The sequence below is a fragment of the Vigna radiata genome, unplaced genomic scaffold (assembly GCF_000741045.1).
Source record: "Vigna radiata var. radiata cultivar VC1973A unplaced genomic scaffold, Vradiata_ver6 scaffold_83, whole genome shotgun sequence".
Taxonomy (NCBI): Eukaryota; Viridiplantae; Streptophyta; class Magnoliopsida; order Fabales; family Fabaceae; genus Vigna; species Vigna radiata.
The window spans coordinates 110891-179010 of record NW_014543268.1 but is presented as its reverse complement, the minus strand read 5'-3'; the positions used below and the strand labels follow the sequence as shown (position 1 = coordinate 179010).

Below are 68120 nucleotides of genomic sequence, written 5' to 3'. Positions count from 1 at the left end.
GGGCAACAGTAGGGATGACAGAGAAAATGTTGGAATGAGAGAGATGACAGAGAAAATGTTGGAGTGAGAGAGATGAGAGAGAAAGGGTTGAGAGGAATGACGGAGGCGAGTAAGGGTTTGGGGTTTTTTTTTTTTGTTTTTAGTTTTGAGAATGAAAATTATTTAAATATCCTTGACCTTAAAACTTGAATCCATAATAAATGAGGGTACTTTTGTCTACTATAATCCGGTACACATTGTTAAAACGTACCAACTGAAACGCGTGTTGACAAACCCCTATATATATAAAGTTTATATCTTTAATCTAACATGTAATTTCAGAATCCTTCACTTAAAATTGTAAAGTGATTAATAATAATAATAATTTAAAACTGATAAATTTAGGCTTCCAAACATTAAAAGCAAAATCTCAGTCAATAAATATCAAATTGAGAGGGTGAATAAAATATAAATAATAATAATAATAATAATAATAATAATAATAATATAGTATGATTTTGGCTCCATCCAAATAGGTACCCATCTATCAGAAAATCGGATCACTGACAAGAACTGAAAAGAAAAATTCAATAGAATTGGATTTGTATTCGAATTCTTTAGAATCTATCCAATTTACAATTAGATAGCTTTTGTTTGTGCATCCATTTTCCAATCATGTTTCCTGAGAAAGACTTTATGTGGTGCTACATAACCTAAAACAAGCCTGCTCAATGACGCAAAGACAATGACATATTAGAAAATTAACTTTTTAAGTCTAATTTAACTCTACTAAATCAATTTTTAAATTAAGATTTACAATATATTATAATCTCATCATATTTGTAAATTCATATGTGAAATCTTTTACTCTAGGCATAATATGTGGGGACAGGAATGGCTTATCCACAACCTCTTTGTATTTTCTGAAGGAAAATTGTATTTTGACACTGATATTTTCTCTGACTCTTTTTATTTATTGTTTATGGAATTGCATCAAACTTGATATGAATATAGGGTTTTCTGAGACTCTTACCCAACCTAATGAGTCCAAGAAGTCATCCAAAACGTCATATCAGCATAACTTTGCATAAACGAGAAAAGAATTGGATTCTTTGCTTGCATCTATATATTTGGCTTCGATACGTAGCTAAAATCAAATTAAGAGAGAAGATCATAATGGCAGACTTCATGCAGAGAATCATGGAAATGATTCAGGCTGAACAAGCAGCCAAAGGCTACAACAGTGGTTCTTCAAACTCATTCAACAACCATGGCAGCGGTCCCCAGGATTTCGGCGGTGCAACCATCAACAGTGGCCAATATGCAGGTAACCGTAACAGGTTTACACACTCAGAGCACTACGACGAACAGATTCTGAATAACAGTGGTACTTTCAATGGTAATGGCAACGGAGGGACTATTCAGGGTGGTTTTAAGGCCGCATCAAGGAACTTCTACCGTCGACCTTACGATAATTAATTATGGCAGTTTATATAAACTGGGCATCATGATATACTGTGTGGTGTTCTGCTGTATTATACAGCCATAAATAATGTAGAGCACAGCTCTAGTGTTATGTAATAAATAATGGTTTTGTGTTATACACTCAACCTCAATATGCTTCTCATCCTGTTCCTTCTTCTTCTTTACATACTCAGCTCTGCTCGTTACTCTTTACCTCCAAATTCACACATGGTAGCAACCCACAACTTAAATGAGAGTTATATATCCTTCTGCTTCTCCAAGCCATGAATAGGCATAAGAAGTTGGCCAACATGCATGATTATCTTATGCTAACTACTTTTCATTTATTATTTTATCTGCTTTCGATCTTTTGGTATATTCTATCATGTGAACGTTAGAGATGCCACATAGTATTCCAACCTAATGTCTTTAGCTGACAGGTACATGTTTCCTCTAGTATAATTGGTAAACCCCAAATACTACAATAAAAAAGAAATTTGAAACAAAAACAAAATAAAACAAAAGCTCCTTTTGAAAATACCTATTTCCCTGTTTAACAAAATATTATGCTATGTTTTGTTTTGTTTTTTTTTTTCTTTTATCAATAATACATAATATATTAATCATAAAATAGTGTAATACGATGAAGGTGTGAGAGTAGTGCTTTAGTTGGTAATGGACGGGGAAGTGGAGAATTGATTTGTAGTCATTCCGAGGAAGAAGTAAAGGGAGCGTGAGAGTATTTAGTTTGATGAAAAGATGACGGATTTGATTAGAAATTTTATTGAAGTATATAATTCGTTTGGTTGAATTAATGAAAGAGGGTAAGTTATTTTCAGTATAATTTTAAAACTAATTTTAAGTGTATTCTCAAAATATAAAACATTTTTATTAGAAAAATATTAAAGAAAATAAAAGTAAATTATTTTTAAAAAATATTATTTATTAATTTATAATAATAGTTATTCAAAATTAAAAAATATAATCAAATATTGGATATATATGTAAATTGGTAATTATTAAAGCATTTCTATAAATTCATCATTTTTTCATTAATTTATTTTTCATTTTCTCTTCAAAAAATTTCTACAAATCATCACAATTGTTTTCAAATCACCTAAATCAAATTCTTAAAATTCTCAGAAATTATCTTAGATCAATCTCTTTAAATCTCCATAAATAATAAATATGTTTCCCAAAGCATTAGATTTTTACTAACAAATTAAATTATGGGTTGTTGACATAATGTATTTAGAACTCAAACACTTGAAAAATAAAATAAACAATACAAACACTGTATACTTTATTGTTATTTCTTTAAGATTATGATAAACAGTAATTTCTTAAAAAAAATTAAGTTGAACACTTTTGGTTTTTCTTAGGATTTCAGTTCCTGACTTGTTAAAGTTCTACAATTAAATGGTTAAATATACTGAAAATTCATAACGTAAACACTTTATAAGAAATAAAACTCTTAAATTTAAAATTTTAAATGGTTTTAGGTAGAAAGTAATAGTTTTAATAACATATTGATTATATTTTAAGTGATCTTTTTTAAATAGGTCCGTTATTTTTTATTTCTTGGATCTTTATTTTTGAAAATTAAAGTAATTATTGCGATTGGTTTCATACTAACACAGTTAAACGTGGTGTCACATGTTAGTTTGAGATTTTTTTAATATTTTAAATACTTTTTAACTATTTTTATTTATTTTTTAATTTTATTTTAAAATAAAAAATTGTCACGTGACAACGACAGTGTGACGTGACACCGATAGTGTCATGTGTCACTTTTAGGTTACGTGTCATTGTATTTATCTCAATTTGGACCCTATATTTTAATTTCGTTTCAATTTAATCCCTGTATTTTTATTTTGTCTCAATTTAGTCCTAATTTTTTTTAAGAATTAAACAATTTTGTTTCTTTCCAAATTCAAACAAAATTTAATCCACATATAAACTTTTACAATTTTTTTATACAAATTGATATTTTTTTATTAGAATAATAAAAAAATTACGAACTAAATATGCCACATTTTATTTATATAGTACTGAAGAAAATAACTTAATTTCATTAAATTTTTCAAACCATAAACTAACTTGAGACAAATAAAAATAAAGAAACTCATTTAATTTTTTTTTACAAAATTAAATAACAAATGAAATCTTTTTACCTAAAGTAAACTATAAAAATTAATATTTCAATGATAAACATTTTTGTGAAGGTGATCTACACAAAAATAGTTTTAGTACTTCTTCAATAATTCATAAAAAGATTCTGCAGTTAAACATTAAAACTTGGAATACATCATCACTAAAAATTCACTTAACAGAAACACATTTAAAGACAAGAATCAGGAAAACATATATACCATTATTTCATTTAGTTAAATCATCTAAAATATTTCGTGTGTCAACTTTCTCGAAACCCTTTCAAGCAAAAAATTATTTTTAATCATTTAATGCAATGACCAAATTTAAACAAAATAAAAATATAGGAACCAAATTAGAACAAAATTAAAATACAGAAACCAAATTGAGACAAATGCATTGACACATGACCTGACAGTGACATGTCACACTATTAGTATCACGTCACACTATCAATGTCACATGACACTATCATTGTCACGTGAGACAATGTCAACTTGACACGTGACAATTTGTTTTATTTAAAAAAACAAAAAAAAATAATTAAAAAATTAAAAAAAAAACATGAGTTGACTTGTAACACTTCTTTAATAGTGTTAGTACAAAACTAATGGCAAAGACCTAATTGTTTTAATTTTTAGAAAATAAAGACCCAATTGAAAAAAAAATGAAAAACCTAAAGTAGTATTAATCTTTCACATGGATTGTACTTATGTTTCATTGGTTTTTCTTATTTTTCAATCACTCTAAAAGAGTCGTTAATAATACAATGTGTTTTGTAATCAAATATATCAATCTTTGAACTTTTATTGATGTTTTGTTTCTTTTATAAATTTATTGGAAAGAGCGAACACAATCATAATTACTTTGATTCATTTATTAAACAATATTAATTGTGCTATTAAAAATTACATATATTAATAATGAAATTGTTCCGTAAAAATAATATAACTTACTTAAATTTACTTTAGTGTGTAAGTTAATTGTTTTCAAATAATACCAATTAATATATATATAGATATAGATTATACATTTTTTTAATTATGTTATATACATACATTTTTAGAGATCCAATACTTCCATGCACTACAATAGAGATTGAAGTAACTAGATTCAAGAATCCACCTTCTCCATTTTTAACAGAGTCCAAGTTTCTCCATCATGCCATTCAAGTCCCTCTAGTTAACCTAGTCAAATGATTTCTCAAAATCTAATAATTTGAAAATTATGCAATTCTTATTCTTACTGCAAGCATCATATGCTAGTTCACTGAGAATAAGAGCATCATCTAGGATTTGCCTACCCTTGTGAAAATCCTTTTGATTTTCAGAAATTATGGTCAATTAGCATTATAATAAGTATAAAAGTAATATATACAACTATTAGTTTTTTGTGTGTCCATTTTATGGTGGGCCTGGGCTGTCACACCAATAAAAATGGGCCAGTAATGAAGAAATGTCTTTCCACTGGACCATACCTAGACCAACTTTTCATCCGTATATACATATTTCTGATGCAAACTTTTATAGAAGGCAGTTTTTTCTTACTAAATTCTTCTTAACGATTGCCTGATAAGGTCGAGAATAAGCTCTTATATTCTTAACCGCAATCCTTCCCCTTTCTCTTTTTAAAAAACTTCCCTGGTAAAATTGAATTGCATGGGTGGTTCCATTTCGTAGTTTTACTCAAGATGATTCTTATAACTTCTTTGTCACTGGGTAATTTTCTATCTGAATTTTAAAATACTTAATAAATTTCCATCAATAGTTTTAAAAAGCTAACTATACAACTATTAACCTTGATCATAAAGAAACAAGCATGATTTGAACAGGCTCCAGCTATCTGATTTTTGTTTCCGGGTACTCTGAATGTGGCTCAAAATACTGATCTATCCATAAATCGCATCCCTGACGACAATTGAAAAGAAAAATTGTAATGGAATTGGATTCCAACTTCCTCCTTGGATTTATCTAAATTATTAAAGGTAGTTAGGTTTCGTTTGGTCCGTCCGTCTTGTCATGAGTGGGCATTGTAGCTTGCATGACGACAGTCATATTATGTAACGCAAAGAAGCTGAACACAAATTGCAAGGAGAACAACTTGTGTGGATAGGCAATGCAATGCCCTTGCAACACGTCACAACGTATATATATATATATATATATTCTCAAGTCAAAGACTTCAGGTTGAAGGAGAATTTGTGCTGATACAAAATATATGGCTAGGGATGATAATGGATTGGGCACACATAGTGTCTATCTACAATCTGATTCAATAAAAAAAAAATTCATCTACTACTTGATCTGTTACTTGCATGATACCTGCTTTTAAAATATATTTTTATAAATTATTAAAATTAAATTTAAATAGAATTACAAAAAAATATATAAAATATAATATAAATTAAAGTTTAATTTTTGTTTTCGAGGGAGGGTCGGTCCTCCCCGAGAATGCATCAACTTCGATGGGAACAGACATTCCGACGCTCAAGTTAGACATATTTCATAAAAGAGGTCTATATTTATTAGGATAGAAGAGGATGATTGTATCTAGACATACATCAATTGTATATTTATAGGCATGTGGCAGACAAATCCATTGATTAACCATTAATGCAGTATATTTTTAGGCAATCAAACCCAATAATCATAATCAATAATCAATACTGTATATTTGGCTGTAAAGCGTAAGACAATATGACCTATTAATACTTGTTAATTGTCCATAAATGACAATTAATTTTGATTCGTATACTTCATATAGTACAATTTTAATTAAATTTAACCTTATAAAATATAAATTAATGTTAATTTTAATTAAATTTAACTTAATAAAATATAAAGTGAATTTTTAGTTTTATTTTTTGCAGGTAGCGAATATCTGTGGGTATAGATAGTAAAATACCCGCTATCCATGAGTTTCGAATAGTAAATATTTGCAGGAATCAACTATCTGTCACGAATTTTATATGCAGATATCCACGAGACGAATTTTTTTGCCATCCCTATATATGGCTGGTATTGCATGCATTCAAATCCATATAATTTGGTGATCTTTATCACTTACCTTCTACTACTACTAGTACTCTCAATTGCATCATCTTGTTATCACTTAACTCACCCATCAATTTATAGATTCAATTCAACCTACACACTCACTTGTTATGGAATCTGGTGCTCTGCTTCTTCACCACGCTATAATATAATTAATAACGTGGTCGTGACAACGTTAGCGCAAGTTATAATTCAAAGACAGCATATAAAGTCTTCCATTTTTCTAACCTTATCCCTGTATATTTGGTTTAAAAGGAATTATTTAATTATTAATAACTTCATTTTTTTTATTTACTAAATGTACTTTTTACGTACGTTAAGTTTATTTATCAAGTAATTAATCCAATGAATTAGAAGAATAAGTTATCTTAATATTTATATTGCAATACAATTATTTGACGACAAATAGTTTTCTTAAATTTTGTTCATTTTATTTCCTTTATATATGTTTAAAACTAATAACTACATATTAAATTAACAATATGGTTGCCTGCTGTCATTTATAGGCCATAAATTACGTACTAAGTTCTTGAGATGGCGTAATTCAACATCAGATTTACACAAATAAGTAATTTCTTTTCAAAAAAATTATGATATAAGTAAAACATGTTTAAAAGCATGATTTTAAATTCAAGACATCATACTTTATTTATTTGTAAGCATTGACTTCTGTTTTATTTCTTTATATTTATTTATTTCTTTTTTTATTAGGTTAAGCTTTGTATTATTATTCTATATTTTTTTGCATCATTGGAAGCATGATTTTTTGTTTAAGAAAATGTGCTCTTTGAAATCTGTGCATACTTTTTTTATTGTTTTTAAATTTTTAAATTTTGAAATCATGCATAATTACAGGTTTTTAGGTTGAGCTGTGTATATCATTTCTATTATGATACTATCTTTTATATTTATTAATTATTATTGATTTATAATATCTTTATACATGTTCCATAAAGAAAATAATGATAATAATATCTAATTACAAATTCATATATTAATTACATCGTTACTATATTCATCTACATGTAATACATAGATTTAAAAGATAGCATTCTATTATCACTACCTTCTTCATATAACTCAATGTCATTACCACCACAGACAAAAAAGATATAAAAGACATGTAAGAAAAAACTACCTTATAACATCAGCTCCCACAAATAAATGTTTTTGTTGTTATTATTCAAATTTTATTTTCTTTTTAATTTATTGTATTACTATAAAGACTTCAGTTTAATGCTATTGTAATTTTTCCAAAACAACATTCAATTAACAAAAGTAATTTGGTTAATTTACAAAATCTTCTAAAATTATAAAAGTATTCCTATAAAAAAATAAATGAAAATACAAAATTACAACAATTCATTTTTAAAAATTTTCAAATAATAAAATTCGAAAAACCACACAAATAACAAAGTATTCATTCCCAAATAAATCTATTCATTATTTATGTAAATTTGATGTTAAATTGTATCATTTAGTAAAATTGTCCATGACGTGCATGTGAATTTTTCATTATTATTTTCCATTACAGAAGGTGACTGGACCATCTATAGCTGACGTGACCCTCTAATTATTTCTGAAGATCGAAAATGTATTGATACATGTAATGATATTTACGGCAAATTTACGAAGGTGTACATTTTATTTTTGATCAAATATCATAATAGACAATTGTTTTTATTACTCTTGATGGAAGTAATGAACAAGGGATTTCATTATGTTATTAAAGTAAAAGTTGAGGATTATGGTGATCATATATGCAGAAAAACAAAAATTGCCTGAAATCACGTTTTCCTTAACAAAGTCGTAGACACTGGATATGATTTTCATTTTTTTTTTCATCAGAAGTGGTGTTGTGAACACAACTTGTGAGATGAAATCATGATTAATGAGAACAATTTTTAATTGAAAATCGTGATTTGAGAACACATTTTTAGACATAGAGGTAATGATAAACATGATAATTATTATTTTTAATAAAATTAAATATAATAATTTAGATACTCATTAAGATAATATTGATAAAATATAACAATATTTTAATATTTATTTAAATTAATGTTAATAGTTGATATTATAATTTAATTTAATTGTAATATTAAATTATCTCGCTTTAAATTATTACTCTTTATCAAGCCCAAAGCCATCATGGCCCTTTCCGATCCCTCTACCATGGTTTTTGAAAATTTCAATTATTTATTTTAAATGAATTCAACTATAATAATTTCATTTTGTCTATTTATTTACTTCTTTGAAAATAGATATAATTATCTGTTTACTTAGAATTACGAATAGTTTTCTAAAGAAGTATCATATATAATTAGCATCGGCTTCATCAATGCAAATTTAAATTAATATTAAAATTAAATTTCATTTATCAGTGTCAAACCATTTTAATTAAAATCAACTTTTAGAATTTATTGACAAATTTTTGTCCCCTTAATGGACACGTCAATCTTCAAAAACTAATACTATTGAAGTTGTTAGATTTAGGATAGTTAGTAAATATTAAATATTTACTAATTATTTACAATTATTATTCATAAGTAAAATGAGGATCTCGATTAATTAATTTTATACATAAAAGTATACTTGTAAGAGGGTGATAACAATATTCAAGCAGAGGAAATTTGCGAAGCATGAGGATTATCCCTCTATGAAGTAATTATTAGGAATACTCTTCTTACAGCTGTTTATGTGATAATCTTTGAAGAATAAAAGTACTTTAAACACACGTATCCTTTAGAAAAAATATTCTTTTAACAACTTTTTTTTGATAATTTTTTTGACAATACATTAATTTATGATACATCTGTTTCAAATATTTTTTAAATATAAATTCAAACAAACAAATAAAATAATGACACATATTTTATTATAAAAAAATTATTAAAAAAAGTTCTCAAAATATCATTGTCCTAAAATTTTACAGCATTCTAAAACTTTATCCCATTATGATATTTTCTAAAAAGATATGATTTATAGGTGGAGTTTTCTTTTTAGAAGGGCAACAACCGAAATTATTGGTAATATAATAAAATTTTTTGACAACTTTTTTGACAATGGAACATGTGTCATCATTTTATTGGTCTATTTGAATTTTATGTTTAAAAAAATATGTAAAATAGACCAATCATAAGCTATCGCATATAGTTGTCAAAAAATTGTTAAAAAAGTGTTGTTAAAATGATTTTTTCCTATAATAAGTGTTACGATCACCTGATTTTACACCATTGTTGCTCTTTCTGCCACTGATGTTCTGAGAACCATCCCTATGGTTGGTGTAAGACTTTTGGGCTGCTTCCTCTGCCTCCAGATTTTCAAGCATCTCTCTAAATATAGCACTCCAATCCATGATTTTTTTATCTTATAATCACACACAAAACAAAATTCCTATCTTATACTACCACTACTCTTATTTGCTTCTTAACCATCAATTAACTCAGCCACCAATTTATAGATTCAACCTGGTGAATTCGGTGCTCTGCTTCCTCACCACGATATCATATAATTGAAAGGTGGCTACAGCGTTAGCATAACTTATAATTGGAGACAGTAATATATTCTATTATTCTAATCTAATCCATTCAATTATTCAAAACATAACTTTTATATCATTGGCTGTAGGATGTATTTAAATCTTAAAAAGGATTTGTGTGTGTGTGAATATAACAGTATTAAAGTTGTTAATAAGTTTAACTTCTTTATAAAAAGCATGATTCTATAGTAAAGTATGTGTAGATAGAAAAACTCATTTCCATTCACTAACAACACATGATAATTTACTTAACAGAGGAATCTTGTCGATAGTAAAAGATGTGTCATATATGAAATTTGTGATGAAAGGTGATTAGAATAGAAGGTTGAAAGTGATTAGTATACAAGTGTTGTGGATTGCTAAAAGTTGAGATGCATAGAACTTGTTCTTATTCTTATAAAGTTTTGTGCAAGGTTGAGAACTAATGCAGAAAAAACTATGAGGAGGTAAAATATTTACGAATGTGAATTTTCAAGCTTAAGAGGGGTTGGGATGTTTGATGAAAGATTGGATTTATCCACATGATATCTTTGCAACAAGGCTTGAAACATGGATGAACATCTTCCCTGTAGATCTAAAAGCTGGAACAAATATGTAGTGAAAAAGAAAGTTCAAAACTTTTTAAATTAATCGTTGAAGTGTAAACCAAAATAAAAGAACCGCTGGTGAAGGTTTCTCGGGTTCACTAAATACTAACTAAGCATACATTCCATGACAATATGTTATATCGCTCATATAAACCTATATAACCTATATAGGAGCTTTGAACTTAGTTTTATAGGTACAAATAATAGTCCAGTATCTGCAATTTTGTATAAGGGTTACAACATCTTAAATGTTCTGTTATATTTATTTAATTCTTTATTACTGATAAAAAATATTTTGGTAGAGATATTACTCTTTTAACTCACAATAAAAGTTTATTTATGTTTAGTTAAATTTAAAAAGAAAAATAACACAATCAAAATATTTTTTTTTTTCGAGTTAAATGTTGACTGGATGGACTTATGCAAAAGTTTTGAGATGCAAGGGTGAGAATGACAATTCACAAAATGAAGATTTAATTATATTTCTAGCTTTTGAGAATTGGAATAAATCATTTTAGTTTTTAAATTTACAAGAGGAAGACTTATTTCATTCTTTCTAATTTAGTAAATTCCCTAAAATACAAATTTTGGGAGACCAAAAAGAGCTTTTAAAAATTCAATTTTAATATTTAATATCTAGTATTCAGGGATTGAAATGATATTTTTCCACGTAGAGAAAATAAAATTATTTTCTTAATGATAAGCCAAAATTAGAATATGAAAAGTCTTTTGGATTTAATATTTGGAAAATCAAAAGTAATATTATATTAATTTTTAGAGACTAAAAGCGCAATTAAATTAAGAAATACCGTATGTTATATATATATATAACATGCGTACGCCTGTTCAGTTGGTACATTTTAACAATGTATACCGTATTATAGTAGTAAAAAATATTCTCATATATTATGAATTCTAAGTTTTAAAGTCAAAGATATTTAAATAATTTTTATTCTCAAAATTAAAAAAGAAAACACCCAAACTCTTACCCATGTCTCTCTCAATCCTTTCTCTTTCATCTATCTTACTTCAACATTTTTTCTATCATCCTATGGTAGATCCAACTGGAAAAAAAAAAAATTAGAATATAATTTATCTTTGTAAAGAGTTGAGTCATTAACATATTCATCTTCGGACAAAGGTTCATTCAAGATCTCTTCAATTTCATTATTTTCACTAACCTCTTTAATTTCATCATCTATCGATGTTGAATCGTCATCTCTTAAAAAGTCTTCAGACCAATTACCAATTTCTTCTGATTATGCTTGTGAAAATTAGATAAAAGATGAAGGACAAGTTGGACTTAAACAAGACAAAGAAATAACTAAAAGTAAATGAAAAAATAGAAATAACTAAAAGTAAATGAAGAAATTTACTGCAACATTAGAGGTCTTTATGATTAACCACAACAATTACAACATAGTATGGCTTAGGTATCACTGGGAAACCCTTACATTTATTGGTAATATTAAAGCATAACAGTAGACCATATTGCGCAGCAAATAGTAAATGTAGAAAAATATCAGTAATAGTTATTTGTGGAGGAGTTAAAGCCACCCTCGATGTAGCCTCCGTTTCCATTACCATTGAAAGTGCCACTGTTATGAATGACACGTTCACCGTAGTGGTTTGAGTTGTCATACCTGTTTCGATCGCCTGAATTAGCTCCACTGTTGATTTTTGCATTGGAGAAATTCTGGTATCCACTGCCAACGTTGTTGAATGAGTCTGAAGTGCCATTATTCTCAAACGGGAGCTTCCTCTGACGCCATCGGTATGCCATTCTGACCTCTTACACCAAATTGCTCTCTACCTTGTTTTGTTTTCGGACTGCCTTATCGTTAACAGCAACTCTAAGCCAACAATATATAGACGCAAGAAAGCGAATCCAATTCTTTTACTATGCCACGCATATATCTATACAAATAATTTTCTATCATTTGATCAACAACTTGTACACATAAGGTTGGATAACAGTTTTGAGCATATGTCCATTTTTGATGGGACATCACAGTCTTAAAGTTATTCCATGATATCGAACGTATGGAAGATATGAAGTATATAATTCAAAGTTTTATTCTTTTCTGAATGCTAACTTTTTTTTTTTTTTAAATTAATCTTCAAATAATTTACTTGTTGTGTATTTATTATTGTAGAGTGTATATTAAATTTTTTATGGAACACCATAGTCTTAAAGTTATTCCATGGAAACACGTATGAGAACAGAATTTAAAGTTATGTTTAAGCTTTCCAACTATTGATCTCTATTCCAAAAACATCCTTTAACAAACTATCTAAATAAGAAAAGGAACCATTCTTAGTAATTGAACAAGTTACATAAATTTCAAAATTACACCTACTCGATCTATATTTATAATATGTTATTATTATTTGACAAACTAAAAATATCTCAATAATCAAAGTATATAAATTTGAGATTTATACGATATATTAATCTTTCTAAAATAAGAGAAAGATAATTGTTTCTGCTGTACCGGTCTAGATTAATCCGCGTCGTTCCCCTTTACCGACCGTCCGTCTAAATTCTCCGGATGTTCGTCACTCGCCTTTTGTGTCGTCTCTTCCTGTGGTGTCCGGCCGAGTACCTGCTAAAGACACTCCGACGCTCAAGTCAATGTTCAATTTTATATATTAATGATAGTGATAGAGAGAGAGAGTGAAATAAATGTGCATTAAATGTGTCTGCCTACTTCTTACCTTTGACTCTTATTTATAGTTTTTCCCATGGGCCAATGATTAGTGGGAACTTAATCAGGGTCCAATTGCAGGCCTGTTGACGCTAATCTAGTCTTATCTTAATCTCGAGTTGCTTATGACACTTTGGTCTGTGAGCGTCGACGGCCGAACCTTCGACGGCCGTCCTTATGGTGTAACAAGAAAAGATTTGACGCTGGTCGTCTTAATGGTATGGTGAGTATGGAGGGTGTCGGACTACCTTTGTGGTGATGAACTCCATGTGAATTCTTCAAAGTTTTTCTTATGGGCCGATTTGTGCCCGACCATGACTATCAGTCATGCGGACACTCTTATGGGCTGATTTGTGCTCGACCATGACTATCAGTCGTGCGGACACGACGCCGCCAAACCGTACGTCGTTTTGGGTGCCTTGGTTATATCCAGTCGTTTCGTCAGGTTATTTAGAGAACATACGTTGGCGGGGCTTGATGAGAATTTTTCAAGGTTTTTCTTTCAGAGGTTACCCTGACCGCCGAGACGGGACTGCACCATGGTGTTTTCCCAGGATGAGGCATACCGCCCGTTCTGATTCTCCCTATGATCGTTTATTTGCCTCTTCTGTCAGAACGTGGATTCGTGGGCCGTGGCCGTCTGCCGGGCCGGGCCTTCTCGTGGCCGAGTAAGGTCCGACCGGTTATGTAGGGTACAATAATATTCAATAAATATATGGTATTACTGTTATATGATAAAAACAAAAGTCATTCCAATAACCAAACTCATTGATTAATTTGATTCTTAATCTTAAAAAGATTATAAATATATACTATCAGGAAATACATTCATCTCATAATTGCTTGTCCTCGTAACTAGTCATTGAAAATGTCTTACTGATTTAAGTATCCAAGAATGTTTGGAAGTAAACTTATACTGATTTAAAATTCCATCACACCTAAACAATTAGGTCTGTACACCTAGAAGACTATTTGACCTAATTCAATAACAACAAAAACTGACAAATTTATTATTTTTCTTATCTTACTCATCGATACTAAAATCTAACACTACAACAATAATAAAATTCTTCTATAAACTTAAGAAGAGTTCCTTGAATGTGGTTATAAAGAAATAAAATTTGAAATGAAATAAAAAAATTAATATCTAACTTTGACTTATAAATTTTTTATTTTTCAATTATTTAAACTTTATCTTTAAATGAACACAGGTGCTGTGTGATATTATCATGTATATTTGTATTTACATTTTTATTACATTAAAATATATATGTTTTTTTTTATTTTTATATTTTTATAAGTAATTAATTAAAAAGAGAAAGATGATATAATTTAAAATACATAGATATATAGTTTGTAAAAATAATATTTACAAATTTATGTAAAATGTGAGTGATTTTCTTACTTTAAAATAAAAAGAAGTTATTCAATTATGAATTTTATTAAATCAGTAAATACATTATTTTTGTATTTGTTAAAGAATAAAATTGTCTAATTAAAGAATGAAATCAAAACAAGTTAGAAACGTTGTGTCATTCATTCACAAAGATAATTACTTTTTTATTACAATTAATTAGTTTAATTTATATATATTATATAGATACATATTTCGAAAAGAATGAAGCTGTTCATATTCATTTTATAGAGATCAATTCATGGAATTCGGTTTATTTCATAGTTATTTCTTAATTTATGGGAACGACTTAAATAATAAAAAATCATTAAACCGAAAGTGTTGGAATATGTTCATTATCTAGTGCCATACCAAGGAATAGAATCAACACATTGTTCTTTGTCCTTACTCTTGTTGTGTTTGCCTCCGTCACGGCAGATACGTAAACTACTTAACGCCATTCAACCGACACAACATCCATGTGTAATTATTTTCGCTTTTAAAAATTCGTTATTCTTTCATGCACCTTCAACGTTTGGAAATATGATATCTCTTTATTGTTACTTACAATTAAAGTCCCACCAATAAAACAAGAGATAAATATGACTTTATATATACAGAATATATTTTTATTAATAAATTTTTTTTTAAAATAAAACTAAAAGTAAATCCGTCAAAATTTGATCAAAATGACCTTAACAGATGACCTAACATTGAATATTTTTATTTTAGTATTTTTAAATTAAATGTTTTCTAACATTAAATATTTTTATTTTAGTATTTTTAATTGATATAGTATACTGAGTGGTAAATCAATTCTCACAATTCAAAATGTAACGTGTATTTCGGTCAAGTTATTTATAATTTATTAACTTACTTTTTATGTTATAATTTAATTTATCTAAATAGATTTTATAGATTGTCTATACTCTTTTAAATACATTGAATAATTCTTCTTTAAAGAAACTAGCAATTTAACAAGTAGAGTCTTTAAATAAATTAAATTGAGATAGGTATTAACAATTTTATAAATATTTTGTGTAATTTTCTTTTTCTTACACTCTTTAAATCTTTTATGACGGTGTTAACAACATCATTATTTAGAACTTCCAACAACGATTCATGAGCCGTAGTAGAAAGCTTTTTTTAATCGTAGTGGATTTGTCTTTCTAGCGCCTTTGACATGTAAACTAAAAAAGCAAAATTAAAAATAAAGGTACAGATAAATATATGTAGTCTTTATGATACAAAAAGGAAAAACGAACCAAACCAAAGAGACACATACATGTAATATCAGCCAAAAAAGCATTGTATATAACTTTTGTAGCAACCAAATTTGAGATAAGACAAAAAACAAAAATAATGCATGTTAAATATAAGGTTTAGAGTTGTCATTATAATTTATTCAAAATAACCATTAAGATAAGAATATGATTTATGAAACCATATTTTAGGTTCAAGAGTTAGTTATGTGTAAAGAAGACATTAGCACCCTTATGCAAAATAATATAATTTATCAAATGTTTTTTTTTTCTATAATTAAAAAATATACCAAAGGATCAAAGAAAATATTTTTAATTTTGTTTAAATTCGATAAAGATTGACTTTATTTTTATGTATTTTCTTTCAAAATGAAAAATTGAAAAATTTCCTAGTTCTAATAAACTGTTTGATTTTTTTTTTTTGTTTGGGTAAAACCATCTTGTTTCGCTCCTATGTATTTCAATTAATAATTTAAAATCAGATATCACATACTCCTTGTATGAAAAACTATTTGAAAAAATGTTGATATTCGTTTTTTGAAAATCTTATATGTTTTTTAATATGATATTTTTTTATATTTTGTATTTTCTTTTACTATTTTGTATTTCATGCCATGCTATGAGTTAAGAAACGATAAAACAAAGTAACATGTAATGTGGAATAACGAGTTTTTATAATCTCCTCAAGAAAGGAGTTTTAATAGTACTGGAGGGTGTATAGATTGAGTTTAGTGGGAAATAAATTTTCTTCCTATAAATATACAGCTTTAAATTAAAAAATAATAATTAATTCGATAAAACTTCGTTAAAAGGCAAATGCATAGGTCAAATTTGGAAATATTTAACATTAGGATTTTATTTATGTGTACTTGGTGTTTATTGTCGACATCACTCAGTTTTTTAAGGATTTTTGTTTGTGATTGGAATTTTTGGTTGTTGTTTTAACTTGAGGTAAAACATACATACATATATATATATATATATATATATATATATATATATATATATATATANATATATATATATATATATATATATATATATATATATATATATATATATATATATATATATATATATATATATATATGAGTTTGTTAACGCGTGTACGTTTGTTTTTTAGTTGGTACATTTTAAGAATGTGTGCCAGATTATAGTAGACAAAAATATCCTCATATATTATGGATTCTAAGTTTTAAAATCAAGGATATTTAGATAATTTTCATTCTCAAAACTAAAAAAAACCAAACCTTTACTCACCACTCTCATTCCTCTCAATTTTTTCTCTTTGATCTCTGTCACTCCAACCTTTTGTCTGTCATCTCTACTGTAGCCCCAATAAAAAAATATCTGAAACACTCGCTTTTAAGCAATTTCTTACAAAAAAATGATTTTATAATGAGTTTTCATTTTATAATTTTTGTCTTATCTAATTTTATCTAATTTTCACAATTATAATGACATATGAAGGAATTGGTAATTCGTCTGGAAAAAAATCAGAAACACACGCTATTTAACAATTTCTTACAAAAAAAAGATTTTATAATGAGTTTTCATTTTTTAATTTTTGTCTTATCTAATTTTATCTAATTTTCACAAGCATAATGACATCAAAAGAAATTGATAATTGGCCTGAAGGTTTTTTAAGAGATGACGGTTCAAAATTTGTAGATGATGAAATTAGAGAGGTTAGTGAAGATGATGATAGAGAAAGGTTACTCTTTACAAAGGTAAATTGTTTAACTACGAGTATTTCTAATTTTTTTTTTTCAGTTGGATTTACCATAGGATGATAGAGAAAATGTTGGAGTGAGAGAGATGAAAGAGAAAGGATTGAGAAGAATGAGAGAGGTGAGTAAGGGTTTGGGGGTTTCTTTCCTTTTTTTTAGTTTTGAGAATGAAAATTATTTAAATATCCTTGACTTTAAAACTTTGAATCCATAATATATGAAGGTATTTTTGTCTAATATAATCCGGTACACATTGTTAAAATGTACCAACTGAAATACAGGCATACGCGCGTTAACAAACCCCATATATATATATATATATATATATATATATATATATATATATATATATATATTCATAATTCTATTAGTTATCTTTTAATAATTGAAGTTAAAATGAATTGTTTTGTTGAGTTATAAAAGAAATTGAGACTTATTTCTTCTGTACTTTCAAAGACTAGGATTTTAGACAAAATTGATTTCGATAATAATATTAAAAGCCAAAGTATATATTAATTGGGTATCATAAGAGATATGTTAAGTCTAACTCCAATAAATTTACTTTTGGACAAACTCTCAACTTGATAGTATTACCTATTCATTTTATTTTATTATAATTCAACTTTATATATTAATTTTATAATTCGACTAGTTTAAATAGTAAAAAGTTGTATACTTGATTAATATCACACAAATGTTGAGAAATCGATATTTATACTTTTCATACTTGTGTTTAATACACTTCTCCAGAATGTAACAATCTTTGATTAAATTGAAAAAAAAAAAAATTAATTCAATGATTTATCTTTTGTAATTAAATGTTAACCTGAGGGCGAATATAAAAGTTGAGTTGTTAAGAGTGAGAACAAGAACCCTTGATAAAGTTTTGCAGGAATCGGGGAAGATTTCTCAGCTTTCATCTTCAGATTATAGCCTTGGAGGGTCTGCTCTTTGTTTGGTTATATATATTGTAATACACAAGAGAAAGATGAAACTACAAGTTGGGCTCAAAGAGAGAAACAAAACAACATGGAGAAATTTACTGCAACGTCATAGGTCTTTATTATTATTATTATCATTATTATCCAGCACCATTACAATATAGTAAGGCTTAGGCATCACTAAGAAACCTTTACATTTATTGGTAATATTACAGCATAACAGTAGACCATATTGCGCAGCAAATAGTAATTGCAGAAAAATATTAGTAGTAGTTATTTGTGGAGGAGTTAAAGCCACCATCGATGTAGCCTCCGTTGCCATTACCATTGAAAGTGCCACTGTTATGAGTAACACGTTCACCGTAGTGGTTTGAGTTATCATACCTGTTTCGATCGCCTGAATTAGCTCCACTGTTGATTTTTGCATTGGAGAAATTCTGGTTTCCGCCGCCAATGTTGTTGAATGAGTCTGAGGTACCATCATTGTCAAACATGAGCTTCCTCTGACGCCATCGGTATGCCATTCTGATCTCTTACTACGAAATTGCTCTCTACCTTCTTTTGCTTTCGGACTGCCTTATCGTTACCAACAACCCTAAGCCAGCAATATATAGATGCAAGAAAGTGAATCCAATGCTTTTGCGAATAATTTTCTAACATTTAATTAACGACTTGTGTACTCATGTGGTTGGATAATGAGCATATATCCATTTTTGATGGGACACCACTGTCTAAAACTTATTCCATGATATCAAACGTATGGAAAATATGAAGAATAGAATTCAAAGTTTTATATTCTTTTCTCAATGCTAACTTCTATTTTTTCAGTTAATCTTGAAGTAATTTACTATTTGGGAGTATATATTCATTTTTAATGAAATAACACCATACGTATAAAAGTTATTCCACGTTAACCTATGGAAGATAAATACAGAATTTAAAGCTCTGATTAAGCTTTCTAACTACCGATCTCTATTATATAGCTCCAGATGTAATGTCTCGGATGTCGTGCTGAGATATTAGGGTCACAACACAACTAATGTTTCTTCCGTAGGTTTTAGGGTTTGACTTGTGAAATAGATCGACTACTGCTTTCTACCTTGCTGACAGCAGTGCGTGCTATATTAGGTACAACACGATCGACACCAGAACGAAGACTCACTAATAAAGGCCAAGAAGCGATATCATTCTTGATATTCTGAAACATGGCCTTACACTCATTGTCTAAATGATATTGCTGAGATACTTTCAATAACGGTTTATCTTTTTCTGTTAAACGTGGAAGGAACCTAGAGAGTGCTGCCAATTTTCCATTGAGTCTTTGGACCTCTTTGATATTCCAAGGACTTCTCATACAGAGAATAACTTCAAACTTATGGGGTTTTCCTCGAAATCATGCTATGTGATCAGCCATGAAACTTTCCTCCAAATTATGCTATCCAACTTTTCTCTTCTAAACCTTGAAGAAGAACTTTTCCAGGTTGAGTTGAATGTTATGTAGTCGAATTGTTTCAAGTACTTTTTCTAAGTCAGCAGGGCGGTTCTTAGATTTTGCCCATTTGATGACTACCTCCATTGTTTTATCAACGAGGTCATCGGCTTTTTGCAACATAACCACATTCGCTAAATAAGTGGTATATGTTACATCTCGAAAAGAAATGATTCAATAATACACTTAAATTTTTATATTTATTTTATACTATCCTTATTTATTTTTTACTTTCTTTTTTTCTTTAAACTACAAAATTTTATATTTTTAAATTATTTTAGCTTTATATTATGTGTCAAATGAATGTAAAAATGTATCATGTATTATTACTCCATCTCGAATAAAGTAACCCTTGACTGCTCTCTAGTCTTTCTTTGTTGATCTTTCTCTTCCTCTAAGCGACAGGCTTTGCTTCTGATGTAGACTGAGTTTATGACACACACTCGGAAACAATATCAGGCACATATTAGTCAAACACCAAGCAAACAGATCATTATCTATTTTTAAGGATGTTTCTCTAAGAAATAAATGTTCTGCATGCACACTCAATATTCTCACGTTATTTAATAATTAAGGTCAAGAAAAATTTAATACTCTTTACTCTTTTAATTTTCAGAGACGCCTGTTAAAATCAATCCTGATGAAATTTCGAGTTTCAAAATAAATAATATTTCAATAATGATAATTAATCTTAATGATATTGTCGGGATGATTTTGGGGTCAAATCATTGAGTTTTTTTGTGTATTGGAAATGATGAGAAAAACTTTTTCCATAAGCAATCTAAGAAAGAAAAGAAACTACTCTAAGTAACAACTAAAATAAATTTTTAAACTGACAAGTTTACCAACTTTCTTATTTTACTATTCAATACTAAAAATTTATGGAGGAATAAACTCAAATCTTGTGTGATATAATCATTAATATTTGTATTCATATTTTTATTACACTAATATACATATACATAAATTTATTATTTTAATAATTTTATTAATAATTTAAAATATAAAAATAATATAATATAAAATATATAGATATATAATTTTGTAAAAATGGTATTAAAAAGTCATGTAAAAGAAATATAATTTATTTAATTATTTTAAAAATAAAGAGATGTTATTCGATTATTTATTTTATTAAATAAAAAAATCGTTATTTATCTATTAAAGAACAAATGTGTCTAATTACAAAAGATGAAATTAAAACAAGTTACAAACTATGTATCATTCATTCACATAGATAGTTACTTTTATTCTAACAATTATATATATATATATATATATATATATATATATNAAAAAATCGTTATTTATCTATTAAAGAACAAATGTGTCTAATTACAAAAGATGAAATTAAAACAAGTTACAAACTATGTATCATTCATTCACATATATATATATATATATATATATATATATATATATATATATATATATATATATATATATTATAGATACATATTTCAAAATAAACGGTGCAGTTCATATTTATTTTATTAAGATCAATACAAGCAATTTATTTTATTTCATTATCTAGTGCTATAAAAAGGAATAATCTACACATGGTTTGCTTTGTGCTTATTCTTGTTATGTTTGCTTCCGTCAACGCAGTTACGTAAACCACTTAACGCCATACTACCCACACAACATCAACGTGTAGTTAATTATTTTCGCTTTTAAAGATGTGATTCTTTCAAGCACGTGAACTGAAAAGAAACAAAGATCTATATTTTAAAATTACGTAAAAAACAGGCTAAGATTTAATTTATAATAACAAAGAATTCATTCGACAGTTATTTTTATTTTTTAAATGTTAAATATGAAAAAGATATTATATAAACGAATTTCTTAAAAAAAGAAGAAGAAGTGAATAGATAATGAAGGTAGTCTTTGAGATCATTTAAAAATTATAAAAAAAAAAACAAAAATATGTATAACAAGCCATGCCATGTATTTGACATTAGTTTCAAAATACACAGACTTTAATACACATGTATTTACAAATTTTTTAAAAAATAAAAATTATTCAATTGTTTATTTTATTAAATAAATAAATATTTTTTTTATTTAGTAAAATATAAAATAGTTTAATTAAAAAACAAAATCAAAGAAATATTTACAAATGACCTCTTTAAAAAATATGAGCATTAATTATTTATTAATTTGCAAAACAAAAGTTATCGGAGCCGTTAAAGTTAAACTAGAGAGTAAAATTTACAATAAAAAAGAGTATAATCTCTGTCACCCTTCCTTCAAACCAATTTCATAGTTTTCACTTATTAGTGGAAGGAATTGAACCATAATTTCTCGTACCCTCGTTTCCAACTTTTACTACCAAGGCAACTTATAAGTCCTCTTACCTCTTTTTGAATAAAATGATATTATTTGTATATTTATTCACTTCTCTATTACTTTTTCATCATATTACATTTTATCACATTTTTGTGTTCTTTTTATTCTTTTATTTGGTTTTTAATTTATCTTCCTTAATTAATGTTTCACTAATAATTTTCATATAAATAGTTTAAGCATTTCAATTTACTTTGGTATTTACAAACTTTAATATCTTTTGTCAGTAAATAAATATATAATATGTTAGGCCAAAATCACCTAAATTTACAAAAAAGTTGAAGAATAATATGGTATTAAACTTTTAAGAGACTGACCATTAAGTTATAAAGACTAAACACTGATTTAAACATTTGATTTAGGAACATCCAATTTTCTTTGAGCATAACACGATAAATACACTGGAAACGATTAAATTTATTGATTACATTACATATACATATATCGGAGTAGAGCTAGGGCTCCACTTTTATTATTTTGGAAATACATTCTAGAAAATGATATTTTAACACTAATTTTTAACATTATTTTGATACTATACACGTGTCAAAATGTGATCGAACAATTTCAAATTAAAAAAAGTGTTAAAATATCATTTTCCAGCATAATAGATGACATTGCACTCAGATACGTTCATCTGGTGCCTTGTTACTTGTTATTGGTAGTGAAGTTCACGGTACCTTCGAAAACGCTTCCAATGGCATTACCAGTGAAAGTCCCGCTGTTACTTATAATAGGACGAGCTGATTGGGTACGATTCTGAACGGTTACACCAGCGCCTTTTTCGACCTTTCCATCGGAGGAATTGTGGTTCTGTGGCTTGTTAAATGCGATGGACCATCTGTCTGTTTCTTCAACCTCTGGATGATCGATGGTGATATCTTTCACAGCGGCTGCATCTGAGCGACTTTTGGTCTTTTCCTGTGTAGCCTTTGGGTTTTTCTCATCACCCTTCGCTGGAATGCTCTCTTTCAAAACCATTCTGCTCACACTATTATATTCCTCTCTACCTTCTTCTCTTCGCACTGCTGTATTGCCTTAACGTTGGCTCACCAATATATAGATCCAATAAACTGAATTTCAAGTTTTCCTCCTTATCGGTAACGAGGCTTATGTGTAAATTAATATTTTATCAAAGTACATTGTAAAATTGGAAAATAATAATTTAACACGAATTTTTTATACCATTTTAACATTGTAAGCGTGTCAAAATGTGATTAAATGATTTTAAATTAAAAAAAAAACTTTGATTTTTCTCTTTCAAATATGTCCTTGTCTTTACTTTTATTTTTTTTAATCTGAGATTGTCGGTGTGAATGTTAAAATACCATTTTCCTGTAAAATAATGTTTCTCTATACTCTTTCTGCAATTGATGTCACAACTCTAATACACTTTTTTGGCACATTATCCGGTTCAAAAAATTATCCGGTTCAACAAAATTTTCATAATTGTGACCCCATAGTCTTAAGAATATTAAAGATGATTTTTTTAACATGACTTTTATAATATATGGATTTATATTTAATTCAATATTATAAAATTGATTTTAAAGTAAAATTTAGACTATTTATATATTATGATTTCATCTATCCATATGATTTTACATATTCTAATGAAAATAAATATTTCAGTTATAAAATTTTGAACAAACTCATTATATAGTAAACTAAAAAATGGAATTAAAAGCTACTTTGATTTTTATTTTAGTCTAATTTGTTTAATCTGATCTCATATTTTTTTTTTTGCATGTTTATAGTATAGTCTTAATTTTTCTATTTTAAAGAATTTGATCTTTTTTATAAGGATGTTTGAATTGTTAACAAATGTGAATCGTATTGTCACAAATCAATTTGTAATTTTTTTAAATTTTTAAATTTGTTTTTAATTAAAAAAATTGTCAACATGTTAATGACATATGTTAATATCATTGTCACATATTAATGTTAATATCATGTGTCAATTTATATTCAATTTATTTTTTATATTTGTTATTTTGATTTTGTTTAGTTTCAATTTTTGAGTTGATTTAAAAATAATGGAAGAAATATTTAATAAAAATATGAATTTTAATAAAAGTATTAATATAAAATTTATATAAAAATTAAATTTGGTTTCAATTTAAAAAAAAAATTATTTTATTTTTGAAAGAAATTGAGATTGAATTAAATAAAATTAACAAAAATTGAAATTAAATTAAATATAAAACATTAATACATAATGTGACTCTGATGTTAACTTTTTGATAATTTTTTTAACTAAAACAATTAAAGAATATATAAACTAACATGTAAGATCAGTTAACGATTTAAACCTATAAAAAAATAATAAAATTTACGAAAATTTAAACCTTATAAAAAGAAAAAATCATATTAAACAATCTAAAAGAAAATAAAAACAAAGTAAGTATAAGCCAAAAAAAATATTATCATGGGTTCAACAATTGCATTTTCTACGTTAAACTTAATCTGACTCAAGTCACTCTTAAAAAGGTTGGATTAACTGAGTCAAGATTTTGAAAAAAAAAACGTTTATTTTGTTACATTTCTTAATTTTCAAGTATCAATACAGCATTAAAAGATAACATCTTTATAAAAATAACAATTAAAATATCCCAAACTAATTTAAAACATAAAAAACACACATATATAATTAATACAATGAAATTGAATTCTATCTAATTAAATTAAATTTAGTCAAATTGAATCATGAGGTATCTGACCTAAATAACAGCCATATTCAATGTAAGGGAATAAAGTTTTCATGGATATATCGATTTTTATAGGACAAGGTCAAAGTTACATATATTGATCATCCAATTAGATATTTAACATTTTAAAGTTTTATTCTTATTCCTGATAAAGACGAGGGAGAATATATATTAGGATAAAAAGTATACTGTGTTACTGTATAAGTTAAGAAAGAAAAAAGCAAAAGATAAAAGTTTTTTTAACAATTTTTTTTAATAATACATATGTTATAATTTGTGATTGGTCCGTTTTAAATATTTTTTTTAAAATAAATTTAAATAGATCAATAAAATAGTGATACATGTTCTGTTGTCAAAAAATTATTAAAATATCATTATCCAAAGAAAAAGGTAGCGTATAATGTGGAATAATGAGTTCTGATGACCTTCTTAAAAACGGGAGTTTTGATAGTTTACCTCACTTTATAGTTTGGTATTCTGAATTTAGTGGGAAATAACTTTATTTCCATAAATATATTACTTTTAATCAGAAGAAGTTAATTTGATGATATATTAGAAAGAAAAAAAAAATTTGTTAAAACATAAAAAAAGTCGATCAAATTTGGAAATATTATACATAATTAAAATTACAGTTATTTTGCAACAGTTTACGGTTTTAAAAAGAAGTATTAATCCTATTTGATATATAATGAAAAATTATTATAGAATTTGGTATCGTGATTTTTTTTTTACTTGTTTCATTCGATCTTATCTCTACCATAGGAAAATCAAATATCACTCACATTCAAAATTTGTTAATAATAATAAAAATAAGTCATTAAAATAAAATTAGTGAAAATCTATCAGTAAAATTACATTACATAGGAGTAGAGCTAAGGCTTCACTTTTATTGTTGGGAATACATTATAGTATAACAGATACTCATGCGGCTTACTCATATGGTGCCTTTACTTGTTATTGGGAATAAATTTGGTTTTAATTTAAAAAGAAACTTAATTGAGACAAATTAATAAATTTGTGATTTAATTAAATAAAATTTAAAAAATAAGTTGAATATAAGATTTTGATATATGACAGTAATTTAACATGTGATAGGGATACCGTCACTTGATATTATGAAGATTTGAATGTAATAACTTTTTTTTTTCTAAATTAACAAAAAATTTAAAAATTTAAAAAATATATGAATTAATACTTAATATATATTGTCTTCATTCAGTTAATTATTTAAATGCATTATGAAAAAGACTAAATTGATTGACAAAAATTAAGACCTTATTAAATATGAAAAAAAAACACAATTAACATATTCAATGAAAATAGAAATTAAATAGTATTTAAGGTTTTTAACTTTTATTTTTAATAAAAGGTCATTTAATTCATATGTAAAATAGTAAATATATATAATATCATTACAAATATATATGTTATCCGACAAGATCAAGATGAGACCAAAATTTTAATCCATTAAATATGAAAATAAAAATAAACATTTATTTCAACAGAAATTAGGATAGGATAAAATGAGAAAATCTTACGCAAGATTGCCATCGTCGCTAATTGTTTTATGAGAAAAAAAAAATCGTGTTTTTGTTGATGTTTTTCACTCTTGAGAATTTGATTGAATAAAGTGTACTCATTTAATTAAGTTTTTTTATCCATAAAACTGAATAAAAAATCTTATAGAATATCTCCTGAAACAATAACTTGCGGAGTGCATTTCCTTGTTCTACACTTCTATAATTATCTTAATATCCATCCACTTACACACGGTTCAATAGCATTAATGGAAGTTAATGATAGTATTGATGATTACTTCCTTTTTCACCAACCAATTGAATGAATTCAGTATGTATATATTTGCATTCTCTCACATTTTTTTCAATCACTACAACGTACTCACGTTTTGTTACGTTTTGTTTTTTTTTTTCTTGTCTATCCGTTGTGTTGTTTATGGTCCCTTTGGAGATTGGTGATCCTCATGTGTTATTGGTGGTGTCGTTTTTGATGGTGTGTGGTGTTGTGCATTGCAAAAAGTAAGTTATGAGTTAAAAATCTTAATCGAGTATCGAAATTCGGTTATAACCTTACCAGTGTTGGGTTGAGGGCAACCGTAGTTCGAATTGTGACAAGCTTTTAGTAAACACAATTAAGAATTCATCGTATGCTTTTATATATATATATATATATATATATATATATATATATATATATATATATATTGTGTTTATATTTTAGTTTTGATGTGTTTTTATATATTTTTTTATTTGATGTTTTTATAATATTTATGTTTATATATATATATATATATATATATATTATATTTTATTAATTTTAAACTGATATTTTTTTACAATAATTAAATATTTTAAAATATGTTGAATGTAAATTATAATATGTTTTAGAAACCTGAACCAGAGTTTGAATTCAGTTAAGGTTTGTCGGCGATAGAACATTCAAAATGCGACAAGTATGAAAGGTCTGCTACGTTGTAGAGAAACAAAAGTGAGAGATAATTAAAAGTTATAATATCATGTGTGAGTATTTAACTGGAAAGACTTAATTGAGACAAATTTTATGAAGTGAAGATGTAATTGATATTTTTTTAAAAAAAATATCTAATTAACACATACTCATAAAACCTGAGGACAAAAGAAAATATTAAGCTTATTTTTTAACTACTAACACTAGTGGAAAAACACTGTTTAATGTCATCCATTAGACGTCAGTTTCGTGAAAATTCGACGTCTATTACTGCACGGTGGCATTATCATAAATAAATTGGAAAACTAGACGTCAGTTTCGATGTCAGGCAACGTCTATGACATCATAGACGTCGCACCTGCCGTAAACTGACGTCCAATTGCCTAAGGTATGTGATAAGATAGTCCATTAACGTCAGTGTTTCAGGGGAACAACGTCTACTAAGTTGCAATTAATGCTGCCCATCAAATTTCCAGGAGCTTAGACGTCGGCTAGCAAGGGCATCGACGTCTACGTCACTGACAGGAAATCAAACGTCAACCGGTTCAACTTTAGACGTCGAATAGACGTCGGATCCCGTGAAAAAGCAACGTCGATTGAGCTACAATTAATGTTGTTCACCTAATGCCCCAGGCAATTACATGTCACGTAGTCAAACGCCGACGTCTAAGGCCTGTCTGGAAGGCGGGAAGACAAAAATTCTTCAATGTAGACGTCAGTTCTGAGGGGCACCGACGCCTACGTTCCTGTATTTTCGCCAAATTCGAGGGTTTTAGATGTCGGTTGTGAGGGGCACCAACGTGAACTACCCTGACAGGAAACAAAACGTCAATCTTTTCAGCTTCCTAGACGTCGGTTTCTGGAGCAACCGACGCCCCATTTCATTTTAAATAGACCGCAGACTCTTCTCGGATCGCGTCTTCATCTCTTCTTCTTTTTCTCTGCTTCTCCTCTTCTTTTACTCGCTTGCGCACCTTTACTTTTTATCTCTTGGAGCATTGCATTGTCGTTTCTAATAACGTCATTGTCTTCGTCCTCTCCTTTTTCTCTCTTTCATCCCAGGTGCATGGTTTTTTTTTATGCTTACCGTTTAAACTTTCTTTAGTTTTTTATTGATTATCTTGTCGTTCAACTGATTAAAATTTGCTTTCTTTGTGTTGTGTTTTAGTGCAGTTTTGATCCTCTCTTTGGGTAACATAGTGCAACATTCTCCCTGGTTTCCTCACAAAAAGAGTGGCGATCTTTTGAGTTTTCTAGTTCTTCCGACCCAAAATGGAACTTGGGTCCTTGTCTACTTCTCGACACCGTAATTTTTTTTCTGTTGCGGTTGAATAATGGGAAGTAGCCATGGACCCAGGTTTGGTTTTGGGTTGAAAGCACTAGAAGATTCAAAAGACGCAAGCTTTTTTTGTGAGGAAACTAGCGAGAGGAGAGTGTTACACAATGCTACCGAAAGCCTGGATTAAAACTGCACTAAAACACAAAATTTGTATTTAGACGTCGGTTAAAGCCATGTCCGACGTCTATAACAACATAGACGTCGGTTAATGTCATTTTAAACCTCTTTATATATTCATGTTGACGTCGGTTTAATCATAGGTGAACGTCTATATAGAGTAATTAAACATCGGTGTGAGTATAAGCAGACGTCTATATAGATTTCGGTGGATATCGTTAATCGACGTTTATATGAACGTCGGTTCTGAAGAATTGCGACGTCCCATAAACGTCACCCGTATAGACGTCGGATGTGAAAGTGACGTTAAAAATCCAAATTAACCAACGTTAAACAGCGTTTATTCACTAGTGTAATTCTCCTCTGATCCCAGATTCAAAATTGGATGTGCCTTTCATATACAGCAGAATGTTTTGCTGCCAACCAATTTGTTGTAGTAGAATTGATCATAAATTTACTGAGTAAGTTAGCGTATACATCAGATTAAGTCAGATAGCAGATAAATATGAGACTTCCAACTAATTGCTTTAATAATGTTTTTTCAGTGTCTATTTAAGGTTTATAAGGTAACACTGGAGAGCGATTAAATTTAGTGATTACATTTCATAGCAGCAGAGCTAGGGCTCCACTTTTATTATTGGGAATACAATATAGCATAGTAGATGATATTACACTCATACGGCTTACTCATCTGCTGCCTTGTTACATGTTATTGGTAGTGAAGTTCACGGTACCTTCGATAAAGCTTCCATTGGCATTACCATTGAAAGTACCACTGTTATTTATAGTACGACGACCTGATTCGGTACGATTCTGAACGCTTACACCAGCGCCTTTTTCGACCTTTCCATCGGAGGAATTGTCGTTCCATCTGTCTGTTTCTTCAACCTCTGGATGATCGATGGTGATGTCTTTCACAGCGGCTGCATCTGAGCGACTTTTGGTCTTTTCCTGTGTAGCCTTTGGGTTTTTCTCATCATCGTTCGTTTCCTGCGCTTTCTTAACCTCCAAATCCATGCTCAACACTCTGTTATCTTGTGGTTTTTGCGTACTATTGTACTGCCTTAACCTTCCCAATGACTAGGTCAGAAATATATAGATCCAATAAAGTCAATTCTGTTTCTAGATGTTGGAAAAATAATGTTTCTCTATGTAATTTCTGCAATTCATCTCACAACTTTATTTTGAAGAAAATTGAAATATTATTGAACTCAAAAAACAGAATTATATTGAACAAATTATACGAAAATATGACCTAAACTAGTATTTAAGTAAAAAGAATGTTATGAATGATTGGATTAATTGAGTCTATCTTAATCTTAATCTAACTAAACTCACTTTGAAAATTGGATTAATTGAGTCAAGATTTTGAAAAAATAATTCTTTTATTTTTGTTAAAAATTTTAATTTTCAAAATAACACAATTAAAATTTTCCAAACTAACTTAAAACATTATATATATATATATATATATATATATATATATATAATTTATCTATAATACAAATATAAGTATAGGTTAATTTGGTTTATATAAAATTTAACATGAAATTCAATTCAATCTAATTAAAATTAAGTTTAGTCTAATTGAATCATGAAGTAAATTGACCCAAATAACAACCATATTCAATGTAAGGAATAACTTTTTCAAGGATAAATCGATTTTTGATAGGACAGGACAATGTTACATATACTGTTCATCGAATTAGATATTCAAAGTTTTAAAGTTTTATTCTTATTCCTGATAAAGACGAGAAATTTAAGATATTTTCACTCTGACTGTGACATTTCACAATAATACATAGGAGAATCTATTAGTATAATATACTATGTAATGTTATAAGTTAAGAAACCAAAAAAAACAAAAAGGTAACGTGTAATGTCGAATAGTGAAAATATTATGTGAAAAATCATTAAGATTCTTGGTTTTGGAGAATATTAATATTAATTTTTTTTATAGTATAATATTAAAGTAATTATTGTAATTATTTAGAAAAGTATTTATATATAGTATCATAATTATAGGATTTTAATTGTACATTACTATTTAAACAATACATGATTAATATAAATTATAGCATACAATACATTTTTTATTTTATTTTAGTATTAAAGTTTTCAAACAAACAATTTTTGATCAATAATCACAACTTTCATATTATCACTGTCAATCAAAAAAATGACCTCAAGTTAGACATAGATAATTATCCACCGTGAAATAGCATCATGATCAACCAAACTTTTAAGAGTTTGATTTCCTATTGCATTAATGATGGAAGAATTCTAATGTGTGTGATAAATCTTTTTTTTAATTGAGTTTAACCTTATATTTAAACTAATTTTAATCTTATTTTTTTATGTATCAAAAATAAAACATAAACTTATTAATTATATTTTAATAATATAATTAGAGTTGATTTAAAAATAATGAAAAAAATAGTTACTAAACATGTGAATTTTAATAAAAAATTTAAATATAATATTTATATAAAAATTAAATGTGGTCTCAATTTAAAAAGAAAAACAAAATTAACGAAAATTAAGATTTAATTAAAAAAATAACAAAAATTAAGATTAAATTGAATATATAACTTGATTGCGGATAACATTTTTTTAAAGTTAAGAAGAAAAAAAAAACATGAATTAAACACATCACGTACATGTTCATATCCCGTTAACATTTTAATCGCGGTTAAAGAAAACTAAATTAGCCAAAAATAAAAAAAGGTTAGACGATATTTACAATAAAAAAAAAAAAAGAAAACCACATTGAAGAAACTCAAATGAAAATAGAAACTAAAGTAATATTTAAACCTTTTAATTTTATTTTTAATAAAGAATTATTTAATTAATATATAAAAAAATAAAAATATACATAATATCATTACAAATATACGTGTTATCAGACAAGATCAAGATGAGACCAAAATTTGAATTCATTAAATATGAAAAAAGAAACAAATTTTTATTTCAACAGTAATTAGGATAGGATAAAAATGAGAAAATCTTACGCGAGATTGCCATCGTCCCTAATTGTTTTATGAGAAAAAAAAATCGTGTTTTTGTTGATGTTTTTCACTCTTGAGAATTTGATTGAATAAAGTGTCCTCATTAAATTAAGTTTTCTTATCCATAAAACTTTGAATAAAAAATCTTATACAATATCACCTGAAACAATAACTTGCGGCAGATTACAGAGTTAGAAGAGAAATACTATATGTAGCAGTAATAGATGATCATTTATATCATTAAGAATATAGGTACAGGCAACTGGAGCGATCAATTTCAGACATTTATGTAAATTATTATCTGACACACAATCAGCCTTGCAGTGTTTAGAGGTATTCATTCATAAACATGATGAGAGCAACCACCCCAGTTATTTTATCTGAGTGTATGAAGAAGTATAAATATGCATGCATATACATAGATTTAGTAGTAATTCTTGGTGGAGGAGTCAAAACCACCGGAGATGATGGATCCGTTGCCGTTTCCCTCAACAAAGCCAGCGTTGTTGATGAGACCAGTCATGTTCTGTGTGCCACTGTTGTTGAATTGGGGAGGTGATGATGAGTGGTGAGATGGTGGGGCGCTGTTGTTGCGAGGAGCACGATACCTGTTGTTGCGGTTGCGTCGGGGTTGTGGTGGTGCTTCATCCTCCCCCATCTCATCCAAGAGCCGCATCAACCGCGCTAGTGAATCCGCCATGTCTCTACCTCTTCACTCAACTTGCCTGTTTCAGTGAAAAAATGGATGGCGTGCACTTTTATAATTAAGATGCTTCTCTTGGGCTGCTGTTTGCTTCAACAATAAGCTAATATTCCTCCTTTCTTCTTTTAAGTTATGCCGCTGGTACAATAATATAATACAACATTATCTTCAATGAAACAAAACGTGGACGCCCATATCACACATGATGAAAAAATTATACTTCACAAAATATAAACAAACGAGAGATGTAAACAAATTTAAGAATAAGGTCTTTTTATTCTAATTTTATTACTTCAAATTTATTTTTCAAGCTTTTAGAAGCATTTGTTTAAGAGGTTTAAAGTAATTAAGTACTAAAAAATTGTGTCAGAGGTTTAACTTACCCTCTTCGTGTCAATTGAGAAACTTATAGTACGTATATTCATACGGAGAAAATTATATTCACATTCGGTGATATGTATAGTTTATAACTAATATCTTAAGTATTTATCATTATAAATTAATTTAATGTTAAACATTTTATGAGTTTTTATGTATATATTAAATGTATAGTCATTATTTAATGAAGTTAAAAAATATAATCATTATTATTTTATATTAGTGAGATTTTTTTACTGATTATTACTCTAATTGATATATAAAATAACATTTTTTATACCAGTTAATATTTCAACAAGTTTAAAAAATGGAATGTTTTTTATACTAATTAATACCCTAATAGGTATATAAAGTAATGTTTTTTATATTGATTAATGATTCAACCACTATAAAATAAGAATCTTTTTATAATGATGAAATTTTGAACGGATATAAAAAGTTTAAATCATACATATTAAACTTGGTGAACTTTTTATACTAATTCAATATTTTTAATGTCTTCCTTTTATATCTTTGTTTAAGAATCTTTATAAAAAATGTGCTTTTATTTGTTTATATTAAGGACATGCATGATATTTGTTTGTTAGTGATGACGAATGAGTTTGTTCACATAATGTTATCAAAGTGACGTATTTGGTTATTCGTTTTATAGAAGATATGAATGAATATTGGAATGGTTTATGGCTTATAATATACTAACTTGTCCAGGAATTAATGCAAAGTCGATCGATATTTGGATTAAAAATGGATATTATTCCTCATATTATTCATGACCCTTTTCATTGGTGCACTTCCAAAATTTTCAAACCTTTTGCACAAGCATTGTTTCATTTAATTAATTATAACAGTCCAAACATAGCATTTAAAAAAATGTTTTAAAAATCTCTTTATATGACAAAGTAATTTCTTTCATATAAAAACAATTACATGCTAACCATATTATATAGGATAAAGGTATCTTTTATATGTACGAAAAGAAGAATTACATGTCCGAGGAAAGCTTCAAACCATCTCTTCATCTATATTTTGAAGTCCAGGTTACAATATTAATGTGTATTAGATTTCTTTTTTCAAGTTAATCTTCGGTAACAAAATTTATTTGTTAATGTGACACATTATAAAACACGTCCTAAAATGTCAGATAACTTTTAACATTATTTTACTATGTCATGTGTCTCCCATATGTGAGACTTTTCTATTTTTATATATTATTTTTTAATTTTATTAGCGTATGTAAACTCTTAAGATTTTTTTTTTCATAAACTACACGTTTTATCATTCAAGTATAATTTTTGTTCGAAAGATTAAATTTTCATCATATTTTTTTTAACTTTTACAAATTATTTGTAGTTAAAATTTTGTTTTTGAAGAACGAATTCTCAACAACATTTTTCTAGTTTTATGAATATATATATATATATATATATATATATATATATTCATTTATAATAAATTGTTTTATTAAAAAAATTATTGTTTTATAAATTCATGTGAACATAAATTTAAAAAATATATTTAATTTAGTATAAATTGATTGATAATAAAAAAATTGAAAAGTGATTATAATAAATAAGATAATTTAAATATATTGTAATTATAGTAATAGAATAATTATCATAATAAAATATTGTGATTATGGTTGTTTTTGAAAACTTAATTTTGATAAATGTATATTTATTTTGTTAAAATAATTTGTAATAAATTTTTGTGTGTGTAAAAAATTAAAAAGATAAAATTAAATAATAATATAATTATAGGTGGAAATATTTGAAAACAAACTTAATGTAAAGTTAAATTATCTAAGTTTTATTTAGAAAAAATATATAAATTTAAATTTAGATCATTATTTTTTGAATTTATTAGTTATTAAAATTTAATTTAATAACTATAATTGTTAGCATAAGATGTCATAAATATTTGAATTTCGATATACTTACATAAACCCTAAATAATTTTAAATTTTAACACTTTTATAAAGTAATAAAATAAGCAAGATATATTTTAAAGGACTAAAAGAAGTATATTTAAAAAAAAAATACAGATAAACTTGTTTAATGATCCGTATCTTAGAAGAATGAATCATATCTAGTAGTGCTTTGAGCATCCGCAGAAAAATGTGTGAAATGGTGGACACTGTACAGCATCGCTATTGAAGAGAGTCCTATCATTTAGTTTCGATTTCACAAATAAATTAGAAGATTTAATATTAGTGGAAGTTATATATATAACTTTATGACTCATTCTGAAAGAGAGAAATGAGATTATATAGTTCATATTTTTCAAGCAAAATATGTTTTATTTTAGTCTTTCATAAACAAAGTAATTATATTATGTTATTAGTTAAAATTTGTTATATATTTGGATAAATTAGAAACAAACTTAATTAGATAGTTAACTTTGAGTTCCAACTATTATATATAACTATAAATATTTGAAAGTAAGTTTTTTCTTTTCTACAAAAACTCGTTTTTAATTCACATGTATCTGTATTATGAATCATACTGATTAAAGGAAAAAATATATTGCATGACATATAATTTATTTGATTTGATAGAAGAAAGAACGAAAAACATTGAATGAAAGAAATAAGTTATAAGATATTCATTCTTTTTACCTATATTTTTTTATTCATTATCTCAAATTCACTCTTTATTACAAAATTATTTAATACTTAAAATTTACAAAAAATAGAAAAGTAATTAATGTAAATGCATAACAATTTGATGTTTATTTATTTATTTATCACATCTATTTTTTTTATTTGAAATATATAGATTTCGTTTGATAAATAAATATACAATTATCAGTTTCTTATGTATTTACATAACAAGTTTTTCGCTCATTCGTTTTCTTTTTCTTGATACTTAAACCAAATGAGAAATGTACATGTAATATTATATGAAAATAAAGATATAAAGAAAAATATGAACAAGGTGTTTGCACGGATTATATGGTTAAAAGCCAGCAATCTTTCTTAATTAAAAGCATATAATCTTTTGGATAAGATGCATCCAAGAACTGAGAACATAAAACCACTACAATATGACTGTAACACTTGCACATATATGACTCATCTACGATAAAACTACATAAGATATATGTTCCTTAATTCTAGCTCTTATTCTCAAAGCATGTACACCACCTATGCAGGTACGATAAGAAACGATGGAAGACGTAAACAATTAATTATTCATACTTTTAACTTTGGACACATCTGATACATTTATAGTATACTCCATGCATGACTGTCTCAGACCTTCAAAGTTGCTTTCTCACTTCCCTCATTAGCGTTGCCAACGGCGAGCCCTTTTACTGTCCTCTGTGCCCAATGGTACCCATATCTTGGAAACTGCCGATTCCTTCCTGGCAAAGGAATTGGAAACGAACTAGATGGCATTTTTGGATGACTTTTTTGAGCCTCACCACCAACAAAACCCTTCGATGCTTCCATTGTTGGAGCTAGAAAATATAACTTATACGTCTATAATATATGGTTGATGTGTTTATATATATATATATATGAGAGAGGTTTGATTTCTCTGTTGGTAGTTGATGCCATTTGCAAAGCTTGTCAAAGATCCGCTTTTATAGATGCAGTGGAAGAAGAATAATATGGTGCATTATTTGAGCTTCAGAACGAAGCTTTGAACATTTGCACATGATAATCTGTCGAATAAAGTCTTGAATTATTATTCTTCATCATCCTTTTCTGATATTTTTCCATTCCGAAATGCATGTGGACTGTTATGATTGCCTCCACGTTTTAAAGTACGAGATCACTGAGACACGTTTTAATATTTTGTCTGTTTAAAAAATAAAATAATATCATCAAATGAAGATATTTCATAGAAATTAAGCATTACGTAAAAGTTAGTCAATATATGTATGCAAGATTTGTTCATACCATCCTACCTTCTTCTTTTTTTTTTTTTTTTTTTTCAATTAACTCCTATAAGTCGTTTTTTCTTGGCATGTCGTCTCTCATTTATTTCATCGAAAATTCTTTCCTGTATTCTCTTTTTTCCATAAAAAAGTATGTTTATAGGTTATAAATTTGGAAAACGACAAAACAGAGAAAAATAAATATGAAATGACATAATTAATTATGAGGTAAGAGAAAAATAAAATGTACTGTTACAAAAGAATATAATTACGAGTACTTTATTCTTGAAATGTGGAAGGATATTTTTTATTCTTGAAAGAATAGTTGTTAAAATCTGTTTTGGATTCGTGATAGATATTGTAACAACTTACATGAACTTTTCCGTAGGAATTATTTGCTTTTCTATCTCATTTTTATGTGTCTTTCTCCAGTTTCCTATTACATTATAATTTTTCATTTTCTGTATTTTTAATTTTTTTCTTTATCCTTTAATCACTGTTTTCTCTTGAAGGATTTAATCTATCTTTTTCCACCGATACTATTAGATTTAGATCAACATTTTCCTTTTTCATGGCAAGTAAGTTATTTTTGTCCTTCTGAGAATATAATATCAAGGTGAGCAGTATTAATCCTTATACGTAACGTACCCCAAATGAATAAATCGTATGTTAACATTTTGAGTGAAAAAAGAAATTAGCACTCATAAAATGTGTTGCTTTGTAGTAACATCATATTATTCAAAAGTTACACACTCGTCATTCGGGAGTAAAATTTGCGGTTGAAAACATAACATTTGTTCTTCATGTTGTGGCTTTGGAACTCATTTTTGGAAAGTCAAATTTTATTAGAAGAGTATTAATTATGACAGACTAACATGTTTTTAGAATTATTAGGAAGTAAAACATTTAGATAGTGAATATTAGAGGACGTCTAGCTGAATTAGGTTCTCTGATAATGGCTACTCTGCCATGTCAATTATACCTTTATTAAATGATAAAAAGATGCCAACTAAAATTTGTGGCTGCTGGGATTCGAGCCCAGGTCTCCACGGCCACAACGTGGAATTCTCACCACTAAACTACAGCCACTTTGTTGGAAACAAAGCCATAATTATTTATATAACATATATTTCACTGAACTTCACTGTCAATTTATCTTATTGCGTCACCAATTGAATTTTTTCAAACATACAAAACTTGATGTCTTCATTATCTTCAAAAGGATTGGTATCCCGATTCTTGTATCCTTGGTTTGGGAATTTATTTCATGTTGATGTTGTGCACTTGTGTTTTCTTTTCCATTACACATTTTCAACTTCTTGTCAAAATTTGATCAAAAGTTTTCCCCAACATTACTGTCTGAGCTGAGATGATCCATGTTGATGCATGAAAAACAAATTTCCACTACGAACAACACCCGTCTGATTTTATTATAATCAGACACATATGGATATTTCCATATATTTTATATATTTTTGAAAGATTGATTATTTCAAGCGATGATGATTGAAACTAGTAAATCAAGGAAAAAAAAAGTTACAGTAATGAACAACAGTCAAAAGGAAGCTAATGGTCTGTTATTGATCTAATAATATAGGAAGTAGCCCTCATACTGCTTCCATTATTGGTAGTAACTTGTAATGAAATCTGCACATGGCACGATACAAACATTGATTTAGGATAGATAGTATGAAACTACAGATCTTTACCAGCAAGAAGAATTTAGATTGTGGTAGCAAAAAATCCTTGACTTTGCCAAAATCACAGTCATGGACCAATACTAAAAGCCTTGTTGCACTAGTCATCAAATGAATTTCCAGACTGAAACAGAATGAATCGGTGTTCCTTTCCACCCAACAAGAAGGCACTGCCCATTCTTATCAAACGTGCAAGAACTTCCACAAGGAAATCTTTTACTCACCAAATCTGCTTGGTATAAAGACGAAGTGCTCAGTTCTTTCTCCACCATTCCAAAGCGGGAGAAGAAGGCCCTCCACACATCAATCTTCACATTCCTAGTCTTTCTTTCTGCTCCTTCTGTGGCCACAATGTTTTTGATTGCATGACTAAAGTATAGTGACTCTATAATCATTCGGGTCTTCTCATTCCCCTTCATGCAAACCTCAAGACAGTCAAAGAATGCACTGAAGAAGAAAAGAGCCTCAATGAAACGATTTACAAAAGACGTGGAGTTGTGATTTGCCTCAATTTCAGCTACCACCATCACATTAGGACTCAAGGTTCTAATCACTCTCATGATGCTTTCAAGCTGGTCTGATTGTTGAATCTTGGCTCTGAGTGCAAAATGAGAATAAACAGCAATTGCTTCCTCATGATCGATCTCAAAAAGATCTTCTCTAAGATGTAATAGATCTTGTACCATAACGATGTTGAAAGAGAAGGGTATGTTCAAACCTTGAGCAAAATCCTTCAATCTCTTACCAGTGTCCTCAACTATGTTTCTAGTGGTTCCACTTTCAATAGCGGTAATCTTTAGAAGCTCAACTGGACATTGATGCCTTGACTCAAGGGCTTGCATTAGGATAGCCCATTGGCCCCCCTTTCTGATTTCAAGATCAATAACATGAATCTTCTTTGCTTCAGCTACATCTTCTATTATAGCTTGAACTGCAGTGAACACTGCAATTTGACTAAAGGGAAGCGCTTCATAAAATGCAGCAATAGCGGGGTTTAGTTCCTTGGCTGCCTCTTCAGGATCAAATGACTGACCTTTATGCAAATCCTTGGATGAACCTCTTCCTGTTTCTCTATCTATCCTGTGGAGAAGTGCCTCAGCAAAATAATGAACAACTCTCTTAACGGGGCTCCCAGTTTTGCTTGACAATGATTGGCAGTGACTTAGCAACTTCCTTGCACGTTCAAATTGTTGATGACCAACTTTCTCAGCACAAGCCAAGAGGGACTCAGACAGTGCCACATCCTCTTTCTCCTCATCAGAGAATCCAGAGAAGGAAAACCCATAAGGGTGATTTTCCAAGAAAGTCAAAGGTTCTGACTCTGAAGATGATGATGATTTGATGAACCTTGTTCCTGCTATCCTCATGATATCTTCAGTTGAGAGCTTTCTAAAACCAAATTCATCTGTGGCCACAGAATCAACAACTGGCTGCAGGGATTTGCCTTCATAGGAAAACCTCTTGAAGCCCTTGCCATAGTTCTTCAAGATCTCAAGTGATGCTAAAGGGATAGTTGAGTGTGGCTTATCCTCTGTTGTACCACTGGTTGGATATTGTGCATCAAATTGGAGTGGTGGAGACACCATGTCAAACTGAAGGTTATCATCCAAATGGCCATAATCATGGTACGATTGTTGCTGGTGATACTTTTCTTGATTAGGGGATATAAGGTTTCCTGATGGATAATCTGGGGAAAACTCGAAATTAGAGTAAAAGGAGTCTACTCCCCCATAAACTCCATGATCTTCTGCTACAGAAAAGTGTAACTTCTTTATTTCATTCTGTTCCTCACTGCCCCAGAAAATATCATTGGATGAACTAGAATTTTCATCCACTGTACTAAAACAAGCATGGTACAAGTCTTCCATAACAAACAGTCACTAGTTTTGCTTCAATATTATCAGATTCATAGTAGGTTCCTTGAGTAATCCTTATTGATAAAATAATTAATCCTTTGTTTGTATTATCCCTTATTGATTAAGTAATTAAGGATATGGTTTCTGATTATTTTTATGCAAAATTGATCCGTTCTAATGCTAAATCCGTCCAGTACTGTTAACATTAATGTTGTCACCGTACGTGCCGATGTCATCAAGGTCGCCTGCATAATAATGCAGTGAAATAATAAAATTTCATAAATTGCTTATTTTCTTGTTATATTTTTTAATCTTTTTCATGTTTTAGACTAACTCTGTGTAAGAAATAAGGTCCAGAAGACAACAATAGCCAGCTGACAAAGATGGCGTACGTAATGATCAAAAGATAAAAATCCGCAATTTGAATGTTAAAATATATTATGATCTTTTACTTATTTTGGACTATTCTATTTATTTTAAAAAATAATCAAACCTTTCGCTAAATAAATAAAAAAAGAAAAAGAAGCATCGCTACGACAAAATTACAAAAGAAAAGAACAAATAAAATATAAGATATAGTTCACGGCTAGGCCATCATCAAAATGTTTTTGTACTGATTGAGAATATCTAATTTTTTTTAATCATGGCAGCTAATCTTTGATGTTAAATTAATGTATAAAATAAATGAATATGATTATTTCAAAGATAGTCTCGGAGCTAAAAGTGGTTGTCATATAATATAATATTTTAGTAAGTATCAACAAATTAATAAATTTAAGTGTTTGATATTTCTGTTGTTGGGTAGAGTAGAATTTAATTTTAAGAGATGAGAGAGAAGATACTATATCCAAGTGTGTATTCTTTTTTGTTAGAAGTTCATTATTTTATTTTACTTTTGTAAAGCTTAATAATTAATTTGATGTGGAATGATAATTGTTTTCCATTTTTATCATTAATGTTAACCCATAGTAAAAATTGAAAGGTGGAAATTATTTCTTAGATAAGGTTATTAATACTTTTCTATCATGTGTTATGCACTTTAAAGTCATTAGAACACGTATAACGTGTTTTTTACCTTTAATAACGTCGAATTCCAAGACCTCTTTCAAAATATGTTAAATTAATGCTAAATTAAAAAATTTAACGTTAAACACGTCAAACATAAAGTAATTTGACGTTTCGCAAATTTACGTCAAATTACTTTTCTTATCATTGTTTGACGTCAATCAACTCCAAATTTTGTTATGTTATGACGTTAATTAACTTTTTTATTTTTTTTTAATTAATTGTGATTTTTTTTACAAATCTATTAGATCTGAAAAGAAGAAAAACAACAAATGTAATCTAGTTTTTTTTTTTTGTATTTTATACCGTATGAACTATGAATTATAAGCAAAAGCAAAAAAACTATGACAATTATTAACTTGTAACTTTTGGTTTTGATAGCTATTGTTGTTAATTTTGGTTGAATTTCTTTTTACCACTCTTTTAGATCACAAAATAACACCAAGACCTTTACTTTGGATCTCTACGAAGTATAAAAATCATTTGGAAATTGAACAGTGATAGATTTTTAAACGACTATAACATTTGTTCCGATTGTCTGATTTGCTATTATTATATATGGATTTGAGGTGAAAAAAATTCTAATACTGTGGTAGTTCACCTAGCTAGCTTCATTCTAAATTCTCCAGAAAACGTTATTTTTATTTTTTGGAAATTTATTTTGTTTTTTTTTTAAACTTTGCAAAAATATTTAAAATAATTAGACTTTGAATTTTGATCTAAAATTCTTTTGGGGGCTTCTCATGATATTTTGTTTGAACAAATTTTCAGGTCATTTGGAGTTCTTTTCAATATACTCTCAGTTATACCCTAAAGCTTAGATATGTATAACATGTAATGTACTATGAACAACAAACAAGTTATTGAAAATGAAAACTAACCTTCAAAAAGGTGAGTTCGTCGGAATAAAGTGTTGCCACTAGTGAGAGAGAAAGCATAATGCGCTTATGAAGAACAAGAACATGAAAACAATATGTCAAAACAAACCAGAATCATACCTAAAGTAGTTAATCAATATATGTATCTGTTTCAAATAAAAGAAATATTACATGTGTTGTTCGTCAAACTTCGTTCGAGAAAAGTTTGAGCAAAGAAGAGGGTCTTGCGATAAGATAAAACGAATAAATTTTCAACCTTCTGTTCAAATTTTTATTAAATTTACTAACATAACGTCTAATTCTAGGTAATTTGACCTTTTATAACATTTTGATGTCTAATTCTAGACATTCAATAAGTACATTTTTACCTTTGTACCAAATATTTTAAATTAATCCAATAGGATGTCAGATTTCTCAATATCCAACATTTTATAACCAATTGATGTTAAATTACATTTATTTACAAAAATACCACTAATAATTTTTAAATACTATTATGTGGTTAGACATTAAATACATGATATTATAAACTTTTTTTGTACGAGTGAGTAATTTTCTTCCACTAAGTTTGAGCTTAAAATTAATTAAAGTGGAATTAAAAGAAAAAAAAAATACATTCCAAGATTTGTAACACGTAAGGTGGTACTTCTAAAATTTTTAACCTGTTCTATTAACTTCAACTTCAAAGTTATGTTTTGGTGATGTAACAAAAGTTAGATAAATAACTTTTTGTTTCGAACTCAAGTTATATTAACATCAAGGACCTTGAGTGGTGTCAGAGGCAGCATCCCAAGGCTCAAATAATCTCAAGTTTCTAATTTTTCTTATTTTCAGTTTAGTTGTTGAGTAATACATTTCATTATTATTTTTTAATATTATACAGTTTTATTTTGTAAAACATCAAAATTCTTATAACTCATTAGAAAAGTTGTTGAAAAAATGAATTCTCTAGTTGCTTAGAAATCCAACATAAAGGAAAATGGTGGTGAAATGAATATAGACCTTAAACTTCATAAAATAAAAAATAGTATGATTCATGACTCCAGGTTAATAATGATGACATCACAGACATAATTTTAATATTAATTTTTTTGGTTCTGATAAAAAAAATTGATTTTTTTTTTGGAAAATGATATTTTCACACCATTTTTTTGACATCATTTTGATACTGCACACGTGTCAAAGTATGGTTGGACGATTTCAAATTAAAAAAAACAAACTTTGGTTTTTCTCTTCCAAATATACCCCTGCCTCAACTTTTTTAATTTGAAATCGTCCAATCACATTTTGACACGTGTGCACTGTCAAAATGGTATCAAAAAATGGTATTAAAATATCATTTTCCTTTTTTTTATATACATGAATGTAATTTTTTTCCATCAATAAGTTTGAACACATTTTGGATATAAAACCACTTACAATATAGCAACTCTTTTATTTGAATTAGAATAATTGAAAATTTTAAAAGATGATGATTTGAAAAAATATATAATCCATGAATTTTGAAATAAGTTTAAGTTGAGGTGGATATTAATTTGTTATTGCCGGGTAAAAATTGTTAATAAATGATTCCATATTACAATTATTAAACTGTTTCACAAAAATGATTATCTCTAAAGCATATGATAGTTTAGAGAATATTATTAATAAATTGTCATCTTTGAAATAGTGTTTTTTTAAAGTAGATTTTATTTGAAATCAAATACATCATAAAATAGATATTGATTGAATTAATGGACATAAAATGAGTAAGAGTTATATGTTGAAATCTCTTTCTACTTAATAATTTTACAGCTTATAACATCAGAAAATAAAATGAAAATTAATTATACATTTATAATAAATTAAGACTTAAAACAAATTTAGACTTGTTTTCTAGTTGTAGCACATACCAAATGTTCCAAGCTGAAATGCCATTTCAGGAATCTGATTACGATGTAAAAAAAAAAAAGAACTGAGAGTGAGAAAAACTCTGAATACTATGTAAGAAAGAGAGTAAAGGAAAGAGATGGTATTGTAATGAATGTATATTTGTAAAATATCAGACTTTGGTACTTACAACATATAAAAAACAGTAATATATATAGAGAAAGAAGAGTAAGGGGTAAAACACAAGCAATTATTTTTTTGAATTGTGTCATCAGCACGCTTTGAAATTTATATTTCCAACAAAGTTTCTCTAAACAAAAATCAAATATATGTATAAAAAATCATTCTCAAAGTTCAACTTCGTGCTCAAAGAACACTAAACATCAAAACATGTTCAGCAATTTTTTAGCACATGGAGAACGCCAATTACCAATGTTTTTCAGGGCAGAAAATAAAGACTAAAATCCCTGATTCCTATAGATGACTGGCATTATTAGGCAGACCCAATATACTTTAATAGCCAATGCATATTTCACATTTGCACTAGCTCTAGAAAACCCACATATGATCAAGTTATTGGTTTCATTCTTTATTTAGATTTGCCTCTAAAAGTTCAGGATGATGTAAACATAAGTAATGCGTAGGTGTAAGAAGCATGCACACATAACCCATAACGCACTACATTGCATAATAATTAACAAAAGGCTCAACTATGCTATGCACACAATGTCGACATACTATACTCATAAAGTTAGTAAAGTTATCAAACGTTAAAGTTTTGGACCTTAATTTTTGGATGCTTATAAATATTTCATGCCCTTTCATCCTAATATTTGAAGTGTACTGTTCTTTTTTGAGATTATTTTGTTGTTTTCTTGATCTCAATGTTTTTGCTTCTTTTTTTTTTGAGAAACAAATCTCAGTGCAGACAAATGACAACAAAAGTGAGAAAAAACAGTTATGTGCATGTTTGTGTATCTTATTTTTGTTTTAAAATGGTTTGGTTGTCACTGTTGCTCAATTCTTCATTAGACTATAAAGGTAAATGACCACTGCATGTGTCTTGTACAAAGTTCGTCATTAAAGGTGGCAGCAGGTTGCAATGCATGTTTATCAGTGCTCTTTGCATGGAATCTGAAGGGTGTAATTGGCTCGAATGACAATAAATATATCTTAACCATGGTAACCTTTTCTCTCTTCCTATCACTTCTTTTTGGAATTCTAAATGATTACATTTATTCAAATATGTTATTCAGAATTTCAGTGAAAAATGTTGCACAATGTTGCCATGTATATGTCTTATCTCGTAGCTCTCCAATATTCACTATTAGTGATGGAGCTGTAAGAGAGCATTTGGTTGTCACAACGCACTTATGCCTTCATTTCCCACACTTTAAGTCCATCGTCAAACATTTATTTATGCCTTCGTTTGTATCATTTTTGACGTATAGAACAGTGATTTTGTCTTAGGTGACTTTGTCTTGAATGTAGTGCCGCACTGCCTCATGCACTTCACCATTATTTAATTAAGAGATAAACAGCAAATATGGGACTCTTACATCAAGTTGCACCAAAAGTGACCATCAAGCAATGGTATATAATAGCCTCTAAAGCCTAAACAGAACACAGTCTTGGAGTGAAGAGTGTTGTGAAACTGGAATTCAGGGTGAGGAGCTAGCAAGAGTCCTTGCCATCACTCATTCCTATTCTGTGCAAGTTGTTTAATCAGTCATACTAGATGGAGAGTCAACAGGAAGTGATGGTAGTAGGAAAGGTATGTGAAATCTATGAGGAAATCTCCAAACTAGGAGACCTCAACCCCTCCAGCCATGTCAACAACCTCTTCACCCAACTTGTCACCATTTGCACCACCCCATGTCATATAGATGTATCTCAGCTGAGCCAACAGGTTAGAGAAACCATAGCAAAGCTCATTAGACTTTGTGGGAAAGCTGAGGGACTTCTTGAGAGTCACTACTCAACCATCATAGGATCATATGAAAACCCTTTAAACCACATGAAACTTTTCCCCTACTACTGTAATTACCTCAAACTAAGTCACTTGGAATTCACCATGCTCACCACACACTGCACCCAACAAGTCCCTTCCCAACTTGCCTTTGTGGGCTCAGGTCCCCTTCCTCTCACTTCAATCATTTTGGCCACCCATTACCTCAGGCAAACATGCTTCCACAACTACGACATGGATCCTTTGGCAAATGCCAAGGCTCATGGCTTGGTCTCTTCGGACCCTGACTTGTCCAAGAGAATGTTCTTCCACACTAATGACATTCTAAACGTTTCAAATGGCCTCAAGGACTATAACGTGGTCTACTTGGCAGCACTTGTGGGCATGGACCATAAGGAGAAAGCAGAAGTCATCAAGCACCTTGCCAAGTTCATGGCCCCAGGAGCTATTTTGCTGTTGAGGAGTGCGCATGGTGCTAAAGCCTTCCTCTACCCGGTGGTTGATCCTTCTTCTGATCTCAAAGGTTTTGAAGTTCTCTCGGTTTTTCACCCCACTGATGAGGTTATTAACTCAGTTATTGTTGCACGCAAGCATTTGGTGAATCAAGGGACTTATTCAGCAGTGTTGGCTAGCAAATGCTATGGAGTTGAAGGGTTTAATCCCTTCAACCATGGGAAGGTTATTGAGGAGTTGACTGTTGAGGATCAAGCTTGAGGGAAGGGGACATGGTGGCTTCTTAATTTGTGTCGTCCATCATAAATCATCATCATATGATGTTATGTGATGTGATATTGCATTAGCAGTTAATATCAAACAAGAAGTGTATCACCACCATGACATTATTGTTGTTGGATAATAAAACCTGTTTTGTTAACATCTTACCTTCTTTTTTTTTCCTCCACTCAGAAAATTTCACTACTTTGGTCTCTTTGAAGGTTTTTGGACAATTATTGGTCTCAACCAATGATCTCTGTTCAAAACTGAACTGATTATTTTTTATGCAGTCTTTTTTTTTTCTACAAAATCAAAACATTAAAATTATAGAGGAAAGAAATTATCTAATTTAAAAATCGAAATGTCACTCTAACTATCTAATCATCATTTTCTACATGAATATGAACCATTAGTAGAGTTCATGATGACTACACAAGTGAAATAATCCGTACCTCAAGACATATCCTAGTAAAACACACATTCCATGAGATTTCCTTTCTGGAAATCACTACTTCATCATCACTTTCATACCATGATTAATTTAACAAGCTCATATCAGAGCACTATCATCATTCATTAAAACACCATAGTACTCATAAACATACATACATTGTAAATTATATCTCAAACAGACATGAAAATGAATTTTCAAACGTGCACATTGGTGCTCAAAAGTGGTGCCCAGGGTGGGCTTCTTGCAAAAGGTGGCACTCAATGGTAGTCTCCGTGCTTAACATCAAACCTTTAGCAAAAAGGTGACACTTAATTTGGCACTGAGAGTCTGAGCGCTCAACGTCATTATTCTCGCAAAAAGTTACTCAATGACACCCTTCTACCACTCAACATTCATGAACAAAAATGATTCAAACTTTTAGTGAAATATGACACTCAACAATGAAAGATGACACTCAACAGTGTCCTAATGCCGCTCAATGCAAAAGCATTCTCATTTTACTATTCTTAGTCGTACAAAACTGGCACTCAAACTAACACATAGTACTAGCCTGCCATTATTCAACATTGTATCAGACATCAACAAATAAATTTATGTGATTTGCGAAAAAATGAACCTGATCAAATAATCAAATTGGTATTTCCTTTTTAGTATTTTGGTTAAAAGCAACTTTTAATGTCAAGGCACATACCAACTGATTGAAATGATCATAAGTTTCTCAATCGACACAATTTTAACCAAGATAAACAACATAACAAACATCCAACACAAACCAAATTCAATAGATCAAACATCATCATACCACTCAATCATACAAAACAATATTTCAAGATATCTATAACTTATAAACAAATGCAATTAACTTGCCTTACTTGAGAGACAAAAAAACTTGCTTAAAAGAATCCTAAACTCCTTTCAAGCTCACAAGATGTTCTATCTGCACCTATGAACAACACTAGCACGATCAGAGCACCCCATTAAAACCATTGATTAATACAAGCTCATATAGATGTTTAACATACGCATGCAAGTGAAAGAAGACTCACATGTAACATATAACAAAAATTGACCAATGTATTGTATGTGGTCGAAGACCCCTCGATCATGCTACTTATAGCCTTTAACCGGGTTACCCAAGACAAATGAGATTTTATTGCTTACTGGGAACCTAGCCTAGTACTAGATACTAAGTGTTAGGTATTGAATGTTAAGGACTATGAAGGATGGATCCCTTGGCCAAATGTCGAATACTATGTCACCCTCGTCAAAATATACATATTTTCGACAATCATGTTGCTCACTAGGTCAGATACTCCCTATTGATGCCTTTGTATGCCTACTTGAGACATTTTCGTGTTGGATAACTTAACCAAAAAAAAAACAGTTGTAGCTTCTCACCCATTGAGCCTTTGAGTCAATGAACCATAATTGAGGCTTAATCATATGGGAACCCATGGTCAACAAAATATCCCCATTAATATTATTTTAATCATGATTTGATTTTACCTTTTCCATTAATAATTTTTTTTACTAGAATCTCTAATTTGAACATCAAACAATCTTCCGCATGCATTCCATCATCTGGTAGAAGATAAAGGAGGCTTGAAAGATGTGTACCGGGTAGATGGAATTAGTAGAGTGAAGAAAGATTGCACAAGATACGATCGGTTCCACAAGAATAACAAAAAAAAAAAGCCAAAAATCAAATTACACTATAAAAAAACTAATTAGTTCAAATTAAAAACTCGCTACAAAAATCAATATTTGTTTCTATTATTTAATAAGACAAATAAAGAAAAAAACTATCATAAAAAAAGTCAAAAAATCTAAAAAAAAATGATTTTAGATAAATATGTTTTTTAAAATAATCAATATCATTCTTAACAAAATTATTTATATTAAAATCTTTAAATATTAAAATTATTAAGGATCATTATTTTTAATCAATATTATTTTTAAAATGTCGTTTATTTTTATATCAACATATCACGTAAAAAAATATTTGTTGATACCAAAAATTATAATTCACAAACAAAATTTTAGGGATGGATTCATAATAAAAATTCTAAAATTCATCAATAAAATTTATTTATTAATAATTACTTTTTTATAACTTAATATAGTGATAAAACTGCATGTTATTTTATTATTATACATGTGAACCTAGATAAATTAATAAAAACATAAGTTAGTTGGATTTTTTAACATGAATGAGAGAATCAAAGTTTTAATATCGTAAATTAGTTCCTTAAAATCTATAGAATAAATACCAATAAATTAAACAAATAATTTAATAATTAATGGTAGGAATCTTTCCAATCAATCATAGCATAAATTATTTTCAGTTCAATTGTTATCACACTGCCACTTTCTTTAAGGTATTTAAGTTCATTTTATCACACAATTAATAAATTGACTTCTAATTTATAAAAAAAAATGTGTACAATTTTAAAATTTAAATAAAAAAAATCAAAATTAGAATCTTATTGATAAAATTCATAAAATTGAAAATTCAACAATAACACTCACAAAAAGTAAAATATATAATTTAAAGTGTAATACATATTCCATACTTAACTGAAAATACAAGCTAACAAATTGGAAACCCATTATTATATGGTTAATAAATTACAATCTTTTTATCAACTGTTAATAAATTGCATAGTTAATAGAATGAGAATAATTTCAAAATTCATTTAAAAAAATCATAATATTAACTTGATGATCTCAATAATACAAGCTAACTTTTTGATGATCTCAATAATAAACCCAAAGTTAAAAAATTAGTAAATATAAAATTATGGATGTAAATTACATTTTTAAATTAGAGGATTTTAATAATCTGATTATAAAGTAGTTAAAAAGTTAAATATCATTTGATTACCAGCTGGAAGGGTAAAAAAAATTGGGATAGAAAAATGAAAATTGGATTAAAGGAAGTGTTGAATTAAGGAAGGATTGATCAGAAGATAGACACGTATTTCAGAGCAACCGAACCACCTTCCCCTGTTCCCCTTTCCTCTATTTTTCAACTTCGTTTTTCTTCTTCTTCTTCGTTTCCATTCCCAGCGATAATCACTGCTATCTTTCACCGCCGACAATGGCCGACAAGTACAACCTCAAGAACCCCGCCGTCAAGCGGATCCTCCAGGAGGTCAAGGAGATGCATTCCAACCCCTCAGACGATTTCATGAGCCTCCCTCTCGAGGTTCATTTTTTTTCCACTTAGATCATATCCGTCATCTGTGCCTTATGTTCTTTCATTTCGCCACCTTGTGACGAAGGATTTGTGTGAGATCGCGGTCTTGTGCGTGTGGTTCAATGGGATTTGTCGTGGTGCGTGGCGAGAAATTGTGAATGTCTTTTTGATGTGTGATTGTGATTGTGCTTGTTTTGGGAAATTCCTTTATTTTGTGTTTGGATGGGGAAATTTATGATTTTTAAAAATTATGATGGAATTTTGAGGAAATTGTGTTATTGGGTGTTTTATGTTTAAGGTATTTCACTCTACGGGCTGTTCTGAATTCTGTGCAAATTTTAACATTGTAAAAATATGTGAGCTCAAATCTCGTTGTCAATTTGAGTATTTTGCTTTAATTGTTGGATAATCTGTAACTATAAGCATTATTCTTGTCTTGATACTTGTTGTAACCCTGGTGACAATCGCCCAAACTTCTCAATTTTCTTTTTTGAAACAAAAACTTGTGAGTGTAGATGTCAATAGTTTATTAATTTTACCTTGATATCACGAACGTGATACATCTCCTTAATTGTGTTCCGTTCTTGCCTTATCTTTGTTTTTGTCTGTAACTTGTCGCTGGTTTGAAACTCGTAATTTGATTATTGGCTATTACTTTTGTATCTGTTTGTTGTCATATCTTTCTTCAGTAACTTACAATTATGCGATTATTTTCAGGAAAATATATTTGAGTGGCAATTTGCGATTAGAGGGCCTCGTGATACTGAATTTGAGGGTGGTATTTATCATGGACGGATCCAGCTGCCTTCAGAGTATCCATTCAAACCCCCTTCGTTTATGTTGTTGACAGTAAGATGTTGCTCCCTTCCTCCTGATTTATATTCTTGTGTTAGTTTGTGTATCCTTGGTTTGAATCCTGATTTATAAAGATCATTCCCTACTTGCTTAAAAATTTAACTTTTGTCTGTCAGCCTAATGGTCGTTTCGAGACTCAAACCAAGATTTGCTTGAGCATTTCAAATCATCACCCTGAGCATTGGCAACCATCATGGAGCGGTAAATAACATTCCTTTTTACTCTCGACTCTGTTTTTGGTTGCTATTTTGCAAGCTATCCATTGAGCTCTGGTTTATTTTCTCATAATTGTCATGTATTCTCCATTCTGATTATACAAGATTAAAACTGTTTAGTTGTTGATCTGCAGGTGTAAAACTTCCTGATTTATTTGACTGCGTCCTTTGTAATTTTCCATTATTATTGTTATTGTCTTCTAGATAGGAGCATTCTATGCTTTGGGACATAACTTGGCCTTCTCTAGATAAAAGTTGGCATAGCATTGATTCCCCACGTCTTAGATCATCACATTGGTTTGTAAAACAATTACAAATACAACCAGAAAAACACTGATCAAACTACGTAGTTGCATTTTAATGCTCTGGTTGTTTGAGAACTGGGATGGGAATGTATGTCTACTGTTTTCATCATTCTTCTTTATGCATTAGCTACATTTTTTATACTTCTTAAATGCCTTGTCTTTGTGACAAAGTGAGCCCTGTTAATCCCTTTGAGGGTTAAAGGTCTCATTTTAATTGATGTAAATATCTTTTGGCAGTGAGGACTGCTCTAGTTGCACTGATTGCTTTCATGCCAACCAACCCAAATGGTGCATTGGGATCTTTAGACTACAAGAAAGAAGAGAGGCGTACCCTGGCTGTAAAATCTCGTGAAGGTCCTCCTAAATTTGGGACTCCTGAACGTCAAAAGCTGATCGATGAGGTAAAATGTTGCTTATTGTTTTCACCTCAGTTTGCGTTTTCTGTAATATATTGTGCTGCTGAATGGACTTGGTTATCCCAGATACACGAGTACATGTTAAGCAAGGCACCCCCAGTTCCTCAACCAAGCGCCACAGAGGCTTCCGATGAGCACCCCAGAAGTGAGGAGGCTGAGGCCCTGGTTGATTCACCTAATCCTGAGTCCTTACCAGCTGGAGAGAGGATTCCAGATCAAGAAGGTGATGGAATTGTTGAAGAACAAGAAGTCCTTGCAAATGCTAACCCTGCAGGAGTTGAAGTATCAAGGGAGATTCAATCAAATGTTTCAAGGAATGAGCTGTCCCAAAGGTCAGATACAACTGCAAGGGCTCACAATCCCAGGCCAGAGACAAGGGTCCAGAAACCTGATGATAGGCTGTTCACGTTGGCAGCTATCGGACTCGCTATTGCTATTGTGGTCCTTTTGCTCAAAAAGTTCATTAAATCTACCGAACATGGGGCACTTTTCTCCAATAGATCTTGAGACATTTGTGTTGCTGATGTTGGTTTCAGATATAAAAGATCTTAGCCTTATGCAGTGCATAGAAATATAGAGCTCTCTAATCTCTAGACTCAGAGGTGGTTTTATTTTTATTTTTATTTTTTTTTGCTATACTCTCTTTGTAATTATGGTAATATAGGTGTGCTCCTGCGATAAATTGAGAAGGAGCACGCCCTTTCCTTCTACTTTATCATGTGGAGTAGCTATTATTCCCCTTTCCAAATGCCGTGTAACTTGATATCTATGGATCGACCGAAATTTATCATCAGTGTCTGCTTATCATAAATCTTATTATGCCTATATAGGTGTGAAATATATATTTCGTTTTATCAAATATCAACTTTTGCTACTGGCTTACCATTTCACGTGAGATTTCTTTAAGTACATAGAACTTTAAATATATTCATATAACGTTGGTACATTTTGGAAAAACTTCTTTTTAACAACACTTTTTTAACAATTTTTTGACAACGCATACGTGGCAGCTTGTGATTGATCCGTTTTAAATATTTTTTAAACATAAATTCAAATAGACCAATAAAATGATGACACGTGTCTCGTTGTCAAAAAAATTGTCAAAAAATGTTGTCAAAATATCATTGTCCACTCTTCAATTATAGGAAGTGAATATTTGTTAAAAAAAATCATTCAGAAATTTAAAGTGTGTATAGGGGTTTACAATTTTTGCTCAATATTTTAACAGAGTTTTCTGGGAGATTTATATGGAAAGAAAAATGTTGTTAAGGTGTGTATAGTGATTATCTTATCTTTTAAACTGAGTTAGTTTTGTTCTTCGGAGTGCTTTTACCTTTTTCTTAAAAAATTGCATTTGACTAATTAAATTTAGTAACTATAAATGATCTATCAGTAAACAAAAATAAATAATATTTAGATTTTTGTGAATAAGATTAGTCTCTAATATAATCCAAATGAAACTCACAATAAGATTAGTCTCTAATGTAATCTAAATAAAATCAGTCTCCAATATAGAAATTAGTTTTAAATATTATAGATTATAAAAATTAGTGTTTTAGAAGAAAAAACTTGCAAATTATTTTATTTTAGTTCTCTCCATATAAACCAAACGAAAAATTATTTTGTCCCTTCTTTTTCTATTAACCATATTGAGATTGACTTAATCCTTGAATTCAATGCGTTATTTTTGTGCCTGTTTGGCCAAATGTTAATTTTTAAAACTTTTTTAACGAAAAATGTTCATTTCCATATAAATATATAATTAATTAAAAACGAACATTTAAAAAAAATCCCCAAGATAATATAATTGAGTTTAAACTTTATACTTTTTTGGTTTTCATTTATAAAACGTACTGAACTAATTCATTATAATTAAAAACAAAAAGGGTTTAACATGGTTGATAATAATAAATCCTTTGTATTTTTTTTTCTTCTAAAATTGCTATTGTTATTAACACTCTTCTCTCATTTTAAGATTTTTTCAATGATTAGTATTTCACAATAAAGAGTATTTTAATTTTAAATAATCAATTAATTGTTAAAATTTAAATGTGAGTCTAAGTATCATGTTAAGCAAAGATAAAAGAGTTGAACACCGTATAAAAATGAAGACTCAAATTCATTATATGATTTTTGGTTGAGGACAAACTCATGTTTAATTGGTGTTGTTCCATACAAACCCATATTAATGATTCTTTCAAAGAAAATTTCTTTGCAAATACTTATGAATGATTTTTATTTTCAAAATAAATTCATTCTAGACATCACTATGAACTTTGACATATCAACTATTTTGATATCTTAACTATGTTGGTATTATCTCAATCATTAACTATTAGATAAAATTTCATTAAAATAAGAGAAATAAAAGAATATAAAGCATGAGAAATCATACAAAAACTATGATAAAAGTTACACTTCACGAAATATTTTCAAATTATACTTATTATGGAAAAAAAAATACATGGAAGTAAAACATTAAATCATTTATACTATTATATATTAATAAAGGTTAAATTAACAAAGTTGTCAGTCCAATTATTTCTCTCACGAAACATATGAAAAACATTGAACTATATATGCTTACCAAAATGCAAACACCAATGTCATATCTCTTGAAGGAACTACTCGTTGATCCAAGAAACCATAGCAAACTAAAATAGAATCATTCTTCAATTAAAGTCTTTAAAAGTTTTCATCTAAACATGTTCCAAAGCATAAATGATCATCGTAAACTTAACATAAGTTTACACACCTAAAAAAGCTGAAAAATTGACATACCGACCTTCTCTAAAAATACATATAGGTAAACTAGGACAATCTCTAGTTACAATGCTAGTATTCATCTTAAGCTCATTAACATATGAAAATGTGCATATAATGTCATTGTATGAAACCACTATATCCATCATAGTTTGAATATTAAAAAATTTGAAGATAAAAAAAATCATAAAAGTATTACATATTTATGCCTATTAGATTTATTATTAGTTATACGAAGAATATCATAAAACAAAGAAATTAGATTGTGAAATTTATTGTGGTTTCTTATTTTTCAAATAATCTACACAGTAAAAAGAAATTAATTTTTTCAAAAACTAAAATTAGGATAGTAAATGATCAAATTTTTGGAGAAATAATAAAGTTAAAAATTAATTTATGCATTAGAAGATGATATTCGTTCAGTTTCTTCATCAGCAACACTTGAAGGCAACACCCGTTTGGTTTCTTCATCAGTTGCATGTCTATCTTCACTTGACAGTAACACGTGTTCAACTTCTTCATTCTTCGTTGCATGACCCATCTTCTCCGAGTACAACATGTGGTTTGTACCATAGTGACACACATTTGCATGGCTTGTTGCTCTCGGTTGCAACACATGTTCAGATACACATTCACACATGTCCCACACTTTCTCGCACAACTCCTCTTCCGCTCGTTCTACAGTACTCATCATGACAACAAGATCGGACTCTGAAACACAATCATCCTGAGCAAGATTCGTTGCTTCGTCATTCTTGGACTTCTTCATGGCTTCATTATGCCAGCACTCTGCAGAGTAGTTCCCGAACTTGTTACAGGTGTAGCATTGAACACTTCTTTTGTCTTTTCTTCCTCTGCCTCAAAATTGTCTTCCTCCTCTACTGTTTCCCTCCTTCTGCTCACTGCCATCTTCTTTGCCAATTTGTTCAGAGGGTTTCATACTTCTACCACCCGTTCAGCCACCGTGTGTCCGTCCTCTGCCTCTTCCAACTCCTCGACTCTTGAAGCTTTGATTATTTCTGGCTTGTAACGCTTGATTTGTGCCCTGCGTCACACCCTTTTCTGCATTCTTTCTCTCAATCAACCTCTGTTCACGCGTTTGAAGGGAATTCTGCAGCTCTTCCACCTTCATTGTCTCAAGATTCTTGCATTCCTCTATGGCAACCACGATGTGATCATACTGTGGTGTTAAAGTTCGAAGTATCTTCTCGACAATCTTTTTCTCCTTCACAACCTTATCACATGCTCTCATAGCATTTACCACGATCTGAATTCTGCCAATGTACTCCACCACCGTTTACTGCTCCTCCATGCATAAAAGCTTATAGGCCTTTGTAGGGACTACAAACGGAATTAACATAACCATCCTGCAGAATGTCCCAGACTTCTTTGGCCATGACAGCTTTTGACACCTTTTGAGAGATTGAGGCAGAGATGCACTGATGTAATAACATCCTCGCTTTGCAGTCAAGCCACATGTTCTCCTTGTATAGCTTCTTCATTTCTTCTGAGACACCTTTCGAAGGTTCTTGAAAACCTTTCTTCACTATTTCGTCAACTTCTTGAAACCCAAGAATTGCTTCCATTTTCATGCACCAATCATCATAATCCTTACCGTTAAATACCAGTAGGTTACTGTAAATCATCCCGACCATCACTTTCACACTCCTTCCTTCTTGAACGTCACAAAACTATACCAGGTCTCGTAACCCGTTGCTCTTGATACCACTATTAGCGCCGATAGGTGTTTGTGTGAATGCAATAGTGAAAGAGAATGCAATTGAGAGTGCAATGCAGAAAGAGAGAAAAACGAGTGTAGTTCTCATTAACCAAAGTAAACTATATATGTATACCATATACAAAAGTGACGGACTGTCATTTGACAGTTAAAGTAGTTAATATGTTTAGTTTTGTTCACAACCATTCTTAATCTAGATTTACGTTATATTTTAGGGTTAAATATGTTTTTAATCCCTATACTTTGAGGCGATTTTGGTTTTAGTCCATTTTCAAACTATGGTACAATTTAGTCTTTCAACTTTAGAAAACTCTGGTTTTAGTCTTTTTTATCAAATATTTTTAACTTTATTTGTTGTTTCAAACGCGTTTCTTAGTTAACATTGAAGTAAAAATGTGTTAAACAGTGTAAACAATCCAAATGCTATAATAAAACGTGCTTGAAACAACAAATAAAGTTAAAAAAATTTGGTAAAAAGTACTAAAACCAGAGTTTTCTAAAGTGGAAGGACTAAATTGTAGCATAGTTTGAAAATGGACTAAAACCAAAATCGCCTCAAAAAGTACAGGGACTAAAAACATATTTAACCCTATATTTTAAATTAACAACTCAAATTAATTACATTATTATAAGTTATATTTCCACTTTGTTAAAAAGTAATAAAAGAAAGTAAAAAAATTGCGCAATAACAAATTTCCTTTAACGGGTATATTATGTTATGTATATTATTAATCTTAATTAACAATATTATTAACATTACTAGTTTTAGCATAGATAATTCTTTTTTTATATAAACATCTAACTCATTGGTAGTCTATCTTCAAAGTTATGTAAGAAAATTCTCATAAAATTTTTGTACCTTATTTTGTGAATTTTATAGTTTAATGTCAACTTTTTATGGATACAAACTCATAAATAATGTTAGTGGATATTTTTAATTTCTGGATTAAAATTTTGAAGGATATTTTGTAACTTCATTTTAAATCTACAGGACAATTTGCTGTGAATTCTTTAGACCAAGAGATTTGAAAGGTAATTTTTGTGTAAGTTTAAAATAACATGCAAATAATGTAAAATTAATTTGTTTTGCTTTTTCTATAAATTCGTCACTTCAAGTAATTTTCATTATAATTTAAAACTTACAAAAAAAATTGGAGAATTTTTTTGTAAATTTTGAAATTCTCAATTGCTTTATTACAAATGCCTAATATGGAGGAAATTTTATAACTAAATGTCTGAGTAACTATTCAACAATTTATTACTTATCTATAATATCTATCTATAAATTTATCCAATAAATATTTATTCACAATAAAGCTGTGTGCGAAAATTTTGTGAAAAAAAAAGGAGGACATTTTTTTGCTTATGAAAATATTCAATGGAGAAACATGAAAGATTTATTTTTTTATTTATTGATTAGTAAACTGAAATATATATGAGAAATAAACTATTAATTTTATTAAAATAATTTCCTTGTAAATAATAAAATTAATTTATTCATAAATTAATTTGTAAACAAAAATCATATCAGATTTTCCTAAATATTATAATCTTTTTATTCTCCTAATAATAAGAAAAAAAAAACTCATACATATATATACATATATATATATACATATATATATATATATATATATATATANATATATATATATACATATATATATATACATATATATATATATATATATATATATATATATATATATATATATATAGAGAGACGATATATCTATAATTTTGTTTGTGGACTAAACATCTAAAAATACATTTGAAGTGTGAATGAATAACTCATACATCCATTCCATAAAAAAAAAAAAAAAAGAATTGTTTGTCTTTAGTTGATGCTTCACAACTAAACTTTTATTTACAAAAATAACGTACATTTATGTGATACCAATGCCCTAAGAAGAGGGAATCATGGAAGCAATGGAAAGACAGTTGCTAACCGTTATGCTGACCATGCCATCAGCACGACCCTTAGCCAACTTGAGGTCCTCGAAGCCGCTCTCGCAGGTGGACACATCCGCCATCACGGAGCTCAGCATGACGGTCACGGTGGCGAGGTCGTGAGAGGTGAGGGCATTCAAGGCCTGCTGCAGGCTCTGGAAGGCGTTGGTGTACTGCTCCTTGCAGTTAGTGAGGGCGGTGGCCATCTCCGATGAGGATTTCATGTGTTTGTCGACAATGGAGATGGTGAAGTTGGTCTGGAAGGAGCAGGCTTTGATGGCGGCTTCCAGTACGCTCATGAGATCGAAGTTGTTGCCCAGGAAGGGCACCACGGTGGAGAGGCAGTCGTCGGGGTAGTCCGTGCGGGAGCAGATTTCCTTCACAGAGTCACGGTCGTGGCGGTTGAGCATCGTAATCGTCTTGCTTCCACGCAACGACCCCACCCGGATTTCGCCTAAGAACGACTTAAACGCTTTGCGGAGTTGCACGCCACCACCCCCGCCAAAGAAGCCTTCCTCGAAGGTGTTCGAGAATGGCGACTCCGCCGTTGGCGCGTCCGCGAATGACGTGTCCTCCGACGCCGGGCCCTCTGATGCCGGGTCCTCTGATACCGGGTCCTCCGATGGCGGGTCCGCCGATTCCGGATCCTCTGATGGCGGGTCGGCCGATTCCGTGGTAGCAGATTTCAGGTCCCCATACAGTTCCTCCGGGTCCTTCATTGCAGGGCTATCTCTTAACGGGTCCACGGAGGGTTCCGTCACCGGTTCCTCAGATGGCGAGTCCGCCGATGCCGGGTCATCTGTTGGTGGGTCAGCCAATGACTGGTCCATGAATGTCGGGTTAGCCGATGTCGGGTCCACTAATGGTTCCTCCGATGCCGGATCCGCCGAATCGGAGTCAGCCGATGCCGGGTCCTCCGATTCTGGGGCCCCTGTTGCCTCGTCCGCTGTAGACTTCGTCGGTGGCGGTTCGGACTGAGGCTCTTCGACGCTGGGTGAGTCATGCGCGTTGCATATTGCAAAGCATAGGGCAAGGGTTATGGATAAGAGGGTGATGAAGTTGACGTTTAGTTTCATTGTCTTTTGCTTTTCTTTATTACTTTTTGTGTTTTTTTTTTTTCTTTTTTAAGGTGTCTGAGAAAATAAGGCGTTGTGTGCTAGGGAATTGGGATGTGGGAATATATATATAAGTGAGTGGGAAGGACTGCTGGGTTATAAATTGATGGTGAGAAAAATTGAAGATAATTTTACACCCATTTTTTTTCTCTTATCTCTTTTTTATAACTTTTTTAAGTAATAGAATATTACATTTATCTAATAAAAGAAAATATAAATAAAATTATAATATTAAATAATAATATTTATGGTTGTTAAAACAGTGTTATAAAATAGAAACTGTCAAACTATCATGCTCCTTGAAAAAAATAGGATGAGGTGATTAGTGATTATTGTCTAATGGTGATTAGTGGCAATGTTTCCGCATTGTTTTGCTCACAAATGAGGTGATTAATTATTAATGTCTAATGGTGGATACCTATCCAAAGAGAAAATTACCCCTTTGATACCACTTTCTTATATCAGGAAAGGACAAACATATATTTTCTAACTCATTTTAGAAAGGAAGCAAACAAATTTTACCTGTAAATCATCACTATATATGTGATTTTAACCGTTTTTTTTCTTGGATAAGTGAAGGATAAAAAATCATTTTATTTCATGTTATTTTACTATTATTAATGAAAGTTTCTCAATATTTTTAACTATAGAACCATTTTTATAAAATATTTATTTATATTTTTTGTTGTAAAAATAAAAATACTTTATATCATTATATGAGATTGCATATAATAACATAATAAAAGTATATATTTTTTACTATCCAGAGAAGCTGGACTTTGAAAATATAAATTTTCATCCCTATCTTTATCTTTCTTGGATTCCTTTGTCTTATTAAATATACTTATATTTAATAAAAGTAAATATAAATAGTGTAGGAAAACTCAGTCTCGTTTTGAGTTTGATTTATGTAATTTGAATAAATTTTATTGTTTAAACATTATAATGATTATAAATTTTGTGTTTCTTAATTCAATTAATATTATATTATCCAATTCAAATTTCATGAAAGGTATTCTCGATTCATTAATCAATTTTAAGTTTTTCACACATTAGATATATATTAACCATGGCTTTAGACAGCTTCATAAATAATACACAACTCAAAAATTAATTTAACATCTCAAACACGTTATTCATCATCACATATTTAGAAAAACATAATTTTATAATTCCAAAACCCCAAAATTAATATTTTCCAACAACAATTAAATAAGAATCATCGATTAGAAGAGAATTAACAAAGACTTTAAGAATACATGCAACTCATACAAAGCTACATTCAAGAAAAAAACGAACTAAATATCAAAAGAGATAAAAAATATTTTACTTATTCGAATGGACAAATTGATCATGTAGACTCAGAATTCTTTGCTGTGGACGTAACCTTAGTCTCAGATTACGAAGAAGATGAAAGTTGAGTAAAATATGGAAGAAAGAAGGTTAAGAACTAATAAACGGAAGTTGCTTTGTGAAAGGAAGAAAAGAAAAGAGCCCCTTTCAAAGCTGACGTAGAGGTTATGTTGTTTGGAATCTCACAAATTCAATTTGTGATAGTTTAACAATGTTGAAAACTGGTTTACATGCACTATTTCATGTTGTTTTATGATGATTCTAAATCATAAAATAATAACATTGACAATCTTTTAATCGTTTGCAATTTTAAGTTGTATATACTATGGAAGAGAAAGTAATAAACAAATAAAAAAAATGAAAGAAAAGGAACAAATAAGGTGAAATCGATAGACACTAAAATATAAAAATTTATAATAAGAGAGTTCAGAGAAAGATTACAAACTTAATAAGTGAATTGATGTTTTTTTTTTTATCGAGTTGGAATGATAAAGAAAGTGAGTGAAGGATGAAGTACATAAGAAATGAGAAAGATAGGCTGCGGGTTGTAATTATTTATGTAATATTTTTTAAATATTTAATAAATTTTGGATATTTTTACTAACAATAATAAAATTTAGTGTAACTCATCTTAGCAAAATAAATTTGTAAAATAATTCATTTATAAATTGACCTTTTATTTTCATCAACAATAACACTATAAATACAACAAATCAAATTAAAATATGTTTTAATTTCATATTAAAATAATAAAATTTTAATTTAATTAAAACTTACTGTTAAAATAAAATAGTCTTATTTATAAACGTTATGTTATTTTTGTATAATTAATTAATATGAAACATTTAACAATTTTTCATTATTGAAAACTTTTATATATATATGTATTACTGCTAAATTTCAAATATCTCTAATATTTTTATAAGTAAATTATTGATCAAAAGTTATTAGATATCGTTTTGTGAGAATGTTTAAGGTATAATCATATATTATATATTAAATTTTTATTGTTTTTAACATTTCATGTTTATATATGCAAGTTTAAAGATATATAAATGAAATTTTATTTTATCATTCATACTTATTCTTATATTAATTTTTATTAAGCAAATATTCATTCAATGATCATATATTTTAAAATTGGTATCATTAAAATTAGCTTTACCAGATGTGAAATTTAGATTTAGGTATATTTTGTCATAACGACACCATATCGATCACGTTTTTAACATTGACAATATAAAATTAAGTTAAGACAAACATTGACAATATAAAATTAAGTTAAGACAAAAGTTAAAACATATTAATATAGTATTAAGTAAAGTTAATGTGATTAGCTAAGTGGATAAGGTTCGTTCAATTAAAAGTCTATAAATATAAAATAATATAATATACAAAGTAAATCATTTATGTAACGCATTTAATATTTGTTTGACGCACTTACAGAGTGTCTTATGTAAACACACTTTTTTTTTTCAATTTTGAAAAACGAGTACTTACAACATCTTAACTTCAAGACATGAAATTAGAGTTGGTAAAGAGTGAAAAGATTTATATAGAATATATTCAATTTTGCATATAATAACATTTCTTCTTCATCAAAGTGGCAAAAAGGAAATGGAAGCTTGAATGACAACCGTATAGAAAAAAAAAAATAATATAACATATTCATACCATACAACAAATGATGAATTACTTGTGTGACCAATATACTGGTTTATCTCATATATAACTTTGTTTCTCACTTCGAATGTCAAATAATAACTAGATAACACTTATACCCTTCTGATACAAGTCCAGAAAAGATAAAGAAACCTTTCATTTCTAATTACGGAATTCACCATACATATACCACACCTTGATCTAACCAAAAAATTGTCAATTTAATCATTTTCGAGTAGAACAGGTGAAAGATTATATTGAACAATAGTAGATTTAGTGGATGTGTTGGTGTTTTCACAGAACAAAAGATAAGAACAATTTAGAGTATGTATAATGTGGATACAAATCTCACCTTACAAGTCGATTTTGTGAGATTGAGTTAGACTTAAAAGTCCACTTCTTAACATTATATCAAAGCTATGTTAGAGTATATTTATTGTTTGTTGGACATTGTTTCATCCCTATCTAATTACTATCGGACTACTCATTAATGTCTAGTCTTATGTTCGAGATATATATATATATATCTCGGCATGAGAAGTGTGTTAGAAGTCTTACATTAATTAGAAATAAGATCAATTTAAAGTATATAAGTGAATATAAACTTTACTATATAAACAAATTTTAAGGGATTGAGTTAAGTTTGAAGTTTATTCATTAATAACCTTGATCTAAATTTAAATTCAATTGCTGATTCATTTTGAAAGCAAAGTGATTCATGGTTGTTCCCAAATTTAAAAGCAAAGTTAGGTTGGTGAATTACCTTTGTTCTCAAATCTAACAACAAAGTGTTAGGGTTCTTGGAGATTCGTGGTACTGTTGTTCCCAAATTTGAAAGCAAAGTCTTAGGGTTAGAGATGGCTTCTTCCCAAAGTTGTTCTTTCTGTTCGAAGGCAACGGGCAAATGATTTTCGCAATCCTCACACGGTGTTGTTTCGAGGGGAGTTGGGATAACCCCTATTTGCCACTGTGGTGATAGTGTTGTAACGAAAGTTGCTCGAATAACTTCAAGGAATGCAAGGAGGGAATTTTGAGGATGTCGACATTACAAGGTGTTGTGAATACCGTAGTCACTTTTATGTGTATTGGATATTATGTGTTAATACATTTTTGTGTTTGATAACTCCCTATTTTTACATATTTTTCTTTGTTAAAAATCTTTTCTTAAGGTTCTTTAGTTTCTAATTGTTTAGAATTAGGTTAGTTTTAGGATTTTTGTTTAAAATTGTAGTTTTGTAAAATTTTAGTTAAAAATAGGTTTTTAAGTGTTTTTTTAGTAATTGCAAATAAATAGGAAATTACGATTTTTCTTTAGATAATATTTGAATGAAAATACTTTTCTTTAATTTTTGTTTAATAGATTTTAATTTCCTTATTTGATAAAATGCCCTTTTCTTTGTGTAGAGTGGGCTAGCCATTTGAAATTGGGCCTCTAATTTTGATTAAAGAAGAGTTTGGCAGCTAGGAATTGGGCTATTGAGTTGGAACGGGAAGCAGTGAGGTTGGGCCATAACAGAAGCTGATTGGACCGCTGTTGCTGAAATAAGTGAAGCTGTCGCTGCACTTGACAGTTTTGCTTTTGGCGCTGATTGAAAAACGATGTTGGGCCTTGATTGGGATGCTTTGCAATGGAATTGGTGTTGCTGCTAACATGGAAATTAATTGAAAATGTTGATGGGCCGTTTGCTGGTTTGGTAATAGAAGTGCACGCCCTGCTGCTGCTGCTGCCTTGACTTAATTGGGCTGCACAAATTTAGCCACTGCTATTGATTGATGAAGCTTAGGACCGCTGATTTCACACACACTGATGGGTTGCGGTATTGGGCCAAGAAGATTAATGAAACGCAGCGTTTCAGTCTGAGCTGATGCTGCCTTCCTTGGGGTCCTGATGTAGCAATTCATTTGGAAAGAAAAGCACTTCTTCGTGCTCGAGCTAGGGCAGAGCGTAGAGTGAGTGAGATGAAGAAAGCTCCCCAAATGCTCAAGTTCCACTTGACCATACTTTATCGAAGGTGCTGAGAAGGTGATCGGAGGAGCTGCCCGTTCAAGTTAATCGGAGGGCAGAGAGGAGAGGAATCTGAGCAAAGCATATGGGGACCGTCTGATGGGGAGAAGCATTCAAGTGAAGCAAGGTTCCCTTCTTTCGTTTATTTTTTTCTCATTTTCGTTTTCTTAGAGACCCTATATAAAGGGGCTTTTATCTTGTAAAAAAGAACTTACAGAGACTTTTACAGAGATACACTTAGATACCATTTAGTTTTTGGTTTTTCTAAAATAGATAGAGCGATCGCGATTTCTAGGGTTTCATCGCATTTTCCGGTAAACTCGAGTTCTTGCGCTCTTGCTCGCTTTTGTTCGGTATATTTTCGTTTGTTCATTGTTCATTGTTCATTGTTCCTTGTTAATACTACTTTCATTCGTGATGTTTCTGTTAAGTGTTTGTGTTAATGTGATTGCATTATTTTCAATGTTTTTCTATTCTTGTGTGCTTATGTGAATATTTTGATTTGAAAGTTTATTGAACTTGTGAATCTACACTTCTATAATTCCTTTTTGGAGTTAAATGACCCCGAGGTGGGCGTGAATTCACGAGAGCTCTCGTTAGATATAGAAGTTCAATAAATAAAAAAATATGTTAATTCATGTTGTTTTTGTATCTGTTTGTTCATTTTAATTAGGTTTTGTATATTTTAGAATAGATTGTATGTGGTAGTACTGATATTAATTAGAAGCATGAATTAGATTTAGATTCATTGTGAATTTGATGAACTGAGTGATGATTATTGGCTTTTAAGTTCTGGAAATGAACTTTAAGACCCTGTGATGGGCTTATTTTACCAGGATGTCGTCCTGATATATGATCTATCACTCTGTGCATTGATTTCATATGAATTTGATTCTAGTTTTTGAGATTTTTTCTTGCTTTTGATTGTGATGTTAGAGTTTCGATATGATTCTTCATATTTTGATTTCATTACGAATTGTAAAGTTTTAGTAGAGTTTTAATAAGTGTTAGTGACATTTAGAATATTGATCTGTTTCTGGTATTGGTTAGAAGATTGAATTAGAGTTGAAATTGTTGTGGTTTGTTACAAAGAGTATGCATTTGCACAAACTAAGTTCTGATTTGGGACTTAATTACCCCAAAGAGGGTATAACTTCACAAGATGTCTTCTTGAGTTGCAAATAAATATTGTACTATAATAATCCTTTCAGTTTGGATTCCAATTCATGAATCTAATCAATGATTTAGTTTCTGAGTAATATTTTTTTAGGTGTTCTAGATTCTGATTTAGTAGTTCTTCATCCATTTATAGTATTTTCTCTTTGCTTAATGTTTTGAATTGATAATTTTTGTTTGGGAGTTCTGATAATTGGATTTTAGATTTTAAATTCTTAGATTTTAGATCTTGTATTCATGATTCATTCCACTTTAATTTTTTTCAATTCATGACACTATTCCTTCACTATCCATATTAGATTCATTCTTTCATTGTATCATTTCATTTAGCTGAAGTCAGTTAGCATTTAAATGTTCTTTAGCCTTTACTTTTGTGCATATATTTTGGATTGTTCCAGTTTTAGTATATAGGTTTTTTTTTTTACTTCTTTTCTTTAAATAGGTTTTGTTTTTAATTTGATTCTTTTCCTTTTAAATTTCAATTTCATTTCTTTGTCTCCACCTGTTTGATAGATAATAAGTAAAAAATAAATACAAGACTTAACTATACACTGTAAAATTGATTTTATCGAGTCCTTGGATTGATATCTTGGTCATCCATTTACTACATTAGTGGAGACCAATTTTGTTCTGCTTTAGGCGACTAAAAAGCAGTTTAATAGTGTTCTTGGTGAATAATAGGATGGATTTTCAACTGGGATGTCATGTAATTTTTTCAAGTGGTGTTCTGAAGACAACGCTGATGATAGAGATGGTACAAGTCTGAGATAAAGCAACAGGATATGTGATCTCGAAAATGATGTTAAAGAGTTGCAGAGAAGGATAAAGTTCTTAGTTGGAGTTGTGTTTTCTCTTATTGTGGTTGTGTTTAGCTTGATGTTAGGTGTGCAATGTATGTTTTGTTCAAGTAAAGGCTTAAGTGTTTAGCTTCATGTTTTGTTCATGTAATATCAGCTGGTGTTGTAATATGGATGAACAATCTGAGTTCATGCAATAAAGTTCGTTTTAGTCCCCCTTTTGTTTTAAAAATGTTAAATTTGGTCCCCCTTTTGTTTTAAAAATGTGCAAGGTGGTTCCTAACTTATATGACTGTAATACATATTAAGGATACCTGACATATAAACAGATATAATTACATCCAATTATGAGAACACAATATCACAATACAGTCAAATTAACATATTTAAATAAAGTGCTTAATAGCACTACAAATTAAAGTGCATAATAAGAGTATAACATACATAATTAAAGTGTTTAATAACAGTACAATATATATCCAAATACATCCAAATTTTCACTATAATCTATGGATCTTTTCTTCTAATGTTTAACTTCTTTCTTGCTATTAGTGGTGTGGAATCTGGGATGGAATCTTGAGTTGGTTGTGTTGGGTGAGGAGATTTGGGACTTGATGGATGTGATAGTGCAAGGGGTTGTGAACTTTGTTCCTGTGGTGGTTCTATTGGTTCTACGATGGTTGAACGTAAAGGGCACACTTTTTTGTTGTGCCCCACTTCACGGCAAATGCTACACTTCTTTTTGTGCCCATCAACACTCATTTGGGTCCCATTCTTAGTTAGTTCCCAGGGCTCCATTCTTCTTT

The 68120-nt window shown here is 29.4% G+C and overlaps 6 protein-coding genes and 1 non-coding gene across 7 annotated transcripts; 3 read left to right on the top strand and 4 right to left on the bottom strand.

Annotated features, from left to right (window-relative positions):
• Nucleotides 1-1117: 1117 nt before the first annotated feature.
• Nucleotides 1118-1496, top strand: LOC106754098. Its single transcript, XM_014636050.2, has one exon. The coding sequence runs from the start codon at nt 1156-1158 to the stop codon at nt 1456-1458; it is 303 nt and encodes a 100-aa protein (XP_014491536.1). The 5' UTR covers nt 1118-1155; the 3' UTR covers nt 1459-1496.
• A 28351-nt stretch (nt 1497-29847) lies between these two features.
• Nucleotides 29848-30390, bottom strand: LOC106754096. Its single transcript, XM_014636048.2, has one exon. It carries the CDS (start codon nt 30307-30309, stop codon nt 29995-29997), a length of 315 nt encoding a protein of 104 aa, XP_014491534.1. The 5' UTR covers nt 30310-30390; the 3' UTR covers nt 29848-29994.
• Nucleotides 30391-38280: 7890 nt separating this feature from the next.
• TRNAH-GUG lies at nt 38281-38352 on the bottom strand. The gene has a single exon. It is a non-coding gene; the product is annotated as a tRNA-His (tRNA).
• Nucleotides 38353-38803: 451 nt separating this feature from the next.
• LOC106754088 (DELLA protein RGL1-like) lies at nt 38804-40944 on the bottom strand. Its single transcript, XM_014636040.2, has one exon. The coding sequence runs from the start codon at nt 40826-40828 to the stop codon at nt 39068-39070; it is 1761 nt and encodes a 586-aa protein (XP_014491526.1). The 5' UTR covers nt 40829-40944; the 3' UTR covers nt 38804-39067.
• A 5315-nt stretch (nt 40945-46259) lies between these two features.
• Nucleotides 46260-47478, top strand: LOC106754071 (nicotianamine synthase). Its single transcript, XM_014636015.2, has one exon. It carries the CDS (start codon nt 46367-46369, stop codon nt 47309-47311), a length of 945 nt encoding a protein of 314 aa, XP_014491501.1. The 5' UTR covers nt 46260-46366; the 3' UTR covers nt 47312-47478.
• A 3244-nt stretch (nt 47479-50722) lies between these two features.
• LOC106754051 (ubiquitin-conjugating enzyme E2 32) lies at nt 50723-53465 on the top strand. The gene is made up of 5 exons (XM_014635991.2): nt 50723-50973; nt 51682-51813; nt 51936-52020; nt 52577-52740; nt 52822-53465. The coding sequence occupies exons 1-5, from the start codon at nt 50866-50868 to the stop codon at nt 53260-53262; spliced, it is 930 nt and encodes a 309-aa protein (XP_014491477.1). The 5' UTR covers nt 50723-50865; the 3' UTR covers nt 53263-53465.
• A 5643-nt stretch (nt 53466-59108) lies between these two features.
• Nucleotides 59109-60472, bottom strand: LOC106754020. Its single transcript, XM_014635954.2, has one exon. The coding sequence runs from the start codon at nt 60280-60282 to the stop codon at nt 59161-59163; it is 1122 nt and encodes a 373-aa protein (XP_014491440.1). The 5' UTR covers nt 60283-60472; the 3' UTR covers nt 59109-59160.
• Nucleotides 60473-68120: the final 7648 nt, after the last annotated feature.

Bases quoted from the DNA above. Each gene is read 5' to 3' on its own strand.
- LOC106754020 (XM_014635954.2), bottom strand. From the start codon at position 60,282: ATGAAACTAAACGTCAACTTCATCACCCTCTTATCCATAACCCTTGCC.
- LOC106754088 (XM_014636040.2), bottom strand. From the start codon at position 40,828: ATGGAAGACTTGTACCATGCTTGTTTTAGTACAGTGGATGAAAATTCT.
- LOC106754098 (XM_014636050.2), top strand. From the start codon at position 1,156: ATGGCAGACTTCATGCAGAGAATCATGGAAATGATTCAGGCTGAACAA.
- LOC106754051 (XM_014635991.2), top strand. From the start codon at position 50,866: ATGGCCGACAAGTACAACCTCAAGAACCCCGCCGTCAAGCGGATCCTC. The intron at 50,974-51,681 runs GTTCATTTTTTT...GATTATTTTCAG, and splicing joins TCATGAGCCTCCCTCTCGAG to GAAAATATATTTGAGTGGCA. The intron at 52,741-52,821 runs GTAAAATGTTGC...TGGTTATCCCAG, and splicing joins GTCAAAAGCTGATCGATGAG to ATACACGAGTACATGTTAAG.
- LOC106754071 (XM_014636015.2), top strand. From the start codon at position 46,367: ATGGAGAGTCAACAGGAAGTGATGGTAGTAGGAAAGGTATGTGAAATC.
- LOC106754096 (XM_014636048.2), bottom strand. From the start codon at position 30,309: ATGGATTTGGAGGTTAAGAAAGCGCAGGAAACGAACGATGATGAGAAA.